A 72,089-nucleotide genomic window follows, 5' to 3' on the forward strand; every position below is an offset into this window, starting at 1 on the left:
AAAATTCTAATAAAATTGGAATGTTGCTTGATCTTTATATGTGCTAAATCTCACCAAGAAGAAGCAGGTTTTTAATTGCAAGAACCAAGCCCTTATCCAAGTTTGGGACCGCTGACAGGAATTTTTTGCAAGTAACACTCAATCCTTGCTGCATTTACTTTTGGTTTAGTACTATTCAGGAAGATTTTTGAGATGAAATTCTTCCCTTCTTCTATTTCCTTTTCGTAAATTCCCTTCTATTTTTTCTTCTTTGTCCTATGGAAATGAACCTTCCCTTTCTTCTAAAGAAATTGCACCTATCCAATTTCATTTTTCCCTCTTTTCCCCTAAATTTATTTTCCCTTTCCCTTTTCCATACGCCCTCTTGGTGGTTTCACACTTGAATTCCCTGTTGAACTTTCTTCCCATTCTAAAATTCACTACTTTCCCGCTTCTTTTTTTCCCTCATGGACTGTATTGCAAAATCTAATCAAAATTCATGGATTAGATCGGAAGGCATGTATCATTACCAAGAAACTTGTGAATAAAACATCCTTTGGAAATTTTGCAAATATTTCAAGATTCAATGTGCAAATTGTATTTTTTTAGATACCTTTTTTAGATATTCTGCAACATCAATTATTGCAAGAAAATTGACGTCCCTTGGTACAAGAATGTATGTTCCAGTGCAATAACATTACATCTCACGTACAGGAACACGCATTGTTGCATGCCCCGAGCACAAGAACATGTGCCTAGTGCAGGAATAGTAGTAGCCTTCAGTGCAATAATGTATGTTTGAGTGCAGGAACCAACAATTCCTTAGTGCAAGAATGTATGTTATGATACCGTAATGTTCTATGTAAGAATGCATGCTCGAGGCCAAAGTTCAGTACAAGGATAAAAGGGGGTTTATTTTTATGTTTGGTACAAAAGTCATGCTCAAGCACAATTGATTGCACTACTTTAAAATGATGTCATGCAATGATTTTCTTTCATAGATGATTAGACTTTATTCATCATTACTAATTATGAAAGATTTTTTAAGTCCATGGACATTTAATTATGAAAAACTATCTTTATGTAAGTTAACATCTATGCCTTTTATGAAATCATGAGTTGATCAAAGGATGCGTGTAAAAATCTCCCAGAATCCAACATTCATTTTTGAAAAGCTTGTTGATAATTAAATGATGACCCACTCATATATAACACCTCACATTCTCTCATGTAGCTTACTCCATTACCACCACCCACCACCAATCATTATTACTGCATGCATGATTAGATCAGGCCATATCACATCCTTGCCCAAGAACTGAGATTTTCATGAGTGCGATTGTTAAGGAAAAAATCAATATAGAAATTTCCATCTCATTTGACAATTTCGAATTTCTCAGTCCTGAATCCCCTGCTAATTAACTCTCTTAAATTATGAGTAGTTGATCGAATTCGAATAAGCAATGACACATGTTTGAATTGAAGCATGGTCTTTGAAGGAAGTAGAACAAGCAACGAAGTATAAGAACAGTCTGTCCATAATGCAGGAAGCAGGATTCCTTCTATTCTTGCTTAATTTTGATGATTTTGATTCGTGCGTGGCATTAGAATTTTCCCGAACCTTTGGCAGATGCAGAGCCAAGGTGGGGTCTCTAGAATTTGAAGCAACAGAGCAGGCTATTTCACAGGCTACAAGGCTGACGGCCATAGGAAAATAGTGGTTCAAGAAAGGAGAGCTCGAAAAAGGGGCTTGGCGTAGATTTGTAGTCAATAAAAAGCAGAAAGTGGACTCGAAAATCGAGTTGCAACAAAGTGCTATGATCGAGAAATGGAAACACCTGTTGTACATTCTGTAGAAGTTCCTCACCTGTGAGGGACAATATTCCCTAACCTTCCTATATCACATCTGCTTGCTGTTACACTTTGAGTCAAGTAAGTTGATTAATTTTCCTTACTTCTTGCTTAAAAGTTTGGAAAAAATATCGAAGGGTGTTCAAAAAAGTCAAGAGAGTCAAGTTGGGTTCAATCTATATCATTATGGGTTGATATCAATTCTGGTTAGGAAGGAATTAGAGAATAAAAATGTGACCTAGGAAGGGTTCTTGAATGAATTACAAGGAGGAAACATAGTGGAGTCACCCGGGAAGAAGGGTAAGAGTAGGAAGGAAGAATCTGAATAGACAGATAAAACCCTCACCTCGCAAACTAGTAAGAAGAAAAAGACCTTGCCTAAGGAACTAGTGCAGGAAGAGAAACAAGCACCTGTAACCGAAACCCCTCGACCTTTGAAGAGAATAACTAGAAGTTCTGTTAAGAAGATGTTTTCCTCCTTGAGAGAATACCATACTCAAATAACCTCTCCGATAAATATAGATGATTCCTAGCCTAGTTCACCAAATGAGAACAATCTCTCGCTCCTTGTAGATGTTGCGGTTCACACAATGTTTAGTGTAGGATACCTCAAAGAGGAAGATGTTACTCCTCTATTAATGTTAGTTGGAAGAATGAAGAAGAGGAAGACCTCTAAGACACTAGATGTCAGTGCAAAGAAGGGTCTAGCAGAGGGTCAGGGTGATAAAGCACAATGTAATGTTGAAGAACAAGGAGATGAAATACAATGTGATGACAAAGTGCAAGATGATGAGACACATTGTGATGTCGAAATGTCGGATATTAATATACAGGATGACATTGGTCTTGACAACACTAACACTTGCTTCAAGTAAACTGCTAAGAAGATTCTAGCGCAGGAGGAATTCGTTAAGGAGGATTCCAATCTCAATTTAAATAGTTAAGGCGAGGATCTGAGGCAATGCATTTATGGGCTCGATCTTTTAAATCAGGCCATGAATGAATAGGGTGTACTGCTGCAGAATAAGAATGTTGAATTAGTAGGGGAAGTGCAAGAATGAAAGCAACAAGAAAGAGTGTGGAAGTTCTGAGCTTTCAAATTTTATGGTCAACTTAGGAAATCGGTCAAATGGGTCAAGAAGGATCGAACTAAGAAGCAAAGGACAAGGAAGATAGGAATTAGCATACAGATACAGGACTAGAGGAAGGTCTCTATGTGTTTTTTTGCAGAGGCAAGGGTAAGGTTTTTTGAGGACACACAACAGGATAGGGTTGAGAGGATGTTGGTGGCTAGAATTGTCCTACTTTTTAGTCTATATCATATCCCAAACACACCACCTTAACCCATGCTTTAACCCTAAAGTCCTATCTATTCCTGTACTGTTTCCAAATTGCACACATTCTTGCACTCCTCTTATGTTTTTCATATTCAAAGGTTATATATGTACTTAATCATTAAATTTACAGGATTTATATTTTAAAATGTCTTTGCAACTAATATATTCCTTTTCTAAGTAATTATGAAACAAAAGTGTTAATCTATGTGAGAGATTGGGTTGGTGCTGTAATCATGCTTGTGCCAGTCAACGTTCCTGCACTTTCGAGGCAGCTCTCAATTTTTGTTTGACTCACCACTTATGGATGGGACAACTATGCAGACTGCGTGTATTTCTTGTCTAAGAGATCAGTTTCCTTGCTAGGCTCGGTGCTTAGACAACAAGATGGGATATGAAGGTTGGACTTCGGCTGCAAAAACCTTGTTTAGATCTTTCGTGAATAGACGAAAGGCTTAATATATCATGTTGTTATATTTTTGTTTCAGCCAAGAGCCGAAGCATGTATTTAATAAGGTCTCTTCATAGATGTGAGGGAGTGATGTTGTGTTAAACTTTTGCTACCAACTGTAATTTATGAGTATCACCATTTTTGGGCTGGATCGGGAATCCACGATGTGTATTTTCTCTTTTTGAGACTTAATATAAAGGAACATACCAATTGTGAAGTTCTTTGTCTTGATATCGGTGTGATGCTCCATTTCAGCGCTTGAAGTTTCCTATTTCATTATAGGGAAATGAGTTGGTTGGCTAGGTCCCAACCAACCCAACTTGTTCTCATTTCGTTAAAGGTGTGTTAGATTTATTATCATGCAAGTTTAAGTGAAGCAAATCATGTTTGGATTCTTTCATAGCTGATGGACTTTAATTTCTTGCAAGTTGTGTGATCTGGATCTAGGTGTGTGTGTGGTATATTTGCATTTACTTTTATTCCCTTCCATTCTTTCCTGCAAATGCATGCTTCCCTTTTCTTTACAAAGTAAATGTACATATAACTTCCTTCACGTTGTGTTTTCGTTTCAGTAAGTTGAAAGTTTATTTTACTTATTCCATCCAGTCATTATTATTTATGTAGGTCTATTATTCTTCTGCAAATAATGTTTGGCTTTTTAATGAAGCATATTCAATTATTCAAGTTCAAATTTATATTTGATTAATGTCAATAAGCTTTCACTAAAACACTATTGCATTACTTGGATTTGTACCTGCACTCGTTTTTGGACTTAATACTGAATTTATCAGAAGGATTCCCTTACTTAAAACAATTATTTTCATAAGGATGCATATCTAATTTACTCAACAAATAGTCATCTCAGGAAAGATCTTGATGATGTTTGGGTCAAAGTAGTTTCCAAGTAAAATAATTTATTGTTTCAATAGAAATTCACTTTGGCTATGAAATCACCTTTCATTTCCAAGCATGTGATTAGTTAACGATTAATTTTTCTTATAGAGGTTCACTTTACAGTTTTTTTTCACCTTGAATTTATTTTCTTAGTTAACACACTTTTATTTCTTGCAATTGATTTGGAAACCAAGTACAGGAACTCTGGTTTCCTAGTATAGGAACCTATGTTCTAGTACAGGAATTGGCATTCCGAGTACAGGAACAAAGTGCTCTAGTACAAAGGCTCAAAGCTCCTTTTAATAAGGGCCCAATATATACTTCCAATATAGAAGCTTTGCTCTAGTACATGAACCTTGTTGTGGTATAGGAATAGCAGCTTGGTACAGGAAGGAAAATCTTGAGGAAGACAGGCATCCTGATTAATTGGATCATTCTTCTGTCTTACAACTATACTGAAGAGAATATCAAATAGTTATTTATCAATTCAGATTTTTCATGATGAATTGAGAGTTTCCTTTATTTGAGTTTCTACAAAGTACATTCTTTTCATTCAGCACTAGAGTTTTCTTGGTATTCATTGTCGTGTGATCTTTCCTTTCGAGTCTGCAATTTGTAATCAAATAAGTAGGAATACAATTAGAGAAGGTTACTATTTTGGCATTTCCTATGCTATGCCTTGAAGTGTACGAAAGCCCAGGTTGACAAATTAAGTGTTGAAAGGAGTTTGTTGAACTGCAATTCCTACACCCAACAATATTGGAATATCCAACTCTAAAGTATCTCTTAACCAAAAGAAGTTTGAACACTTTATTTTTTGAATCCCCACTTGAATTCATGTGTTATACATATCTTTTATCCTTTCTAATATGATAATTAGAAATACATTTAATTTTCATGTTTAGTGTGTTTAAATATGGTACTTACTATGATATATCTAGTAAATGTTGATTAGCTTAAATATAGAAAATTTGAAGTTAAAAACAGTAAAGATATAAAATAACATTATCTGATTTAATGTTCCAAAATTTTGATTTACAAGACGTTAGCATTTCTCATACTTGAGGGCATAGGTAATGTTGAGCATCAAATCAAAGTTAAATTTTACCAATTTCCCAACCCTTAGTTATTTTAAATATTTCATTTAAAAAAAAAAATATAAATCCTCACAAGATTACAATTATTAATACAAATTAATAATAATTATTTTTATTAATTTTTTAGTTCAGAAGTTTTAGGCATGGCGGTCATATCCATGGAGGCTTCTAGCATTGATGAGATTACACTCATGGAGGGCCCGTTGGTTTTTGTGTCTTGAGAGCTTGATTCGCCATGTTAGAGTCCTCGAAAAAAGTATATTTTTATATTACCTGTAGAAATCAATTCTACACATTCATGTTATTGTGTTTCTCCTCCACTTGCATGCACCGTCTTCTTAGCTTAAATATAGCTAAATTGAAGTAAAAAAATAAAGAACTAAAATTTCATATGTCCCATCTTCCAACAACAAGACAATTGCATTTAGGCAAAAATATAATAGACTTTGATGCATTTATTATTTATTATATTTTCTCTTTTATGCGTACTTGATGTTAGTAAATGGAATATTTTAATAAATATTTTCCCAAGCATCCTACCATTGAATGTAGTATTAATAAAATTATGGAAGATGACACTTCGTATTAATCAAATAATGTTACATATAAATACATGTAGTGTTTCCTCAAGGTAGGTAGACAATCCTAGACATAATCACTTTGTTGAGAGAATATCTCAACCACACACCAATCTAGGAAACATCTAGATCTCAACAACTCCTAAACATTAGGAACAAATTCCTTCACATAGAATGGATAATAACTAAGGCAAGTAGGAATTATATTTTTCAAAGTCACCCCTTTAGAGACCACTTGTCTCAATCTTAATCAAAAAAGTCTAGCTATGGTCCTGGTGTTTACAAACATTATTAAAAAAGAATATGCCGACATCCATATAAAGGAACAACCATCTATGAGAATGCATGAGTACCATTCATTGCGACCTCCAGTCTACTAGGATTTGCTTCATGTACATGGTTCAATCAATAATTATCTACATACCTGTAAATCCCCCTCCATCGTTTTCATCATGGGTTTTCTCTCATTACCCGTAACCATGTTCTGGGTTTTATCATGGGTTTTCTCGGATTACCTATAACCATGCTCTGGGTTTTATCAGCTTACCCGAAACCTTTCCTACAAGAATCCATGTCAACTTCACTCTCACATGTGGTTTTTGGCTTACCACAAACCAACACTGCAAAGTAGTTTTTGTCTTACCATAAACCTACACTTCCAAAGTGGTTTTATGATTAACACAAACTTTATTGGGGGTACACATGCCTTATATGGCTAAAAACATAACTTCAGGTACATAATATTACAAACCTTTCAAGGACCACTAGAAAACAACATAGACTTTCTTACAATTAAGATGTGTGACTCATAATACGACATGCTCGTGAGTATATCCCACAAACTCACACTAACACAAACTTTCACCTTTTTTTCCACCATCCTTTAATCGTTGTTGTTGCTCCTTTACTTCATCTATTGAAATTGTTCACATCTCGGGCATCTTTTTCTGTCATTAAGTCTTAGAACTCCATGTTTAACTTGTCATTTGTTAGAGACGTGAATTCTAACAAATTAACTTTACCTACATTGAGTTATCTAGGATCAATAAGACTCAATGCTTTAAATCAGGATTCCAAGACATAAAAATACACTTTAAAAACTTGAACAACAAACACGTTTTCATCTACCATCTCTTCTTACTCTTATCAACAACAAAAACCTTCTAATTATTTGTGTTCGTATTTTTCGATTCCCTGGTTGCCAATTCATAGCCCGAGCAAACATCCTCATGAGTAGATTACTTCTATAGAAATAAAAGACTCCACTACAGAAATTGCAACACAAATTTGTGCTTTGTGTAGTTCCAACTTATATATTAATTAATGAATAAAGACCCTACTACAAATGCAACAACAATTCATCTGAAATACATATATTATCTATCTTTTCCCATAGATGATTTTAGAGAACAATTTGAAAAACAACCACACCACAGGGTCTACACTTCTTAAAGGTCACATGTTTAACTACATGCTTGACATATCTCAGTAGTTTTAAAAAATCCACAGCCTCTCCCAACAACAAGAAACTTCATGTTGCACCAGCCAACAAAAATCACAACATGGTCTCCTCCAAATGCTAATATGCACTCCTTTTCACTCAGAATCGGTCGTCTTCAGCTGCAATTATTACAGGGATGGTTGGTGGGTCTCCACAGTCATAGCTTACCACACATCTATGTCAATGTCTCCATGTCAATCGATCTCACAAGAAGAATCTATTCCCAACTCGCAGGTCAATCTCCCACTGTTGCAATATTGATTTTATTGTAGCCTCCAACTCCAAACTCCACTAGTCACCAAACCCTCGACATCCTTGGCCAATTTGTAAAATGGAAATTCTTTGAGGCATTGATTAATGGTTGATAAATGATTTTCTACTTTGGAAAAATAAATACAGTACTCTCCAATGATCCAAAGTGCACATGAATAAACACAAGAAGATCATATCTGATAAAAGGTATCCACAAGCCATGAAATTTCTGTGCAATTCTTGGTAGATTCTTCCACAATATTGAATTTTCTCGATTCCATGTAGCTACACCAAGGAAAACCCTCATACAAAAATACAACAATAGTGATTTCTCTTTGATACCTCACACAACAACAAAAATACCACCACATACTGCGCCAAACACAAACTTGGGCTTATCTTGAACCTTGAACCCAAAATACTTCCCTCAACTACAATTTGGGTGAACTATTACTGCAGCGGCAACATAATGCTTCAATCTTCGGACATCCTTTCAAATGTATCCATATACTATGGTTTAATTTTTTACTTGACCCTCCATGACCTCTTTAGTCAGAGAAAACCATTGACAACTCAACAAATGGTGTACAAATCTGGAAGCCAATGTGACGCAACTCCAACATGAAGATACACTTACTGTGCAAGGTTTTAAGTCATGGTTGCTTAATCTTTGTTAAATTCAACATGCATGGGAAAATCCCTTCACACATACAACTATATTAAACGATGGACAAGCTAGAAATACATGTTGTAAACATAAACAAAATACTCTCAAAACAAATACATATACTCTCTTATCTCCCTCAACACTCCCTTGAGGGAGGCGAGGCCCAAGCCCTTACGGGATCTAATTCCATGATCCGGATTTAAACAGGAACGCAACAAATTACAGAGATAACCATATACACAAAGATGCAGCGGAAATAATACTTCATTTCATTAATGGAAAATACTGAAATATGCTTACAACCAGAAATGGAAATAAACCAGCTAAGGTGATGGTAGCTTATCTCTGAGAAGAGATGTGATGGCTACATGCCTCTGAACTGTGTTACAATGAGGCTCGAAGGCCTATTTATTGTTGAGAAACAATGGAAAACCCTTAACATTCCAAAACCTAACCCTAGGAGATGAAACGCCAAACTGTGGGCCCCGTTTGGGGGTAAATTGGTACATCAACTTCCCAGGGTCGTAACTTTGGCATATGATCTTCGTTTGACGCGTACAATAGCTCATTAGAAAGATCTATTCGAGCACTATCATTGTTGGAATGGACCGATGTTGCCCCCAGATTCCCCAAAAAATGTCGTTTAGGGCCTCAAAACGGCTCCGGAAGTTCAGGACCCGAAAAACTGCTAAAAATAGTAAGTTGTGCTACAATTAAGGAAACTGAAAATGCTGAGAAAGAAAATGGTGGGGGTCCAAGTGGACTTGGCAGGTGGCCACCAATATCCACCTGGATCATTCCTCCTCCCTTAGGAAGCAATGGTCCCCATTGCGTTGAGCTCCTCCATGAGATGAGGAAACTTCTGTTGAACTTGTTCCCTGGTGAGCCACTTGCCCTGCTGAAGGAGTTGGCCTGCTTTGACAACTCGATACAGTTGGATATTCTGTTGGCGAGTGTTCTTGATCTGTGTGTCCATGATCTGATCAGTTGCAGCTTGTTCCATGCAATCTGGATTTAATTCTGTGGGTTTGAGCTGTTCTGCAATGTCGGATGTGTCTAGCAATGGTGGAAAGTATGGCCGAAGGTGGTCCACATTGAACACTGGGTGCAGGCCAAGGAATGGGGGAATGCTAAGCTCAAATGCATTGTCTCCCATAGCCTTAGTAATGGTGTAAGGACCATATCGAAGTAGTCTCAATTTCCGATAGGCTCGAGTAAGGCGTTCCTTTTGCAAATGCAACCAAACTTTGTCGCCCACCTGAAACTTGTGTGGCACCCGGTGTTGATCATGTCGCTGCTTGTACTTGGCATTTGATTTCTCAAGAATGTCATGGACCTGCTGGCGAATATGTTGGATGCGCTCAATGAAGCTGGTGGCCTTATCTATTTCGGACTGGACATGAGCTGAATTCATGTGAGTAGCTGCAAGGGGCATGGCCACATCAATGGGGCATAGTGGCTGGAATCCCAAACCCACCAGAAAAGGGCTATGGCCAGTGGAGCTGTGAAGAGCTCGGTTGTAGCTGTGCTGAACATAGGGGAGGCTCTCGTCCCATGTGCGTGGATGCTTTGAGTTATACATGCGCAGAATGTGCACAATCATCTTGTTGACAACCTCTGTCTGGCCATCAGTTTGAGGATGGAAGGATGTGGACTTCGTGAGTTTGGTGTCCAACATTGACCAGAGACTGGACCAAAATGTGCTGGGAGACCAACTGTCCCGATCTGAGATGATAGACTGTGGGATCCCAAAGTGCACCCACACTCGTTCAAAGAAGAGTTTAGCAGTGGCTTCTGCTGTGATATTCTTCTTGCAGGCCATCATAATGGCCATCTTCGAGAACCTGTCGACGACCACAAAAACACAGTGATTTCCATGCTTAGTGGAAGGAAGGCCTGACATGTAATCCATGGAGATGGATTCCCAAGGTCGACTAGGGGTAGGCAACGGGGTATAGAGGCCGTGCTTCTTAATGGCCGGTTTGGAAATGGCACAGGAAGTACATGATCGGATGTACTTCCCAACTACCTGTCGAAGATTCGGCCAATAGAAATAATTTTGCAGTACTGCCATTGTTTTCTCGACCCCAAAATGCCCAGCAGCCCGACTGTAGTGTGCTTCCCAAATCATCTTGGCACGCTCGCTTGAAGGAACAAAAAGGTGACTGAGGTGGCATAATAGGGCGTCCTGGAGGTGAAAATCTGCAACATGCCGACCCTCCAAGAGTGTCTGGTATGTGTGGCCAAATTCTGGGTCGCTTTTGTAGAGAAGTGGCCAATCAGAAGTCTCGTGCCCACAAGAGTTGAGCACGGTGGTTAGCGCCATGATCGGTGGCCGACTGAGGCAATCTGCAACATTATTGGTGCTGCCCTTTTTATACTTGATATTCAAGTGAAACTGTTGCAGGTATGTAGACCACTTCTGATGGCGATCATTCTGCAATTTCCCTTGGGTCTGTATGAACTGCAGAGGTCGGTGGTCTGTGTGGATGACCATTTCCTTCCCCAAAATGTAATGCTTCCATTGTCGGCAGGCCTGTACAATGGAATACATCTCTTTATCATAAGTGGGGTACTTCCGGACTGTGTCTGAAAGTGTTTCACTGTGATATGCCACTGGATGTCCATGTTGAGTAAGGACTGCCCCAATAGCATAGTCAGAGGCATCTGTCTCGACCTCAAATGGTTGTTGTAAATCTGGTAATGCGAGCACTGGTGCCGTGCAGAGGCGATCCTTTAACTCCCTGAATGCCTTCTATTGAGATTCAGACCAAAAGAATTTGGCTTTCGCCCCACCCTTGGTGACTTGAATCAAGGGCCAAGAAATATGAGAAAACCCCAACACAAACCTGCGGTAGAAGTTGGCAAGACCTAGAAAGTTGCGGAGCTCTGTTACAGTGGTTGGAGAGGGACAATCCCGAATGACTTGGATCTTGGCTGGATCGACATGCACCCCCTGTTCATCAATGATGTATCCCAGATACTGAACCTGGGTCATGCCAAAAGTGCATTTCTCCAAATTGGCACATAGCTTGTGTTGCCGCAGTGTTTGGAGAACCTGTCGGATGTGGTGGAGGTGCTCTTCCCAACTCTGGCTGAAGATCAGAATGTCATCCAAGTATACTACTACAAAGGAGTTGGTGAATGGCTGCAAGATGTCATCCATTATCCTCATAAAGGTTGCAGGAGCATTTGTCAATCCGAAAGGCATGACCAACCATTCGAAGAGGCCCTCCTTGGATTTGAAGGCAGTCTTCCACACATCGGAGGGTTCGATTGGTACCTGGTGATATCCTGACTTCAGATCGATCTTGCTGAAATATTTCGCCCCCTTTAGTTGGTCTAGGAGGTCATCAATCCACGGGATCGGGTACCTATTACAGACAGTGATCTTGTTCAGCGCCCAATAGTCAATAAAGAGTCTCCACGTCCCATCCTTCTTCTGTACCAACACGATCGGGCTCCCACAGGGCGATGAACTCGGACGGATGTGACCTTTCTGTAGGAGCTCCTGAATCTGCCTCTTGATTTCATTGTTCTCCAGAACGGAGTGCCGATAAATTGGTCCATTGGGTAGCGGCGCACCTGGGGTCAGATCGATGGAGTGCTTGACTTGACAGTGCAGAGGAACCCCTGCCGGGGAGGTGAAGATGTCCTCGTACTCCTCCACAACCTTGTCCATCTGTAGTTGTCGTGCAGAGGGACCCCGTTTGGAGGCCGCGACCACTGTCTTCTTCTTTCCTTGAGGGCGTATCATCAGGAAAACAAATTTCCTGGTTTTGGAAATGATCTTACTGCATTGTTTTGCAGTAATCAAAGAGATGGCGACAGGTGGTGCTACCTCTGGTATCCTGAACAACTTATTTCCCAATGTAATAATAACAGCACGGGGCCTTGATTCATACACAGCATGTCTCTTCCACAAGTATGGTTGTCCTAGTAATACATCACAAACTTCAAGGGGAGAAATGTCACACAATACCTCATCCGTGAAGGGCTTGATGTTGTATGGAAGGCGACACTGCTGGCTCACGCGAAGATCTCCTCCTTGGTGAAGCCACCCAATGGTGTATGGTTGTGGATGTGATGTGGTCGATAAGCCCAACCGCTTCACGACCTCTGCCGAAATGAGGTTCTTTTGACTCCCGCTATCAACAATGAACTGTATCGAGGAGCCCTTTACCCACATCTGGGAGTGGAAGAGACGCTCCTCCTCCTCTGGATCTTCGGGTTCATTTTTCTGGATCTTTGCGGTAGCAACAGTGGCGCTGGGATCCGCATCAATGATCTGCTTCCCTTTTTCATACCCCTTATCGGAATCTGACTCAGAGTCAAAACATGCATCTGATTTTGAAACCTTTAGCTCAACCACCAGTGACTGCTTGGCCTGACACTCACTTGTGTTGTGAGTGGAGCTCTTATGGAACTCGCACCATTTTCCAGTGTCCTTTCTCGGCTTCGCGGCGCTGTCCTTTGCTTGCAGCTTTGGCTGGTTGTCTTGGGTTGTCCCGCCTTGGCTTTGTCCTTTGTTCTGTGGTTTAGGGGCACCTTTCCCCTACTTTGGATTCGCAGATCCAAAGTCTCGCTTCTTTTGTTTAAACTTCTACTCGACCTTGACGGCATATCGGCATGCTACGCCGAGCGAGGGGATGTTTAGGAATTGTATTTCTTCCTGGATGTACTTGTGCAGGCAGCCACGGTATTTGAGTATCAAATTTTGCTCCGAATCCTTGATACCAAACTTTGTGCGAAGGGTATGGAAAAGATTGGTGAACTCCGGCACGTCTTGGTCCCTTCCCTGCCGCAGCGTGGTCCACTTTATGTATTCATCCTCATAGCTTCCGACAGGGTAGTACTGCTCCTTGATGGCATCCCGGAACGAATCCCAGGTGGGTGCGGCTGAAAATAGTGAGCCAGTACTTTCATCCTTTTGCTCGCAGTAGGTTTCCCACCAGTCCTTGATGTGGGGGGCTGCTTTGAGAAGAGCAAAAACAATGTTTTCCCGACTCGAAAATTCATGAACAGAAAAATAACCCTCTAGCAGATTTAACCATTTATCTACGGCATCTGCGTCTATCTGACCCTCGAATATGGGGATTTAAAAATTAACTTGTACCTTAAAGGGTGTGGCATTTCCAGAGTAGCTGTTGGAAGCCGATGCTTTGCTTCTGGGTAGCCGCTGAAGGATCTGGGCAAAGCTGTCCATCATCGCATTCCGTTGTCGCTCGAGGGCTTCTTCGAGCAAGATTTTGATGGGATCTCCTGCCCCCTCATCTCTCTTCTCGTCCGCCATGGGATGCCGTCGGGATTTGTGAGGCTGGTCTTGCAAAGGTTCAACCAGTTCAAGCCCTAACTCCTTATATCCCGACCTTGTTGGGGACATGCAAAGAAAAACAGAGAAAAAGCAAACCGCTCTGATACCACTGATCCGGATTTAAACAGGAACGCAACAAATTACAGAGATAACCATATACACAAAGATGCAGCGGAAATAATACTTCATTTCATTAATGGAAAATACTGAAATATGCTTACAACCAGAAATGGAAATAAACCAGCTAGGGCGATGGTAGCTTATCTCTGAGAAGAGATGTGATGGCTACATGCCTCTGAACTGTGTTACAATGAGGCTCGAAGGCCTATTTATTCTTGAGAAACAATGGAAAACCCTTATAATTCCAAAACCTAACCCTAGGAGATGAAACGCCAAACTATGGGCCCCGTTTGGGGGTAAATTGGTACATCAACTTCCCAGGGTCGTAACTTTGGCATATGATCTCCGTTTGACGCGTACAATAGCTCATTAGAAAGATCTATCCGAGCACTATCATTGTTGGAACGCGCAATATTGGTCCATTCCATGAACCCATGTTGCCCCTGGATTCCGCAAAAAACGTCGTTTAGGGCCTCAAAACGGCTCCGGAAGTTCAGGACCCGAAAAACTGCTAAAAATAGTAAGTTGTGCTACAATTAAGGAAACTGAAAATGCTGAGAAAGACAATGGTGGGGGTCCAGGTGGACTTGGCAGGTGGCCACCAATATCCACCTGGATCATTCCAAATTAAATTACAAAAGATCAAACTTGGTATTAATCAAATAATGTTACATATAAATACATGTTACTTTTCCTCAAGGTAGGTAGACAATATTGGACACATAATCACTTTGTTGAGAAAATATCTCACCTACACACTAATCCAGGAAACATCTAGATCTCAACAACTCCTAAACATTAAGAATAGACTCATGCCCATACAATGGATCACAACAAAGACAAGTAGGAATTATATTTTTCCAAGTGTATTCAACTCTCCCTACCAATCATGTCTTAAAATCACAAGAAGAAAATACTACTCATACAAAAAATATGTTTCAATTTCTAACAAAAGCCCAAGCCCAGCCATCTACAACTTAGCTCACTATATTATACACCAAAGCTATGAATGTTTAGGATATGCCTACTAAGGAGATCTTTTTTTTAATCCGAAAAACAACTTTGATGCATGCTTCAATAATTGGCTCCTTCCACCATGATTAAAATGGTGAAAGCACGGAGGATGCACACTATGAGACCATGCTTTTGTGAGGTTTTCCATTGTAATAATTTTAAGATGTATTCGTCTATATTAAGAAGTTTTTGTATAGTTTAAGTAGGTGAAATGTTTCACTATAATAGTTTATTAAAAAAATTATATATATATATATATATATATATATATATATATATATATATATATATATATATATATATATATCTTATTAAGTAAATTCAAAGAGGCTCAATAGCAACTTACCTCAATCAATTTCTCACTAATATCTTTTTGAAAGAGCTCGAACCCATCAACCAATCACAAAGCACACACGTATTTTCATTTTGGCGACAGGGGGAAGTTTCCCTGGAAAATCTCTAGAATATAGGAAGCTATAGTGTAAAAAACATTTCACATGGAAACCACAAGTCAAATATCCTTCAACTTTTGAAATATCTCGAACCCATCAAACCAATCACTTTGTTGAAAATAACAATAATAAATGTTGCAAATAGCATCAAAAAACAATTCCTAATTTAATTTGTACTTGAATTAAATTAGGAATTAAATTGTAATTATAATTTTTATAGTGACTTGTAATAGTTAACTAAGTTAATTTGACTTAGCTATCTCAGTTAATTCGAGTTGGGAGTCTATCTAGAGTCATCTAGAATGGTTCCTAAATTTTAGGGGCCCACGTTGAATTTATTTTGAGTTGTAATTACTTATTTCAGTCTAACTAAGTTAAATTTAGTTAAACTAGTTCCAACTAATGGAGGAATTATTGGGAGATCCAATAGTGGTGTGTTACCTATAGTAGTTGGGTGTAACCAGCACTGCTCAACTAGTAAACTAAAGATTCACTCGTAATTAACTCATGCGTGTTAAATCAGAGAAAGAGCTAGTTGATATTGGAATTCATGGACAGTATACTATCCGTTGTATAATCATTTGAATTATATAGGTGTTGCATGAAATCAAAGGAAGACCTATAAGGATTGTACAATTCATTATTGAAGAATTTCCCAGTTAAATATTGGCTAATTACGTAGGAAACTACACAAGGAAATAGGAACTTGGCAAGCATAAATTTTGGCTAAGTATTGGCTAGAGCTTGTTTGTGAAGTAGTGAGATAGATTGAGATAGTGTAGAGGTTTCTCGGGCTTAAGAAAAGCATTGTAATATCATCATATTTTCTTATTAATGCAATACACAGATAGAGGGGGTTTTTAGCTGTGGCTTTCCCCATAAAATTATTGTGTTATGTGTGATTGAATTCATTCTCTTTTACGCTTTGATATTTCATTAATTGTTTGTTGTTTCTGCTGATGAGTAGAATAGATTGAAGTCAATTGTTTTAGCATATTAAAATCTGTAGTTTGAATCTACAATGAATTTCTACATGGTATCATAGTTGAAATCACTATAGAAGAGGAGACGAGAATATGGGTTTTTCTTTTGTAGGAGAAATAAAATTTACAATATCATACTTCAGAGCTAGCAGGATGTCTTTCTATGAATTGAAACTAAAATATGCCCTTGAGGGTAGTTTGAACTATATTGCTTGGAAGGATAGGATGGAGGCAGATTTGGAAGACAACAAGCTTAACAAATTCATTGACAATGATATTCCTAAGCCAGTTCATGCTCAAGATCTGGCAGAGTGGAGAAAGTGTGTGGCAAAGCCGAGAAGGATTATCCTAGAATCAATTTGAGATCATATTGTCTCGAACCTCCACAGTAAGGAAACTCCATTTACAAGTTGGAAGGCCTTAATAGACCTGTTTCAAAACACTAGTGACCACAAGAAGTTGGCACTGAAGGACAAGCTCAGAAAGATCAAGATGGAGAATGGTGACACAATACTAAAGTACTAGACCAAGTTCACCCAACGTCAATATGACCTTGGAAGTGTCATTATTATAGGTGTTGAAGATGATATGGTGAGCCTAGCACTTCTAGGCCTTCCCAAGAGCTAGCATAGCTACCAAGACTTAGTTAATGGGAGGGAGAAGCTACCAGAGTGGGAGAATTTTTGGTCTAACTTGGTACAAGAAGAGATTCAATGAAATACCAGAGATGGAACATCATCCAAAGAAGTGGAAGAGGACTTTTCCATTAGTCAGAAGAGAAAAGAAAGCCAAGGGAAATAAATCCCAAGGCAAGGAGGGTGGAAAGAAGAAGGACTTGTCGAACGTCAAGTTTTTTCATTGTCACGAGTTTGGGCACTACGCCATTATTGGCTTGAGGGGGCCTGACCCAGGTTCAATGTTATTTAGCTAAACAAATCCCTACACTACTGACCCTTTCGGCATCAGCCTGCGGAGTGCGGACTGAAGTCTCACCTGAAGCAGTATAGGGGGATGCTGGAACCAAGTTTCTGCATCCTGAGATGGTTATGATGTCGTTTGATCTCTTCTATCCCTGCCTTCGCACAGGTGATCTTGCTCTAGGTCTTGTAAGACAAACCCTTTATTCCGGCTTTCAATACCTTCACGAAAGTTCACGATCGACCTTTGCGTAGCTCTAACCTATAGCTCATGTACTTTCGCGCTGCTATAGCTGTGTGTCGTATAGATTCCTCAATTATCCTAAGTGATTTGCTTATCTTGTCAAATACTTAAAGTTATCACTGTGTAAGCTGATATTCAATATTGTGTTCACTTATTCAATCTAATTGTGTTCATTCGCGCATCATATAAGCATAATAAAGGAAATTCATACACAACATATCCAAACCCCTTAACAAAAAAAATACACAGAAATTGTAGAATAACTCCTTTTATTAATATCTTCTGATTATTATAGACTCTGTTAACCCTGTGCACATAGTTGCGGGGGTCCGCGCACTCAGCTGCAGACTTCTACCCTAGGCCTCTGTTCACTCAGCTGTAGAGCCTCTACCTACGGTACAACCCAAGACTTAGACTTCTTTCTCTAAAGCTATGACTCTCTTCCTTGTCTTATGCTCCTAACTACTTAGAGCTTAGCTCTTTTTATACAATCACATGGTCCGTGGACCATGGGTAGATCTCTTACAGCCGAATTTACTATAGAAAACTAAGGGCGGACTACCCTTTGTGAGATATAATATCTTTGTGCTCCACGACCACAAAATGCAGAGTTTTTACAATAATATTACAAAAACTTGACTAAAACATGGGCTTTTAACCCCAAAACTTCCCTTGGGGGGTCCTAATACCAACAGGCCCCCAACACAAACATCGTGACTCACCCTCGAGTCACTCAGTAGATGTGGATATCTTTGCACGAAGATCATCTAGCTCGACCATGATGATCGCAACTTCGTCTTTGCACTAAGCTACTACCTGCTTCGCATCTTTGACTGTCTTCTCAGTTACTGCCCCTGCACTATCACCATGAAGTTGTTGTTGCGTCGCTTGCAGATTCGCAAGCTTTCCTTCAATATTTCTTGTCACTGCATAAGCTTCCTCCAGCTAGGGCTTTAGTCACACCTTCAACATTGCTTCCTTATGCAGCACTGCATCCACTTGTTCCTTAAGCTGCTTGGCTTCCTGCAGCTTGGCTAGCCTCTGTGCCAGTGCGACGGTTTGCGTTGTGCCCTTAACTTCGTCATAGCACTGTTGGAGTTCCCGCGCTTCCATCTCAAGCTTCTGGATGTTTAGGTCCTTCTACAAGCTAGTCAGGACCTCAAACAACTGTTCAAACAACTGTGTGCAATCTGCTACTGCACTCTCCACTACCATGACTACTTCTGTTATAGCGGCCACCCGCTGTTCCTTGACCTCTAGTGGTGTTGAAGGCTGAGCCCTCAACTAGAGCCCTATAATCTGCAAGTTCAGCTCCAACTATACGCACGCCATCTCCGTCTAAGTGTCGTGCACCCTTGTGGCCAATTTACAGATGTGGACCTCAACTAGATCCTCCTCTGGAATGGCCAATTTCATGACCATTCTGTAGACCTCCTCTACGACCTGTATGATCTTCTTACTCTGTCTGGTCACCTCAGCTGACAACGATGGCAGTATCCCTCTGTAAGAACATCTGCTCATTGTTTATTCTCTATTTGTTGATCACTTAGAGGGCACGATGTTAGCAACCCCTCAGCTCTGCACTTATTCCATCCCACAAGGAGTGGAGTGCTTCGTGCGGGAGTGCTGCCAGGTTCAATCCTACTCCCTTCAAGGCACTGACAGTGGGCCTGTCAGCCTCATTTTATGTTGTCAGTGCTCCATCTAGCAGAAGTAGCACACTGGAAGCCTTCGTGCACAACATATCGGCAACCTTTGATGTGCCAATAACCAAGCTGATAGAAATTGTACCAACTTGCGACGCGCGGGCCTGCAACTCCTGCAATCCAGTCTGGATGGCCCCTAGGACAATCTACTGCTACTTTTCAAATTGTTTCAGAGCCTCCACTGTGACATCTCTGACTGTGTCACCGATGTCATATAAATCTTCCTTTGTTAGTGTGATGGTGTCCAGCGAGGTCTTGGTCACCTTGGACTTCTTTCTGGACCCTCCCTTTTCTGGCTCTTTTGGGTGCTTAATACGGTCGGACGTCTCCTAAGGGTTTGGGTCATGCTGCTTTGTGTCCTCTTCTCTAGTTGCAGGTGAAGGCGACCATATGCCCTTGTTAGATCCCTGCTCTGTGCCTTTCATTTGTTTTCTTGCCTCCTTTCTTGTCTGCTCTGCCCTGGCCTTCTCAGCGGCCTCCTTATTTCTCTTCTCGACCAGCTGCACCATCTTCAGCTTGGCCTCGTCCTTCTTCTTTTGTGTGGTGGACATGCTTCCACCCACTGCCAAGTTCGTGGAGGTGTTCCACTCCACCAACCATTTATCCAACACTACATCAATGGCATCATCTGTGGCTAGGTACAGCAAGTTGTACCACTTCTATGCAAGTTCCTTCCCCGCCTTGATTGATATCCGATGGAAATCCACTTTGAATTCGGCATAGCTTTGTAGGTTAGCATATACTGTGGGCGACAATCGCAACTTTCGATTGATAGCCATCCTGTTATTCATTTCCATCAGGATCTAGAATATTTTGTTGTCTAGAACGAGCTCCGCATCCTTGGTTTCCCATAGCGAAGCATACTTCACTGCTTCAGGGAGGTTCAGTGTGGCTGAGGGGAGTTGGATTTCTTCTGGTAGCTCTTGCACTACAAGCACAATCGATAGCAAGGGCCACAAATAGTGGAACTTCTTGCTTTTCTCCTACGCTTCGCGGCAGTTGGCCAACAACTCACCGTGAAGGTAGTCCGACCAGTGAAACTAGACTCCTTCTGCACACTGTTGTGTGAGCACGATGACAGGTGTCGTCACCTTGTCGGCGTAGCACTTCTGCATGACCTTCCCTGCAAGGACCTACATTTCCACCTTCACAACAGGGTCATAAATGCTGGAGATTGTGTACCCACACGACTTCTTTACCAATTTGAACTTCTCTATCATTGACTCTACAAGCGCCAGCGCACCACGCTTGCCACAAAAAATTATCATTGGATTTTCCCCTGTATATGGTAGGTGTCTGATGTGGTGAATCAACATATTGGTGATGGGTATCAGCTCCTCCAGCCACAAACATCCATCATGCACCAGGCACAACAACTGCTTGATGACTAAAACTGTCATAGGGGTGCGGTTATAGTGCGACAGCCAGAGTAGGTTGTGTAATCCTGCCTTCTCTACTCCTCTAAGCCAATTTCTCACCTCCAGAGTAGTCATCCACATTTTTTTGTCTATGATGTGGTGCATCAACTACTCGGTCGCCAAGTGCGGGAACTTCTCATGGTCCACCAAGTCCCATTCTTTGAGCTTCAAAATCGACACCCATGCCAAACACGGACCGTCAAAAGTGATCTTCATCTGGTAGCAATGGGGTTTGCAGGGGAGTCTTACTTTCATCAATGTCCTTAGGGACCTTGGACTTAGTCTTGCGTGGAGGGACATACTCCGACAACCATGTAATAAGGTCCACACCCTAGGCTTCAACCTCCTCTATTTCCACTCCCACATCCTCATCGTCTATGGGGATGTCTTCGATGTCCTCCTCTTCTGCCTCTAGGTTTATATCCTTGCCTTTCTCCTGGGCAGTGGACTTTGTTGGGTTTCATCTCAGTGATGTGTGCACCGAGATGGCAGGATGATTTCCCTTCTTATCTTTCATGGTCTCCTTGGTTGAGGTTGGCTTCGATCTTGGCATTCTCGGGGATTTAGGGACCTCCTCCAGTACTTCGACTACTTTTGGGGTAGCTTCTTCAGCCTATTTCTCCATCTCTTGTGTCAGATATTCTGTCACTTGTTGTGTATTAATAACTTCTGGGGGTGATGACATAACACTCTCTATCAGTACTCACAACGTCTTAGGAAAGTTTGCAAATGCAGGGGTCTGTTTGAGAGCTGCGAAAAACTATGCGTCCATAGGCATCTAAAAGCTCAACAGCCGAATACTAAAAATGTGAAGTATTTCTTGCTAGACAGCCACTTGTAATTTATTGGTCAATTTGAACTCAAATCTGACTATTCCCCCTAAAAACAATTCATTAATGCTGGTTTGGTGGCAGATTTTCAAGGATCTAAGCCATAAATTTTGTCTTAAATGTCAGCCGCCCGCTCCATTTCGCCTCACTTCTACTGTTGTTTCATGAATAGTGACCTTAATGGTCACTTTCCAGCCGACTTGTGTGATTTGTCCCTGGGTAGTATAGTTCCCTCCACGCTGTCGCAGACCTAGTGACACGTCTTTGCTTTGCACCATCTTCCAATTGCGCGGATCACCAACTTGGGTAGTGTAGTTTATATTCTTGCACCTCCTTTCAGCTAGTACCTGGAGTGTTAAGACTGTATTACTTTCATTTAGTCATATGGCTGAAACACCAGTGTATGGCTTCAAGTGACTGCCATTCACCTTTCTTGGGAATGATTCTCCATTTAACTTGACCAGCTCTACCGCTCCTCTATCGGTAATCTCCTTAATAACATAAGGCCCTAACCAGTGCATCCTGAATTTTCTGGGGAATTTATCAAACTTACTATCATACAACAAAACTAGATCATTTACCTTAAATGTGTGTAGCTTGATGTGTCGATCATGCCATGCCTTTTCACGCTGCTTTTGGACTTGCTGGTGAAATCTAGCCAAAAATATTTCTTCTTCGAGCTCATCCAGATGCGTGAACCTCTCTTCTTAGTCCCTGCGATCCATCATACCTGTATGCACTATTGTGCGCAGACTAGGCACAATGTATTCCATAGACATTACGACTTCCACACCATAGACAAGCCTAAAAGGGGTTTGTCCTGTCAGCTTCTTGCATGTTGTTCAATAAGCCCACAATATTGTAGGTATGCGTAGGTCCCAATCACTTCACTAAGCATTGCAAACCTTGGTCAGTGCATTTTCAAGCACTTTGTTGAATGCCTCCACTATCCCATTAGACTATGGGTGATAAAGTGTTCTCTTTTGGTGATATACTTGAAATTCCTCGTTAGTGCGTTGATCGGCTCATTCAGGAAGTGCGTACCATGATCACTCATCAAGATCCTTGGACATCCAAATCACGCCAATACATGCTCAAATAGGAACTTCACGGTCATTGTGCCCGTGCAATCCTTCACTGGCTATGCTTCTGCCCAATGAGTCAAATACTCTATCGCAGTGATAATGTACCTTGCTCCTGTCTTCCCCTGTGGCTGAATGGGTCCTACAAAATGTATTGCCTGCTTCTCTAAGGGTTACAACTTCATTTGTGGATTCAAAGGCATTTCATCCCTCTGTGATGGCTTGCCTGTTCTTTGACATACATCACACACCTTGAAATATGTTTTTGAATCTTGATGAAGGGTTGGCCACCACAACCTGGCGCGTATAATCTTCTGCGCGTTTTCTCTCCCTGCATAATTTCCTCCCGTGATGCCCCCATGAGCATCCATGGGGATGGTGCTTCATTCAAAATCAGGTACATATCATCGCAATATCTCATCAGTCCCCATCTTGTATAGATGCCTAGCAATGACAGAGAAATCTATTGCGCGCACCACTAATTCCTTCTTTTGCTGTAAAAGGTATCCTTCTGGTGCAGTTCTTGTTGTTAGGAAGTGTATTATATCCTCAAAATTACCATCCGCGACATGCACTACAAATAGTTGCACGTTAGGCAATCCTTCTTCCAAGTTAGTAGGTTCCTCCCCTGTTTCGATGTGTGACAGATGGTCTGGTCCCACGTTTAATCATCAAGGCTTCACAACAACTTAAAAATAGTACTCCTAGAACAATAAGAGCCATCTACATATTCCCCCCCCAACATAGGCTTATTGACCAGGTACTTCAGCGTAGAGTGTTCCGTATACATCTTAAAATGGCCTCCCAGCAAGTAGTGCCATCACTTCTAAAGCGTGTACACCATAGCTAGCCCCTCACGTTTAGTGGTAGAATAGTTCTTCTTTGCTTTGGATAGTCTATGGCTTGTGAACGTGATAGGATGGTCCAAGCCTTCTCCGCCATCCTATGTTAGTACTGCCCCCAGCACTATACAAGACCCGTTGAGATGTACATGAAACTCATTCTTCTAGTCTGGGAGGACTAAAATCAGCATGGTAACCATCTTTTCTTTCAATATATCTAAGCTTTTCTTACAGTAATCGTTCTAGAAGAACATGACATCCTTCTTCAACAATTTTTCCATCGACACGGTGATCTGGGCATAACTTTTGATAAACTTTCTGTAATATCCCGTATGTCCCATAGTTTCACGCAACTGTTTCACACTCCTCGGCGCTTCCAAGTTCATTATCACCATGATCTTCGTGGGGTATACCATCAATCCTTGTCTACAAACCACATGCCCCAATAAGTTCCCAAAAGGAACACAAAATAGACACTTCTTGAGGTTGAGCGCAATCTGGTATCTTCGACAGGTATCCAACATCAAGCGCAAGCTTGCTACGTGGTGCTTAACTAGCTGAAATACAGTCCAGTCATCAAAATATACCTCTAGGAATTTACGAATAAATTCATTGAATGCCACAACAACCACGTGCGAAAATATTGTAGGCACATTCTTCAATCCAAACGGCATCACAGTGTATTGAAAACAACCCCACCCAGTCACAAAGGTTGCCTTGCTCATATCCTCTGGCGCAATTTTGATTTCATGGTACCCAAATAACCCATCAGTGAAGGAATATGGTTCCTAGCCACCTACATTGTCCAACACTTCATTAGTGAATGGAGTCAGGAAAGGATCATGCACACAAGTGTCATTCAACTTTCTGAGATCCACGCATATCCTTATCTCATCCTTCTACTTCTTCTCCTGCACCACCATTGGGCTTACCCAATCGGATTCTTCCACAAGCTCAATGATGCCTGCCGCTAGCATTTTGTCTAGCTGTAAGCAGACCTTCTCCTTGTATTTTAGATTGAGGAGGTAAGGCCTTTGCTTGACTGGCTTCACGTTGGGCTTTAACGTGATCTTCATCACTCCTAGGTCTCTGATTATTCCTTTCAGATCCGTAAACTTGGTATGGAATAAGTCCTAGTATTTGTGGAGCAATTCAGCGGCCTTATTCACCATCATGTTGTCCCAGTAGTCTCCAATCTTCACGAATTTGGGCTCTGCCTTCGTACCAATGTTCACTTGTTTTGTTTTCACCGACACGATTATATCAGGGTTCTCAATCTGAGGTCCTTAAACCTTGTGGTGTCCTTTAGTTTCTGGAATGTAAATATTTCGTGGATCCTTGTCCTCTGCTTCAGCAGTTATATTATAACATTCAAGCATGTGACTCAGCTGAGTAGCCCATTTAGGCTGAATCAGGTCTAAGGGATCCTGCAATATCCTCAATATGGTTTCTTTCACCTCTTGTAGCGCTTCATCGATACTATCAAATCTGTCCTCAAAATTGAATTTCACCATGAATCCTTCGCATAGGATATCCCATTTTCCTGTCCCATTGCAGAGCTTTGTTTCTATATACCAATTCATTGGGATAACATCTAGGGTATGAAAAAACAGGTGCACCCACTTAGGTTGGGGATTTTCTCCGTAAGCCTGCATCCATTCCGCCAAATGCGTGCGTGGATCATTTTGTCCATTGTACTTGTCTATTAATCGCATCTTAGGCTTCCCAAATCGTATTCTCATCATTAATCCAAATTGATCCAAGAATGCCCTCTAAGTTTTCATGAATCTTTTAAAGATCATGCCCAAGGTTAAAAATCCCTTAAAAGACCAAAATTATCATAAGAGGGACACCCTTAGCAGGGCAGAGAAACACTATTAGGAGGCCCAAAACCCATGAAATCGTGAAAAAAACAAAGTAATTGCAAGCAGAACAAGTGATGCATAGTAGCCTTCCAATTTGGCTGATCAACAATCTAGATCAGATTGGTAATCGCAATCGACGGTGACCTTCAGCAGATATTGGCAGATCACTATCGGCGGAGACCATAGGCGAAATATCGGCGCTTTGTATACACATATTGCAACATTGATTGGCAGAGTGAATTGGGACCATCAATGAAGCATGCATATCGCTATCGGAGGATTACTGAAGCGCTTTATAATGGCCTAAGGGTTAATGTGATGAGCGATTGTGATATATCGCATCGCCGCATTGCATCGAAACTATGCAGTGGGGCGGGGTCGATACTCATCAGGGCAGCAATCTATGAATAGAGCCAATAGAGAAATGAAACATATTCAAGGACTTTTAAAGTCTGATATATGAGTTTTTGGTAGATTTCTCCTTTTCAAATACATTTTCCTGTGTTTTAACAGAGTGCGACTATCTTAAAAATTTCAGAGACCTGGGAACTCTGGCGTTATGGATAGGTGGCCACCTCCCCTCCATACGTTAAACAAAGATTGAGAAACACTGGCAGGGGGATTCTAAGTGTTCAGAGACCGAGGAGACTGAGAGCCAAGGATGTGAAACGAACAAGCAGTGCAGTTGGCTTTAAAAGCCACAAACAGAGAGAAAACAGGCAGGCAGTACTCAAAAGCAAATGCGAGACAGAGTTTAGAGGAGATTGAGAGTTGTGTGGGAGTCTGTGTACTTAGAGGAAGCTTGATGGATTCAAGTGAAGCTCTTGTGATTGTAATCTGTTTGTGTGTGAGGCTCAAATTGAGCTCACTGTTGTAAAAAAAAATCTGCTTGAATACATAATAGAGAGGCCACCATTGAAAGTTGGATTAGGAGATGTAACCCAGGAGAATTGGGTGAAATCCTTATTAAATTTGTTGTGTATGTGTTGCCTATTATGTTTTGTTTTACTGCTTCATTATCTGTGCATTTCGCAATCTTATCGATCCATTGCATAAAACGACATAGACAAATCCATGCACATAAGTCTATAATACCTTATTAATTGTCTTAGATCTCATTTCCAGATCAAGTGGTATTAGAGCTTAGGGTTGCTAAGGTTAGACAAGCTTGTGCTGGACTGATTAGTGAATGCTAACTAGATCAAAGCTTAAATTAGGAGAAGGAGGATTGGTTGAAACTAACCCAAAAATTGGTAGAGTCTATCCTAAGAGGAAAATGATAGAAGAAAATCCTTTGGAATCAGACTCTCAGTTCATGGACAATTTCATGACCATGAGAGCCATGGTATAGGAAATGTACCGAGAATTTAAGAAAGGTCGAAGTGAAGATTCTTCTACTTCCAAACAAGACAAAGGAATAGAAGAATCTCTCCTAAACGACCATTCTAAAGGCAAAGGGAAAGAAGAAAAGCTTCCCACACCTCTTGATATCCCTGAAAATAAAAAGAAGAAAGAATCTTTGATTAAATTGGATGTTAAATTTGTTTTGCCAATATATGATGTAGAGTTAAATGCAGATAAGTTGGATAACTAGATTAGGCAGATTGATGTGTATTGCAGGGTGTAAAGCATTGACTCAGACAGAAGTAAGATTTGGCTACCCAGCCTATGCCTTGGAGGAACTACCTTGGTATGGTGGGAAGGCAGAACACAAGATAACTTGATGAAGCATGGTAAAATTCTTTCTGTCTGGAGTGAATTTGTTTCTGCAATTAAAAAACAATTCTATCCACTAGCTTATATGCAGCAAGCTATGATGAGTTGCAAAACTCTTTGCCAATTAAAAGGGACAAAGTTACACCCAAGAGTTTAGAAAGAGAGCTTTGATTCTAGGCATTTCCTTAGACTCACCTGAAACTTTGTTGAAGTATATGGGTGGTCTACATAGTTATTTGACACATACCATTCTCATGTTTAACCCTACTAGCATCGACGAGGTATCTGTCCAGGCTACCCATCTAGATGCTAGGGGCAAGAATGTGAACCCAGAGATTTGGGGACCATCCAAACCCACTACAAGCAAGAACAAGGAAAAGAGGAAGTAGAAATGGAAAGAGAGGAAGGCAAATACTGTACAAAAGGCCAAACCTTCATGCACTCACTGCAAGAAGGATGGACATGATGATGAACATTGTTGGTCTTTGCATCCGGAGCTGAAACCCAAGAAGTTCGATGGCAAGAAGAAGAAGACTGTTGCTGCCATACAAAAAGATTTGGGGTCAGACTCAGGTGATGAAACAACAATCGCAGCCACAAGTATAAAAGGTAAAAATTCTGAAGCATCTACTAGTAATTATGCCCAAACTATTGATAGTGAAGAAAATGAGAGAAGAAGACATGAGATTTTTCATATTAGAGTTATTTCCAAGCATCAAAAGATTGATACTTTGTTTGATAGTGGCTCACAAGTAAGTTTAATTTCTGAAGCAATTGTAAAGAAATTGGAATTGCTAACCACACCTCACAAGAAGCCATATCCATTAGGTTGAGTATGTGACAAAGTAAAACTACAAGTGACTAGACAATGTAAACTTAGGGTTTTTTTTGGGTCAACAATTGTGGATGAGGTTGAGTTAGATATTGTTCCCTTGGATATATGTGGGATTGTTTTAGGAAGTCCTTACTTGTATGATAGAAAATCCATATTCGATAGAGCTGAAAATAAGTATCAACTCGTTAAAGATGGAATCAAATATATTGTAAGAGCTCATAAACTCAAGAATAATTATACTCTCATAAACTCAGGGTAGATGAAAAGAATTGTAAATTCATGCAAGCAATTTTTACTGATGGTTGTAAAGGAAAAGAAACCTGAAAAAACCAATATATTTGAGGGTTGTGATGCTAAACAACAAGCTGATTTAGAAAAGGTTGTTTCCGAATATGATATATTATTTCAAGAACCTAAAGGTTTGCCACCAAAAAGGGAAATTGTACATGATATTAATTTGCAGCAAGATGCTCCATTGCCTAACATCAGAATGTACAGGTTATCCACTTTAGAGAATGTAGAAATCAAGAAGCAGGTACAGGAGCTGCTTGAGAAAGGGTTCATAAGACCAAGCACATCACCATGCGGATCTCCAATCGTGTTGGTGAGAAATAAGGATGGTTCATGGAGGATGTGCATTGATTACCGAGCACTGAATAAAATAACGATCAAGAATCGTTATCCCCTTCCTCACATAGATGATCTATTGGATCAACTGAAAGAGGTTGTTTACTTTTCCAAGTTGGACCTACATAGTGGTTACCATTAGGGCAGAGTAGTAGAGTAAGATTCATGGAAGACTGCTTTCAAAACAAAGCAAGGGTTATATGAATGGCTAGTTATGCCTTTTGGCTTAACTAATGCTCCTCCCACTTTCATGAGAGTAATGAATGATGTACTCAGGCCTTTTATTGATGATTTTGTGATTGTATATTTAGATAACATTCTTGTATTTAGTAAAACATGGGAAGAACATTTAAAGCATGTGAAGCAGACTCTAGATGTTTTGAAAAAGGAAAATCTCTATGTTAAATTATCAAAATGTGAATTTGATAAAACATCTTTGAATTATTTGGGTCATATTGTAGGGGGTGGTGAACTGAAGATAGATCTCTTTAAGGTTGCAGTCATTGTAAACTGGCATAAACCCAAGTCTACTATAGAAGTTAGAAGCTTCCTATGGGCAGCACAATATTGGAGAAAGTTTATTGCTAACTTTTCCTTAATTGCAGCTCCCTTACATGCTTTGACAGGATTGAACAAGGTGTTTCAGTGGGGAGGCAAACAACAAAAAGCCTTCGACACCTTGAAAGAAAAAATTAGTACAACACCAGTACTAACATTTCCAAATCTTCAAAAACCATTTGAGATCGAAATAGATGCCAGTGATTATGCCATGGGAGCAGTGTTGATGCAACATGGTAAACCCATATGCTACCATTCTGAGACTTTTAATTCTGCAGTAGTTAATTATCCTACATATGATAAAGAATTGTATGCATTAGTCCAGAGTGTGAAAAAGTGGAAACATTACTTAATGGGCAAAGAAACAGTTATACATACTGATCATCAACCACTTCAATATTTACACTCATAAACTAAGTTGCAACAATCAAGACACTATAGATGGATGGGTTTCCTACAGAATTTTCATTTAGTCATTAGATATAAAAAGGGAATACACAATAAAGTTGCAGATATGTTATCCAAACCAATCATAAATGCATCTACTATACTTAAGCATAGTTTAGTAATGCACGAAAGCTACATTGAACAATATGCTCAAGATATAACCTTAAAGATGTAAATGTAGCTTTAAGTAATGGCAAAAAGGTAGAAGAATTGGATTACTATGTCAAAGACCGACTCTTGTATCACGTGGGAAAGCTATGCATTCCACAAATAGAGAGAATTAATATAATTAGGGAAGCACATACTTCTCTGATATCAGGTCATTTTGGTGTAAGAAAGATAATTGCACAACTACAAAGATACTGCTATTGGCCAAAAATGCATGAAACAATTTCTAGATATGTAAGAGGGTGTACCATGTGTGCTAAAAGCAAGCCCAGCAATAGAAAACTAGGCTTGTACACTCCACTGCCAGTCCCTTCCCATCCTTGGGAAAGTGTTTCCATGGACTTTGTTGGAGGACTGCCAAAATCTAGAAATGGTCATGACTATTTATATGTTATTGTGGACAGGTTCAGCAAAATGTGTATTTTAATACCTTGTAATAAGCAGATTACAACTGAAAAAACAGCGAAATTGTTCTCTCAACATGTCTGGGTGAATTTTGGGTTACTCACTTATATAATATCTAATCGAGACTCCCAATTTGTTGGGATGTTTTGGTCAAGTCTGTGGGAATTAATGGACACCAGACTAAAGAAAAGCACAACTTTTCATCCACAAACAGATGGAAAAACAGAGGTAGTCAACAGAACAGTGATCCAGTTTCTCAGGGGTTATTGCAGCAAGCATCCCAAGCTTTGGGATGAACATTTATGTTATGTGCAACATGCTTACAACCATGCTAAACATTCTTCTACATAGAGATCTCCTTTTGGGACCTGTTTTGGTTTTATGCCAAGTTCTCCTTTGGATTTTGTATTTGAAAAAGAGATAGCAGTTGTTGGACACGGTGATGTGGACAAAGCAACTAGATTCATTGAACAGATCAAAGAGATTCACCAAGCAGTGTAAGAACAACTGGAAAAGAGCCAAGCCAAATACAAGGCAAGGCATGATAAACACAGGATGGAGCACAACTTCCAAGTTGGCGATCAAGTATGGCTATATATCAACAAGGACAGAATGCAATGTGAAGGAAAGAAGCTGAAACCAATAAGGTATGGGCCTTTTAAGGTACTTGAGAAAATTTGTGAGAATGTTTTCCACCTTGATCTGCCAGCATACATGCACATCTATTCATTAGTAAATGCAGAAAATTTAAGGTTGTTTGAACCTTCTTTAATTGAAGATCCTGAAGAGCAAAGTCAATTGCCTTCCATTGATGATTTGTTATCTGAATACCTCAATAAGCTACAGGAAGATACAGTTCTAGAGAGGAAGGTGAGGACAATTCGCAGAGGAGATGTTAGTACCTAAGGATTGGACTCAAAGGTTCAAAACCCAGCAGTGCAAAATGGATAGAGATTGGACAAGTGAGGCAACTGTATCATTTAAGCGATGCTTGAAAACCAACTTTTGGTGGTCCAAAAGCATTTTTCAGTGGGAAGGTGTGATCCAAATGGATCCAAGAATGCCCTCTAAGTCTTCATGAATCTTTTAAAGATCATGCCCAAGATTAAAAATCCCTTAAAAGACCAAAATTATCATAAGAGGGACACCCTTAGTAGGGTGGAGAAACATTGTCGGGAGGCCCAAAACCTGTGAAATCATGAAAAAACAGAGTAATTGCAAGCGAACAAGTGATGCACAATAGCCATCTAATCTGGCTGATCAACGGTCCAGATTAGATTGGCAAACGCAATTGGTGGTGACCTTCGGCAGAGATCGGTGGATCGCTATTGGCGGAGACCATAGCCGGGATATCGATGCTTTGTATACACATATTGTGGTAGCTGAATCGAGACCATCGATCAAGCACACAAATCGACGACCTGTATTAGATCGGCGGATCGCTATCGAGGGATTATAGGAGCGCTTTATAATGGCCCGAGGGTTATTTCGATGAGCGTTTGCGATATATCGCATCGCCTTATCGCATCGAAACTATGCAGTGGGGTGGGGCCGATACCCATCAGGGCAGTGATATATGAATGGACCCGATAGAGAAATGAAACATATTTAAGGACTTTTAAAGTCTGATATATGAGCTTTTGGCAGATTTCTCCTTTTCAAATACATTTTCTTGTTTTTTAACAAAGCACGGCTATCTTAAGAATTTCAGAGACTCGGGCACTCTTGCGTTATGGATAGGTGGCCACCTCCCCTCCATACATTAAACAAATATTGGGAAATGCTGGCAGGGTGATTCTAAGTGTTCACAGGGTGAGGGGACTGAGAGCCGAGGATGTGAAACAAACAGGCAGCACAGTTGGCTTTAAAAGCCATAGACAGAAAGAAAACAGACAGACAGTATTCAAAAGCAAATGCGAGACAAAGTTTAGAGTAGATTGAGAACTGTGTGGGAGTCTGTGTACTTAGAGGAAGCTTGAGGAATTCAAGTGAAGCTCTTGTGATTGTAATCTTTTTGTGTGTGAGGCTCAAATTGAGATCACTTTTGTAAACAAAACTCTACTTGAAGACATAATAGAGAGGCCACCAGTGAAGGCTGGACCAGGAGATGTAGCCCAGGAGAATTGGGTGAACTCCTTATTAAATTTGTTGTGTATGTGTTGCCTATTATGTTTTGTTTTACTGCTTCATTGTTTGTGCATTTCGCAATCTTATCGATCCATTGCATAAAATGACATAGACAAATCCATGCACATAAGTCTATAATACCTTATTAATTGTCTTAGATCTCATTTCCAAATCAATCATCCTCCTACATTCACGTCAATCATCAAAGCTTCCCTTATGCGTACCCCACCATCTTGCGGGCATAGAGTGCAATGCCCAGTCTAAAGCTTGAAAGCATTGCTTTTCTGGTACCTCCCTTTCAAATGCATCCAAAAAGATATCTACCTCATTTAGACCATCGTAAGTAGGAAGATTTCTTACCTCTGACGACACACAGCACAACGACCAGGTCATCATGTTGCAATTCATCATAGTTACTTCATGTAACTGATTCTGCGAGTGTTCTATTTCTTCGTCGGAGTCTAAAGTGCAAGAAGTCTCGTGATCCCACGTAATCCTTCCATCCATGGTGGGATTCGCCCAATCTTGGTCTCATATTGTTATCTTATAGATACAATTTGTGTCGTCATCACTCTCATAATCACAGACAGGTTTAGTATAGCGTGATCCTTCTGCAGGATCGAGGGGTATCATTACGTGCAGATATTTCTTCTCAAATATCATCATTCGCTTCTTTGGATTGATTACCCCATTCATATTAGTAGCCCAGTCAATTCCCAGGAACACAGGGTAAGGATTGTTGTCATCCACTATCTTTATTACTTCAAAATTAGCTAGTGCGCTCACTCCCTCAATATCCACGGCCACACCCTGCAGCCACCCCATCGGGATGATTTTTTGTTGATTCGCCATTCTTAGCTGAATCGGAGACCATTGTAGCATAGGTATCCCCATTCGCTCCCAAGTCTACTTTGGTACGACATTCGCATCTGACCCCAGGTCCAAAATGACCTGATCCATTTCATACTCTCTTATTTGTGCGGTCAGTCGCATCTCCCATCCTATCCTTGTTTTATGCTTGCCAATATTTCGTACTACGCATGACTTACGTGGTATAGTTCCATCGCGTCTATTGATTATTTATTGTAGCCATTTCACAGCCTTACTATCGCGCAATAACTTCATACAGGTTTCCAGGAAAGGTTTAAGCATAGAGGGGTCCATCTTGGGCTCAGGCTTATCCTTGCTTCTTGAGGTGGAGGCCTCAGCGAAGTTCTTCTTATATTCCATGAAGGTTTCACGAGCATGTTCTAAATCAAACTCTGCCTCTTTCACCGGGGCTTTGTAAACCCATGTACTTTCCTTTGGTTGTTTCCCTTTGTCATCTCCCATCATGATTCCACTTTTGAGTACTATATTTACATTTGGATCTTCCTCACGTGGCTCAGATCTCATCATCTAGAGGTTCTGAGTTGACGAAGGTGGTAGTGCCCCTTTGTCACGTATCCTAGCCATCATCGTAGGGAAATCTTCCATTTCATGATCAAAAAATGTGCAATACTTGCATGACGAATGCATTGGACTGGTGAAATTGCGGGCATAGTGTCATGTTCCTCTCCAATTGTAGCAAATCAACTTTCCTTGACCTCTACCAGGTCCTCCTTCGCCTCGACCTCATCCGTGCCCCTGAAATCCTATCTGTGCCATCCCTGCATTTCGGTCAATGAGTCATGTTTCCGCCTGAACCCTGTAGGCAAGAGTTCTATCCATCATCAATTCATAGCTCCTACAAGTGCGTTCATCATGTCCTACCGACCTACAAAAGTTGCAGAATAGATGTTGCAGTGCTTGCACATCATTCTATAGCAAGTGACAGTTATCTGTGGCATGTTTTCTAGCTACGTGACAGATAGCGCACCATAAGGCAGGCCCTGCGCTAGGTCATGATTGAGCTTTTGGCCTTAAAGGAATTGGTCCTCCTCCTGCAAGGTAATTTGCAAAGACTGGGCAATGGTCTTTGTCATGACCCTGACTCTTGCATTTCAAGCACCATACCTCCTTTGCATCTCAAGGCACAGGTTCCTCAGCTGTGCATGGATATGCTGAACTCCTAGATTAGGATCTTGCATCAGAGTCTCATGGCAATCTCTAAGGCGTCTACCTGAGTTGTTATATTCTGTTGCGACATCGCACTCCTTAAGCATGGTAGCAGTGAAGCCACAAACCACTCACGATGTTGTCCATCTGTCAAATTCATGTTGGCTTCACAGATCGTACATTTCAGTCTCTGATCTAGTTCCCAAGGTGTCTCGCCAAGTTGCATCGCGATCTCTTTGAATCCCACAATCAACTGTGCCTCAGATTTAGGCCTACTAAATTCCCTATTTAGTGATGTCATGATGTACGCTACTCCAACATTCGGGTTATTGTTAGAGTACGTAATATACCAGGTTAGCACGCGATCTTGCAGAGCACTAACCTGTGCCGCCTTCTTTATATGATCATTTGTAACACCTTGAGCTTTCCATACAGCCCTCACAATGAACCAGAATTGGTCTGGGTCCTCATTTCCCAAGCCTTTGAACAAAGGAAACTTCACTATGTTTGCCATACTAAACTGCAGTGGAGGTGGAGGTGTCGACCGTGAATTCAGTCACAAATCCTCTTATGACACAATCGAGCCAATGTTCGACAACACAGGCGATCTTATCCTCTGATGCTTCCAACCTTCGCACTAGCTCTGGGGTCCACACAATAGGACCGTCAAGTTTCCACCTTCCTTGGCTATCTACTAGCTTGGCGATCCACTCGTATATCTTAATAGGAAAAGAGCATAAAAAGATTTTGTGGATCTCTGTATACAAGTATCGGTCCAACCACTATTCTTTTGACAGTCGCAGGTTTTTGTTCTCCTGTGCCTTGAATTCGTGGATCTTTCTATCCAACCAGTCTCCAATATCCTTCTTAGTTGGATTCCAGTGATGCAACATCACACATCCGTTATGCAGATCCCAGTTACGGCAAGGGAACCATTTGTTGGCTTGAGGAGGCCTGACCCAGGTTCAGTGTTATTTAGCCAAACAAATCCCTACACTACTAGCCCTTTCGACATCAGCCTGCGGAGCACGAATTGAAGTCTCGCTCGAAGCAGTATGGGGGGATGCTAGAACCAAGTTTCTGCACCTTGAGATGGTTGTGATGTTGTTTGATCTCTTCTATCCCTGCCTTCGCGTAGGTGATCTCACTCTAGGTCTTATAAGACAAACCCTTTGTTTCGACTTTCAGTACCTTCGCGAAAGCACACGATTGACCTTCGTGTAGCTCTAACCTGTAACTCAGATACTTTTTCACTGCTATAGCAGTGTGCCATGGAGATTCCTCAATTATCCTAAGTGATTTACTTATCTTGTCAAATACTTAAAGTTATCACCGCATAAGCCGATATTCGTGATTGCATTCACTTATTCAATGTAATTGTATTAATTTGTGCATCATATAAGCATAATAAAGGAAATTCATACACAACATATCCAAACCCATTAACATAAAAAATACACAGAAATTGCAGAATAACTCCTTTTATTAATATCTTTTGAGTATTACAGACTCTCTTCACCCTGTGCACACGACTACAGGGGTCCGTGCACTTATCTGCAGAATTCTACCCTAGGCCTCTGCGCACTCAGCTACAGAGCCTGTACCTATGCTACAACCCAAGAATTAGACTTCTTGTTCTAAAGCTATGTCTCTCTTCCTTGTCTTATGCTCCTAACTACTTAGAGCTTAGCTCTTTTTATACAATCCCATGGTCCACGGACCATAGGTAGATCTCTTACAGCCGACTTTACTTCAAAAAACTAAGCGCAAGTGACATATCATACCTTCATGCTCCTCGACCACAAAATGCAAAGTCTTTACAATAATATTACAAAAACTTGACTAAAACATGGGCTTTTAGCCCCAAAACTGCCCTTGGGGGATCCTACTCCCAACACCATGAAATTTCCACAGAAGAAAGAAAGAAAGAAGGAACATGCAATAGTAGTTGTAGGTGAAGCTCTAGCTTCATAATTCGAACTTGATTTCACTCTCATTGCATGCATGGAAAGCACTGTAATGGCAAGCATGTGTTATCACTACAAAGGTGCCTTGTTCCATATGATGGGGAATAGAGATCTCTTCAGTGAATTGGAGGGGAAAGACCTCAAGCATAACATAGAGTTTGGAGATTATGGGAGGCATAGCACAACCGGTATCGATACTGTTACTTTTCAGAGGGAGTCTGGCTCCCCTCTTAGACTCACAGATGTCATGTATGTTCTAGGACTAAAGAAGAATCTTGTTTCCATCAGAGTATTGGAAGATCATGGTTATGATGTGATATTTATCAAAGGGAATGTTATCCTTAGAAACATCGTCACAGGATGGGTGAAATAGATCGGTGTGCGTGCTAAGAACCTGTATGCACTTGAGGTACGAGATGCATGCAAAGCCTTAAGGAGCAAGGAAAAGGTTAGATACCCGGTGGTTAAGAGGGAGCATGAATTACCTCTCAACATGCAGCCTCAGATGCAGCCTCGTCCAATTGTGGAGCAACCATAATTGGAGAAGTATAGAGGAGACCGAGTGGAGACATCAACTCAAGTAGAGACATCTAGTGGGGGGTATTTCGAGCCAAGTGGGCAAAAGGAACACATGCAGCCATACCTCTAGGTGTGAAGTGGCATGATATGAAACCTTAGTACAAGAGGTTCAAAAATTGGGAAAGATCCATTGAGGTGTTTTTTGTCTCATGGATCATTACCTTGCTACAGGGGCCCACAGTGTTTAGTAGCAAGAGGATTAGTGTCAATCAGATACTGAAGAGTGTAGGGTAGTATTGACAATAGAGCAGGAGGTTCAATAACAGAGTCAATAGCAGCATAGTTTTCTCAGTAGACAATTGCAAGAACAATTGATTTAGTTTATTTTGTTTGGATTCTTTTTAGGTTGCAGATGTTGTAGTAGAAACAACAATAGTGACAAGTGTTGCATGCAAAACATTCCAAAGGTACCAGGTTGGGATACATTTGAATTCCTTTCTTGTTGAGAGGGACTGTTGAAAATAGCAATAAGAAATGTTAAAAATAGCATCAAAAGACAATCATAAATTAACTTGTTCTTGAATTAAATTAGGAAGTAAATTCTAGTTCTAATTATCATAGAAACTTGTAATAGTTAACTAAGTTAATTTGGCTTAATTGGCTTAATTAATTCAAGTTGGGAGTCTATCTAGAGTCATGTAGAGTGGTTCCTAAATTTTAGGGGTCTGGGTTAGTTTATTTTGAGTTGTAATTATTTAATTCATTCTAACTGAGTTAAATTCACTTAAACTAGTTCCAACTGATGGAGGAATTAGTGGGAGATCCAATAGTAGGGTGTAACCAACACTACTCAATAGGTAAATTGAAAATTCACTCATAATTAACTCATGCATGTCAGATCGGAGAAAGACCCAATTAAGATTGGGGTTTAGGGACAATGTACTATCAATTGTATAATCATTTGAATTGTACAGGTGGTGCATGCAATCATAGGAAGGCCTATGAGGATTATGCAATTCATTATTGAGAATTTTCCCAATTAAATATGAGCTAATTCCCTAGGAAACTACGCAAGGAAATAGGATCTTGGCAAGAAGAAAAATTGGCTAAGTATTGGTTGGAGCTTGTTTGTAAAGCAGTGAGATAGATTGAGATAGTGCAGAGGTTGCTCGGTCTTGATAAAAGCGTTGTAATCTTCTCATATTTTTTGATTAATGCAATATACAGATAGCAGGGGTTTTTAGTTGTGGCTTTCCCAGAAAATTATTTTGTTATGTGTGATAGAATTATTTCTCTTTTATGCTTCATGATTTCATCGATCGTTTATTTTTCCATTGATGAGTAGAGTATATTCAATCCAATTGTTTTAGCATATTACAATTTGCAGTTTGAATCTACAAGGAATTTATACACACTTAACACCCACGTTTTTGCATCTGGCAAAGGGGGAGGTTTTCATGGAAAATCTAGACTCCATAATGTAAAGAACATTTCACATGGAAACTGTAAGCCAAATAGAATATTAGGAGTGAAACATAGAGGCTAACAATGTAACATCATGGTTGTATATTCCGAACATCATGGCTGTGTATTCCGAATCGGCAGGTAGTAGTCCACCATGTGCATAGTTAGGAAGGAAAACTTTCTCCTCTGCCATAAAGTTTAAAAATTTGGTTGAATATTTGGTTATCAAGTAGTTTGCATGAATATTAAGTTATTGAAAGGTTAAAGGGAGTCAAACATATTTTTTTTGTATACATCTATTTTATGTAAATCATTAGTAGAATATTAAAGTTCACAATCAAAATTTTATATACACAATTTTTAATAAATCTTCCAAATGACATTGAAAATTTTATATAGTTAATTTATTTTTTTATAGAAAATTAATTTTATATAAATTATTATTGAGATAATAAAGTAAATGGAATGAAACTGAAATTTATATAAACTCAATTTTAGATATAAATTATACTAATCAGGTTAGAGAAAACTTCAACATAAAAGATAAAAATATTTAAATTCTGAAATTACCTTTTAGAAATAGTTAAACTAATAAATTAATTCTATGTAAAACTATTTATATATTGGAAAATAAATCGATGGAGTAACTCTCACTATAAACTGCTCACACGTTGTTGGTGAGGTGCGACTGTTTCTTTTGATGCAATTGATTCTTCCATTGATGTACTAAAAGTCAGGACAAGGTAGGATTCAATAGCATAAATAGATGCACCAGAAGCTACCATCTACTACTCGCCAATATAGGCAAAGCTTTTTCCATCCACCTCATATACTATGAAATCTGAACTAAACTGCCTTGAGCTAATGTAGTTTTTGCAACAAAAAAACTGAAAGCTTCGAACCCATAACTTTATTTATGAATATCTATTTATTTCTGCCTAGGTGCCTCTATGCATCGGTCGATTCTGAGTACCAGAGTTTCCTATCTGTTGTGTCACCCGAAAGGTTTTCCATACCAAGGAATTCGTTTATATTGTTTCCAAATGGCATGAACCTGAGGCAAGCCAACACAGTTCTTTTTGTGTATCAATGATAAAAAGTGGTAAGGGAATTGTAAATTTATGAATGAAATAACGAAAATTCAGTTATAAAATTATGAATGGAATAACAAAACTTGGTGTATACTTTGTAGGATCTTTATCTCGACTAAGGATCGAAACTACAATAAGGATTTTCCATGGACGGTGGTGGAGAAAGAGGTGTGGATGGCAATAAATGTTGCTACATCGGGTGCTTAAGTAGATGAAGCAACCCATGCTAGATAAGATGCTTAGCCACTGCAACACAGCAAGGAAGGATTGAAGACATACCCTGGGAAAGTAAGAATTTATCCATTCACCTCCAACTATTCAATTCATTAAGTCAAGTGAATCATCAGAAACTACAGTGCATGATAACCAACTAAACAAGCCAACACAGTTTAGAGAGTTGTATCCCAACTCCACTTCTTGTATGGTCCTTCCTTAAAAAATTTCTAATTATCCCTTAAATATCAACCTAGCTTCTATTGCTTTCTCTATTTCATCTGCAGAAGTTGGCAATAAAAAAATTCAATTTAGTCATTAACGTTTTATTATGAAAATAAGATATGACAATGACAATGAACATTTTAATCCCGAAAATAAGATGCGAGAAACGGCCATTTTATTCTTGAAAATAAGATATGACAATTAACTTTGGTCCTGCAATCAATCCCTTTGCTTGCTTTGATTATGAGTTACAGGAAACTTATGCTCGCTTTTATGACGGGTTACTGAGTCATGAAGTCAATCCTCGAGACATCTCTTCACATATTCTAGACTTCAAAGAATCTTGTAATTTGCAAGATACCAAGTTGATCATGCAAGAAGCTGTGCATTTGATCACTGACATAGCATGAGAACTATTGATTTCACGTGATCATACTTGAATTTTCATATTCTTAGGAAAAACAAAAATTTGAAGCAATTTTTGTCAAATATTTCACATGATACCAGACTGATCATATATGAAGCTATGCATTTGATCACTAACACAACATGCGAAATATTAATTTGACGTTATATTTCTCGAATTTTCTTATTTTTCGAGGAAAAACACAAATTTCGGGTAATATTTGTCAAAATTTTCACATGGACACCACTGTGCATTGCTTTCTGTGCCACGAACTTTTAAACAGGGTACCTGCTACAAAATTTTCACGTGGAAAACTCTTTGTGCCACAGAGTTTTAAATAGGTTACTGCTACAAAAATTTTCACGTGGACACCACCCTGCATGCTCTCAATGCCACAAAGTTTTAAACAGGTTACTTTCATCGTTAATCCCTGGTAGGATTCCTCAAATAAGAGCTTGTTGCAATGCATTCCACACAAGGAAATTATGAAGGCCTAGCCTCATGGCCATGGTTAATAGACCTTTTAAATCATATGATTGAATGGATGAATGGTTTGAGAATCATTCTAAAATATAAAAAAGCATGGAGTATAATTGTAGTGGTGTCATAAATTACTTAAAAAATGGTTTCCAAATGAAGACTTTCTATATCTCTATATTCAAATGATCATTGGAAAGCAATAGTTGTGTCTTAATCCATAGGGAGAAGTCCACCATGTGCATAATGTGGAAAGAGAAATTTCTCATCTATAGAGGATTATATTGGAAGTAATGTTTCCATGACTTCCAAGTTGTCATGAGTTGTCATTATAAGTCTCTAGGTGTGATTCTAGAAATAGTTATTTCCCTATTTGTGTGAGTTTTCTATGAGTCATAGATCCACCTTCTTGGGATCTTATCATCTAAAGGTCAGTGATCTAATTCTTATATATGTAACTCCTGTATGTGATCAATGAATACAGTGTGTGTTTGGTGTTGTGTGTTTAATTGCTCTCTGTTTTCTCTCTCTTTTCTAATATGATATCAGACCCTGTTCTAGCTTGGTTCCCTTATGGGACGTCCATAAAGATGTGAGAATTGTGAGAGATAATTGTTTGTATATATATTAGTTAATGCTCGATTTCCATGTGTGTGTGGATAAATTTTATTCTTGTGTGTCTTTGCTGTATGTGTTGGAGATAATAGCCATCGCTCAAAGAAGTTTGCAGTTGGTGCTTGAAACAGGTCAACGGTCTGGGACTAGATGGAACGTTATTCAATTTTTTTGATGAGGCATCAATGATTCGGTTTTAGAGGTGTCAAATTGGATGTGTTTTTGCATTGTCTAATTGAAAATTTTTAATTGTTTGGTGGAGTGGATGTTGGCATATAATAACTTGTCTAAATATTGAGGATAAGTAGGTCACTGGCTAGATCCGGACAAATAACTTCAATTTATTTCTGCATCATCAAGCCCGAGTTCCACATCGTCAATGCTCGAAAATGGTTGAACCGCTTGCTTCTGCTCGATGCTCATTGGGACAGGAAGTTAAGCAATCCACAAAACGGCCGATAGGACAGGGTAACATTCCTGATCTATACAATGATAGGCTTGGAGAAATCTGGGTTAAAGCTCCAAACAATAATGCTTGCTACTCTTCAACAATGGTTCCTATCAAAGATCGCCAAGCGGCTGCAATAGATCGCGGTGATAGTGCCTTACTACATCATGCCTTGTCGCCTCATTGGCGACCCTTGGCTCTTGGGGCGTGGAACATTTCATTTGTTACTATCAACAACCACGTGGTTTTATCTTTTCATGTCACCATTATAGCCACTGAGTGGAAATATTTTGCATAGCGGTCGTTCCAACATGATTTTCCCTCCAGCAAAGTTGGCCCCTTTCCTAACAGGAGATAGCAGACCATCACTAACATCTTTGATTCATATGTGTGGCGAGATTTCTCAAGGGAAAACACTTTTTCGTGCTAATGCATTTGCTAAGAATGACCGTCTTTGTGGAGTCTTTCTGGATCACCTCTTCCTGTGTGAAATAAAGGGTGAGTTTGTTTCATGACCATGTTGCTTGTTAGTAGTAGAATTATTTATTTATTAAGACTTTGTTTCATGACCATGTTGCTTGTTAGTAGTATAATTATTTATTTATTAAGACTGTAATAATAATTAATGGTGAAAAGAGTTGTTGGTAAAAACAATCAACGGAACCACAAAGAACAAACCAAATATTCAACAAATTAATGAGACTCGTCGTGCTCAAGGAGCATTTGTCACAAGTATTTCTTAATAAAGTCAAGTGGGTGTGACCCTTTGTGCTCCGGAAGCGCCAGTATAGGTTATTTTATATAAGGTCAAGTTGTAGATTATCTGTTAAAGACTATTTGTACCCATAATGCTATCCTAGATAACCGGTGAATATAGTGGAAGGAAATAAATACAATAGATGGTGGTAGTTCCACAGGATAGTTCAGTGTGGTAGTTCCATAGGATGGTTCAGTATCGCGACTCACACATTGCGCTCTGGGAGGTTGATAAGCGTCACTTCTGCAAAGCACGTCAACGATGGTATGAAGTGGTTATGTTTTAAATGGATCAAGTGAGAAGCTCGAAAGTGTGGTGAATAAAAGAATGAAAACCATGATATTTCGAAGTGGATATGAGTGCTAGTGATGACCATACCAAACAAATTTGACAGAGATTCATTCATTGTTGTAATTTCTACTTTCTAGTTTTTTCATGTAAGCATTAAGGGAGGGTATTGGAAGTAATGCTTCCATGACTTCCAAGTTGTTGTGAGTTGTCATTGTGAGTCTCTAGGTGTGATTCTAGAAATAGTTATTTCCCTATGTGTGTGAGTTGTCTATGAGTCATAGATCCACCTTCTTCGAATCTTATCATCTAGAAGTCGGTGATCTAATTCTTATATATGTAAATGCTTTATGTGATCAATGAATACAGTGTGTGTTTGGTTTTGTGTTTAATCTCTCTCTCTTCTCTCTCTCTCTCTTTTCTAATAGATTATCCAGCACAAAATAAGGAAGGGAAACTTTCCCTTCTACAAAGGATTAGCCAGCCCAAAATCCAACTCTAACTGTAGATATGGAACAAACTCCTTTAATTTATTTTAGCTTAGTTTAAATATAGATAAATTGGAGTTTGCACTACTAAGAAGTTGTGAGCTGATCAATTAAAGATTTCATAAAAAAAATAGATATGAAAGTGAAAATGTTGTGCTAAAATGGTGCATTCTGGTGAGCACCCTACCCCATCGGTTATAAAATGAAGCTTTATAACTTTATTTAGTCATACCTTTCAGTTCAAAAGACAATCTTGGTTCAAAATTTAATATCATTTTTTTAATGGCTATTATTTATGTGGTCACCATTTTGAAAACTAAGGGAACCTAAATAAGGAATAGTTTGATACTCATTTCCTTTGCTAGTAAGAATTTCAGTTTTTACCAGTAAAAAAATGTGCAACTCTTTCCTTTGTAGTATGAATTTCACTTTTTACCAGTTAAAAAATGTGAAACTCTTTAAAAGATCAATATAATTATATGAGTATTTCAAGAGTAATAAACCCACAGGCACTAACAACAATATTTTGGAAGAAATAACAAATTGATTTTTTATAGACAACATATTTACAACTAGCTACACTCCATGTTAATTCCTAGTTATTTGAAACTGAAAATTCCAATACAACATAAACAATTGGTTTGCAAGAATACCAACCAAAATCTTAATCGTGAACCCCATTATTCAACAAAATCTACAATATAGAATAGAAGACCTTTAATGCAATTACAACCTATTAGAGGACAACATGCTAGAAGGCAAAAATATAGTCTTCATCACCAACTCCTCTGCACTTCCACGGAATGTTAACTGAGAACCCCTCTCCATCCAAGCTACCAACCTGAAGAACCACTTGAATATGTCAAGTAGTTATTCCTCACCATAACAATTGTGAAAGTAAAAATCATCGTACCAGAGATTGCAATAGACTAACTACAAAAAATATTTAGTAGACTAGTTATCATGCATTAATTACATATTTTTAGATTTAAAAAATAGCACCACCTGACATGACATGTAGACAAACCCCAATCATGTTGTCACTGAAAAGGTACTTCTTAGAAAATTTAGTAGATTGACCAATTATGATATCAAACCAAGATAGTTGGAATCTTGGAATCACTAACAGCCCCTCTAATATTATTGTAGGGATGCTTCAAAAAGAATACAATATAGAATGCACAACCATGAAGATTTTGTTTGAAATAAAAACATAGAAAGAGATAACATTAAATCAATCCATAATTATTTGACCCCAAGCAATAACCCTTAAAAAATCATTGTCCCCATCAAATGCATTTTTCTCTATGACTAAGTAACATAATAGAAAGTACATAACCACCTTAGTAATGTGTTCTCCAATTTCACCATTCATGATGTATTTTAATATATAGAAGTTTAGAAGTCATGAAACATGTATAGTGTTTTCCAACTTAAATATATTTCCAAGCCAACTCGTAAAAATTGGTCAAACATCCAGAAGATACATCTATCCCCAATACCCACATATGCTTCAAGTACAAGGTAACTTATCAGTACCTTCAACAAATAATAATATTTGGAATATTATGCATTGACAATTTTTTTGGCCCAATTTATAAAGACAAATTTAAGCAAATGTACCACCCTTCATATTGCTTCAAAAGTTACAAGTGACTTTCCCTAAATTTGAAAGGACACTATGTTCAGAGGTAGCAAGAGAGAGTGCACACTTATATACATCTTCAACCAAAGACATATCTTTGGATGGTTGCAGTGATACCTGCAACAAATAACCAATTATCATTGATATAACTATCGAAGAATATCAATCAATTCTATATATGTTCAATAAATTTATGACCATTATCTTGTTACATAGTATACCATTTCCATAAAAAGCTAGAATTCAACGTCCATGGGAAGGAAACAACATTATATTCTTGTGCTCTTTCCAAGTCCACTTCCAATTACAATTTATCCTATCATAATCCATGCCACTAGAGACTATCAAAAGAGGAAAATATTTTATGCCATGAATGGATAAACTTGGATGACCATATATGAATTTTACTATTACCTTTCTAGATGCAATTTTATTAAAAAAAAATTGAACATCCCAATTTGCAAACATAGTTATGGGGTTTTAATCAAAAGAAACCTCACAAATAAGTTTATGTTGTAAAAGAAATTGCAATAGAAGCACTAGAAATTGTAGGCTTTCCCAATGCTACATGAATATAATATATATCACCTGCAGGCAATATTCCAACAGGTTCACTCTAATCATAGGCCCTAATATCCAACAAAGTTTCTTGACTTCCTCCCATACAAGATTTAGAGAGCACTTGATATCATTAGAAGGCTCTAATTCATAAATTTTAGGCTTGTGTTTGTGTGCGAATGTGAAAAGTAGTTGAGTTTCCTGAACATTTTTTCTTATAAATGTGTCCTTAAACAAATATCTTTGTTTGTTCATAACCAAATTTGAGTTAGGTCTCTTCATTCCTCTTTCAATGGAATATGTTCTATCAACTTAGGAATCTAAACTTGCAATATAAGAAGCTAGATGCAATGTTGTCATGACCAAAATTTCCTGTATGTGCCTAAAGGTAACAATGGAAAATTTCTTCCTTCATACTTATCTCATAGAAATAGTTGTGTATTTGATCGAGTGATCCTCCTAATATATCACAAAGAAAGACAGTTTTGTAGATGAATTTCAGCACCATCAACACAAGGTGAGACAAGTACTTCAAAGAAAAAATTGTCCACATGTACAAAAGTTTGGTCATTTTAAAGCAGTGATGCCCAATGAAACCAACATGTGATGAGAGATTAGTGGTCCAAATAATACAAAAAATTGAAAATAACAACAAATCATGATCCACAAGAAGAATAGAAAAAAACTTTTGAATTCACATATGGGCATTGAGGACCAAACATATATTTCATTTATTGCACACTATGTACATCATACAACTACACATAATTTAAGCTAAGTTAATATACTAACTATTTGGGGTATTATGATATGATACTAACAAATATTGTGATTAAAGAAAATGTATACTCAAATTCCACATATCCAATGAAATATAGAATTGCATTAACGAATTTCTCAAACTCTGGTGTATGAAAATCCTTCGCTGAATGGAATTCAACCGTGAAATTTTTAGCTCCATGTCTTGAATAATAGTGGAAATATGACTAGTTATTTGCAATAATGGAAAATAACAATATTCTTTGTACACATAATCATAATATTATTTTTCAAGTTTCATGTAGAAAATTTAGGGCTGTTCACTTTTAGATTAAAGCTCCTTTCAACAAGAACGATCCAATTTTTTTTTATAGTTTGGCAGTATACACATAATAACAATACTCTTTATCATGTTTGAACAGCTTTGTAAAATAAAAATCATACAAAATGCTTTGACATAATATACAATGACTAAAAAAAAAAATCAACATATAAACATTGAAAAATTAAGGTTAAAGCATGAGGATGACACCTAAGAAGAGAAGACAAAGTTTTGGTTGGGTTTGTTTTTTTTTTGCATATTGTTCTCAACATCCAGTATCTCAATGTTGGCATTCAAAGTGAAGATACCATGGATTTCAAGAGTCTATAACATATAAATTATAGCTGGTTTTTTCTATAAATATTCTTGGTAGGACATTTGAGATAGTGTTGGTAGTAGTTTCTTTAGAACTAGTCAGTTTCTAAGGAAAATTTGCATAGTGTTGTTGTAAAGATTTATTATAACACAATTGACACAACGTAGATAGAGGAAGGGAGATTTTTGTTTGCATTTGATACAAAATATTGACATATCTTCTATCATTGCAGATGATGATATTGGAGAGTTGCAGAGTGCGTAAACAGTCTCGAATGGTGTAGAGTATGCATTTGCAACTAGGAATGTTCCTTCTACCTGTTAGAAAATAGTACTAGTTAGTAGATGTATAATGAAAGATAGGTGATTATAGAGATAATTGAACATGCAAGGATGAATGGATTATTATATGTGTACTTATCTGGATTTTTTTGTCAATTGTTTTCTTGAGATCTTGTTCTATCTTAGCATTGAACTGTGTGATGAATGTTGATTGGGTTGTACAGAATGATTTTCCTTTCATTTCCCTTTTTCTTGTAATTTTTTTGAAGAGCATAGTTGGAATATCACCATTTTTCAATCTTTGTTTGAATTCATTGTAAATAGGTGCAAATTTTTCAAATAGTTGAAGTTGTGACATAAAAGAGCCAAAATTTTATTGTTGTCATTGCATAGACGAAAAAAATTGCAAATGATAAGTTGAATGAGTAAATGAGGAAAGGATGACCATTTTACCATGGCCTTGTCATCTTTAGAACTTCCATCTCTAATGTGTAATGTACATTGTAGACCAACTTTTTGAGTTGTTGTGACAATTGCTCCAATTGTTCCTGTTGGGAATGTTTCTATGCTTTCTCCCAATTGCTTTATTGTTGTGTTGGGAAAAAAAATTGTATGTGTACATATTGGAGGGATGTTTTCTACAGTATTTGTACCATCTAACACCAAAATGCAGTCAAGGGTGCCACATTCATAGATACTTTTTTGGTAGAATCTCAAAATTTGTCACTGCAATGCCTTTTCCTAGCAATATATTTTGGTTGTGTTATTCAATTAGCTTAGTTGGAAGAACCAATGTAAATTTCATCAACCCTTACTGATCATTCAGATATGAACATAGTATTTGGTGAGCTTTGTGTGCTTTGTCAAGGAATGTGCCATATAGAACTATGACATCACCATGAAACATTTTCTCGATTTTGCGAATATTCAATTCTTCAATTGATATTGGAATTGTTGATGCTTCCTTTTCCCTTTCTACAAATAGCAGGTATGCCAATAAATGTAAAGTCAATTACAGGGAAATATTATCGATGTGTATATTGTACATATGAAAAATGTAAATAAGTTACGGTTGTATATTGACTTGCCTTTTTGCTTCTTTTTGAAATAAAGTTTCTGGGTTTGATGTTGTATTGCTTTGTTGCTCAGGACTGCATGAAATTTATTGCATTGGAAGTGATGATTATAGTGAAAACATGGAAACCAATTTTGCATCTGATTGGTGAATAGATATGTTCAATTAAGAATAGATTAATTGTTGTTTATTATTTTACCAACGATATATGTATATATATGGAAAAAAAAACAATAAAAGAGAGACACAAACAATATTTATAGATACTTTCCTTTTGTGTTTTCGTTGGTTGCAACATTTATCCATTTTGTTTCTAAATACAAAATAAAATACATTAGAAGCTTGTTTGGATATGAATGAAAATAATGCTTGGAAAAGAGATTAATAAATACTTACTATTGATCTAGGTGGCTCTTGAGAGGCTCAAAAATCGAAGTCTTTGGATTTTTCCGAAAGCCATCTCAAATGGAATAGCTCTTGGTTCTGAATCTAATAACGCAAATGCCACCTCAATCTGACATCATATGTGAAAGTTCTAGCCTACTTAATCTTTTGACAAATAACTAAAAGAATTGTAATCATGGCAATCCCATAAGCTTCCACGTGGTAGTTGACATCAACAGTATGGACGGTGACATGGAAATATGGTAAATAGAATGTGGATAATATTCTGGTAAAATCCGTAGTCGAAACGTGGCATGCCTGGATAGGTTGGATGAAGCCCTATCTAGGGTCACCATGTGGCCTAATCACGGGGCACCATGTTGCACCCCACAATTGACCAGTGAGCCCTGGACTATGCCAACTGTAGCGGATGATTTGGTGGGAAACTAGTTATGGTTAGTTTGGCAGTCCTACTATATTTGGAGTCAATTTTGGCAGGTGAATTGGAGGAATCTAGATAAGTTCTACGACCAAGTTTAGCATTCAAATATGTTGGACAGATAGACAATTTTTTGAGAAATTAACCAATACAACCATTGTATTTTGTCTTACAATAAAAATATATGTGGAGGGCAGTCGTGGAGGTCGAAATTATGACCGACGGATGGTTCAACAACCCCACTTGCAAGTTGCTACCAAGGCACCCGCTAACATGGTTGAAAACTATGCCCTGACATTTTTATTTAAACCTATTTCAAATGTCAATCAAGGGGGATTGGATAGATAGACAGTGACATAAATCAGACCACTTGGAACCCTGTGCACGTGGGAACCATGTCAACGGAACCCTATGGTGTGCCAATCGAGATGAGGAATATACCTGAGCATATTCACTGGAAAAATTTGGGAATATTCTTGTGAGGGAATCTATTGGGCATATTTTAGATTCCCTAGAGGCTCAGGGGTCATAGTGATAGAAATCAGTAACTTTATACTCCAAATTCATGATTTTTCATAAGGATCATGATGGTGCAACCCATTTTGACATTTTAGTAGTCAATTTTCAGGTCATCGCCGGATTTGGAGGTATATCGATCCATTTTATGCCACTTATGTGTGATATCATTCCTTTTTTATGCTAAAGGAGAATGTCTTGAGAGTGAGAATTCTTGTAGGAGAACGTATATCTAAAGGTAAATGACACTCCAGATAAGAGTTTCATCCTTGTCTTGACAGATATTTTTCCATGTATTCATCATCTTTTGTAGAGATTAATGAAGCAGCCTCCCCACTCTTGACCCAAGTCCCAGAGACGTAGTCCACACTAGACGAACTCTCTTATCATATATTGTGTTATGACTTCCTCTTATTTTCTCCTTGATTATAGTTGATGGATTGATGAAGTATTCTTTAGAGAATGACTCATGTCTTCACATGCAAATTTAAGTGTCAGTAAATGGTCCTGTTTAATGAAGATTTTTGTATAAACTATTCACAAAAAATTTCAAAACAACCATTCAATGGAAACAAAATGAAAAATGATGTTAATTACAAATATGGGAATAGTTTAATGTATTTTATGATTGATTTGAATTTATATGGTTCATTATGAGACAAATTGTTTCATGGTCTGACCAGTATGTTTCCAGTTTTAAAATGTTGTAGCTATGTTATGTTAGACCATACAGGATCTATGAGTGATGTGGATGCATAGGTATTTGTATCAAGAAGGAAATAAAGGTTGTGAATTTGCATATAGTATTTTAGTATAGTTGTTATATTATTACTTTGACACATGTTGACATTTAAATCTCCTGTGATAAGTGTTGATTTAGTAAAAGATATATTGGAAGATGTCCTTTCAAGAACATCTAGTATATTGGACAATTTTGCATAAGGTGTTGCAGAAATATTAACAATTGAAATTGTCATGCAATACAATGTTTTCCATTATGGATTCTACATTGTGTTCTTCAAATTCTGTATGTTGAAGAATTCTTAAATTCTTTTTGAAACATAGAAGTAGTCCATAATTGTTGTAGCTTGATATGAAATTAAAGCTTTCAAACTTTTGTAACAACATGTGTTGTTTCAAATGTGTTTCATGTAAACACACAATGTCGGCCTCCATCAGATCATAGTCACTAAGTACATCATCCATATAGGTTTGTAGGTTGTGAGTGTTTAGAGAAAGAATTGATGTGCATGAGTGTCTATGCACCGATTCATAATTGTAATCTAATTCCCATTTTACATTTTGTTGTAGATGATCCATTTCAATTGCTATTTTTTGCTTAACATTGAAATTTTATTTCTTCAAAGTGTTTAATAGGTACAAGGATTATATGTTCCTTATATGAGACAAAGTTGCGTATACTAATCCATGAGTTCTTATTCCAGTAGGATCATATGCAAGGTGTTCTAGTGTAAGGCCTTATGACCTATGGATTGTGCATGCACATGCCAAATGAATAGGAAATTATTTTCGAATTTTGATATGGCTTGTTTTTGCTTTTAGTGTTATTGGTTTTTCTATCCACAATATGGGGATACAATTTTCACAAATTTCATCAATATATAAGTAATCCAACTTTCTAGCTTGGTGATGTCTTACGCTTTTGTTGAAGAACTTGATCCATATGACATCAATTTTGTTTAATTTTGTGTATGCCTTAATGATTCCATATGCTCCATTAACAAGACCATATTGTGAATCGTAATTGCTAGCATATATATCAACTAATATATCTAATTTTATGATCATATGTGAAGGAAATGTTGCGGTAAGTGAATGACAAGGGAAATTTCCATGGTTTTCTTCTTCTTGATCAATTGCATTAATGACAATTTCATCACTGGGGTCAATGGACAACAAGTTTTTTATTGTGCAAAGTGACATATTTATTTTTGTAAAAAAGAGAAGGGAAAGTGGGTTTGATAGGTGTAGATATAACACAATTTGTATTCAGATATTCCAAATCATCTTTAGTTTAATTTTTTCTTCACAATTCAATTCTGAGATCAATTTTTCATATATTTGATGCACTATATTATGCAATTCACAACACTTTACATTTTCTTGCCATAATATGTAAATGCTTGTTTGTTGACAATAGGTTGCTCAAATATCAAGAATTATTATATAGGTTGTGCTTGATAGAGATCACCACAAAATAACATATGAACATTTCAAAGAAAAAATGTTTGGACATGTTTTATGTTCCTTAATCGATCATTAGTGTAATATAAGAAACGAATTCCAAGCAAAGAAGCCTCATCAATGAAAATTATTCTCAATCCTTGATAAAGTTTTCTGAGTCCATCTAATATTTCATTATTAAGTGGTGTAAGGGTAGACTTGTTAAAAGGAATTAACAATGCAAAATGGACCGTTGTACCTCCTTCATTATATGCACCTTTGCTTATGTATGCTAGTATCAATTCCTTTGGCTTCAAAGGATCACATGAATGGTGTGCTTCATAGAGGTAGATGAACATTTGGAATATTACTTTTGTTGTAAATGTTTTTCTGGTGTCGGCACCTCCACTTAAGAATAAATACAATGGTTTCTCTATCTTCATATGTCTTTTTATTGCAATTTCTTTGATGATTATTTGTTGTTCTACATTTAAAGCATTATTCTAATTCTATGATATTGTGCATTTCAAGCACAAATGGGTGTTCTAAGAATTGAAACCCCATATTCAATTGTTATTTTTCATGGTGATGGAAATTGTAATTCCATTTGAAAATCATATTTTTTGCTAAGATGTTTAGGGATTTTGTGTGTTTGAATTTTATATTAACAATGGTTAGAAACTCCATTTCAATATGGAATGTGATCATGATACAAAACCCATGAGTCATCACTCTTCCTCTTTCACATGACTTCATCAATACAGATCTATTGTAAGATAAGGATAACTAGAAGGTCATGGATTTAATTGAAAATATAAGGGAGGATATGCCTCATGATGAAACTTCTCTCTGTATTTGAAAATGGTGGATTGTATAAAAAATCTCGATTTAGGCCAGGGGAATTTTTTTGGGTCATCTAATGAAATGCTACCCCAAGACCAAATATAGTATTTGATTTCTTGTATAGAAATTGCCACTAAATTTTCACTCTAAATCATCCTACATTGAATTCCTCATACCTCATTTACATCCTAATGTTGGATCCTTAGTCTTGGAATATAATCCTAACAACTACATTTATTTTTAACCTAAGTATTGTTGACTTAGCTACATGCACTAAAAATCATGTTCACACTTGGTTTTTGGTAAACTAGCTCGGTGGACCAACTTTCCCTTGTTTTTTGCCTTTAAAGGCTTAATATTATGGAAATATTGGTCCAACCACTTTCCTAAACCATTTAGACATCTAAGTTCATGTTCACACCTAACCACACCTCATCCACTTGAGTTATTTGAGGATTGGTGCCCCACATGAAAATTCCCCCTTAAATCAAGGGATTTGGTCCCCGGACCATTTTAGCATGTTTAAAGTTTCCTTCCTTGGGAAATGCGCCCCTCCTCATGATTTCATCATGGCTGATAATTGGCATAGGTTGTCTTGAGTCATTGTTGCTATTTTAGGCCTCCCTTTAGCTTTTCTTAGCCTTTTCTAGTTTTTTACTAGTTTTTTCCTAGTTTTCTAGATTTGGGGTTAGAGGTTTTGGTTGCTCATGTATTAATATTGTTCATTAATTTAATACATTGATTTTATGGAGAAAATTCTTTCTCTCCTCTCTTGTATATCAGAAAATTACTTGTGTTTAATTTAACTAGAATTCTAGATCTATCAGAGTTTCTGCAGGAATTCTACATGGTATCGGAGCTAGTTCGAATCTAGTGGATTGTACATGGTTTTATTTGTAGGTATAGATCATAAGGAGGTGCAAAAAGTAGCAATGGATCATCTCCCTCAGCCCACAAAACTCGTTCTAAATCCTTTCAATTACTTTGAATGGAAGACAGAGATTACTCTGCTCCTCCGAAACAAAAGGCTTTACAGGGTGACAATGGGAATAGAAACTGAACTGACTTCTGCAATAGAGAAGATCAAGTATTTAAATAAATTAGATGAATCAATTGGGCTGATATGCCTATCAATTTCCAGATAACACCTCTTTCATGTCAATGGAGCCACTACTCCTGATGCAGTCTAGACCACATTAGAGGACTATTCGGCAAGCAAGATGAAATGAGAGTGCATCAACTGGAGAATGAAATCATATCCCTCAGTCCAACTCATTTCAGCAACCTGCAAGAATACTTCACCAAGTTTAAATCCCTCCTCGTTGAACTTGATGCAAGTGGAGTCAAGAAAGAGGAAGATCAGCTCATCCTTTCGATTCTCTCAAAATTAGGCCCTAAATATTCCGTATTTGCATCATCTTTTCAAGCATCTAAATTGACTCAGGAAAAATGGAAAGTGCCTCCATTGAATGACTTCATTGCAGCATTGACTCAAGAGCAAGCTAAGCTAGTCCAAATGGGTGCCATCAAGTGTTCAAAGAACCAATCACTTGCGGCTATTGATGCTCCAAAGAGTAGTGGAAGAGACAAGCAAAAAGGGAAGGGTAAATTTAATGAATCGAAGAAGGAGGGACCCGTACAATATTCATAGAGCTCTTATTTGTCTAAGGGTAAGAAGAAGAAGAAGGAAATAACACTTTGCATCTATTGTTCCAAAGATTTTCATCCCGAAGAAAATTGCATGAGGAAAACAATCGATGAGATGGCTAAGCAATTGCAGCAACACAATCTCACCATGCTCGAGAATGGAAAGAAGAAGGATGATAATAGAACGGAAGATGGGAGAGGGAGAGCATGAGATGGTCATGCTTTAATGGCTGTCACATCCAGTCCATCAACTTGAATCCTTGATTCAGGTGCATCGAACCATATGGCTGCAATTAAAAGATGAATTTTCCTCCATCGAAGAAAGCACCAGATCCCCAATTTACTTGGGAGATGCCACACCCGCAAAGGTGTGTGGAGAAGGAATTGTAGACCTTGAACGAGGTTGCTTCACAAATGTGCTTCATTTTCCCTCACTATCCATAAGTCTTCTCTCAATATATCATATCACTCATTCCAGCTCTATAAGGAAGGTGGAGTTCACTCCGAACTCCGCATTGATTACTGACATTTCCACGGGCTCACAGCTTGCACATGGAATTGCAGATCACGGTTCTCATTTGTATTTCTTCTCCCACTTTGTTCCTAAATCTATTAGCACTATATTTCTATCACAATCTAATGATATCAGCAGGTTATGGCATGAAATATTTGGCCATCTAAACTATAAGTACTTGCATCAAGTCAGCAAGGAAAACATGGTAGAAGGATTGCCCGCTATTAAATTCACAAGTGGTGTATGTCAAGGATGCATTCTTGGCAAGCATCTGGAGCAAAAGTTTGACAAAGGGAAGGCACAGAGAGCTTCTTCACCTCTTGGGTTGATTCATAGTGACATCACGGGCCCATTCCCACAGCCTTCAATCAGTAAGGCTCGATATGTACTCACCTTCATAGATGATTTCTCTCGCTTTACTTGGGTATTTTTTCTGAAATTAAAATCGGAAGTATTTGAATGCCTTATAGAATTTAAAGCACTTGTAGAGAATGAGTTTGGGTGTAAGATTAAAATACTCTGTACTAATAATGGGGGGCAGTATTTCAACAAATATGTGCAGCAACTTTGTATTGATGCAGGTATACAGCTGCAACACACAGTGCCATATACAGCACAACAGAATGGTGTTGCGGAGAGGAAAAACCGGTCATTAAAAGAGATGGAAAATTGTATGCTACAGTCCAAATCATTAGCTCCTAATATATGGGCTGAAGCTATTAATTGTGCAGCATACATTCAGAACTACATTCCTCACAAAGCTCTCGAAGGCACCACTCCATTTGAATGTTGGACCGGTAAGAAACCAAAAGTTCACACTTTTGCATTTTTGGTTCATGAGCATGGGCTCACATTCCGACAGATAAGAGGAAGGATTTGGAGCCTCAAAGTGTTGAATGCATATTTGTTGGATATCTTGATAGTGTCAAAGGATATAGATTTCTTGACTCTCACACTAAACATTTCCTTGTAGCTCAAAGTGTGAAGTTTGAATAAGAATCATTGCATGATTTTTCAGTAGATCCTATCGAGGAACCGCTTGTTGCCACTGATGAGGATGAGTCTGAAACTTCTTCGATCACTTTAGAGAAGCCATCAGAGAAGCCACTTGGGTCTGATTTTGAGGATGAGGAATAGGTCATGGCTGCTCCAACTCAACCACCAACTTGGGCAGAGAAAACCCTGTAAGATGTGGGTGAACTAGTCGGTGATCCTGCGGATGTGAGATGAACTAGATCACAATTTTTTGGGGCTCCTCAAGCCCTTCCTGCCACTGAACCATTTCTTCCCATACATTTCTATGTGACACTTGGTTCAGATCCATAGTCGCACTCTGAGGCTACTGGAAACCTACTTTGCGAGGCTGCCATGAATGAAGAGTACTCTGCTCTCATGGAAAACAACACATGGGACTTAGTTCCACTTCCGAAAGGAAGAAGGCTTGTTCGATGCCGATGGATATTGTTATCACTGAGAACTGCAGTTGCATGTATATAAGTTAAGTCCAAAATTTCATGGGTAAAAATGAATGTTATATGGTTGTTCTCCTATGTTTACCACTTAGGAGTCATGTTTTTCAATGATATTGTTGAGAATCATTTTCAAAACCGCGAGTCATCCTCCATCATGATTGATTAAGATATGTCTTGTCTCGTATGTGTCATTTGTCCTTTTCGCAGTTTCGCAGCACCTTTTCGCAGTTTCGCAGCACCGTTTGATTGGCTGATTCTACAGCATAGTAATGTTTTAGCCTTTTCGTAGCGCCAACCATTTCGCAGCACATGTCACTAAATTATAACTGTCTGCGCTACGAAATCGCAGATTCGGGATTTTGCAACGCACATTCTTGAAATGTCATGTCCAGGGATGAGTCATTGTGTCCGGTCGGATTGTTGTCAGTTTATGTACCTTCCAAGCAATTACGAGGCATCATTCCACCAATAGGTTCAGACTCATGCACATTAAGTTCATTTAAATGTTCTTGGCATGCATGGTTGTGTCATGATGTTCTATTATTATTACTTGAAGCGGCTAGCTTATATGTTAAGTTATTTGAATTGTAATGAGCCCGAGTTTCTTCTTCAAGAGAGCTGCATTGCAAGCGAGCCTGTGTTCTAAAGTTTGAAGTTGCTTGTTGAGTTGAAGCTGCCGATGTTACTGTGTGCAAAAGTTTTCAAGGCGTAATGGAGAAGAAAGAGCATCGGTCAGGAAGGTGTCAAAGGGCAGAACCCGAAGGATTAGACTTGACATTGAGGGAGGAAGGTGTTAAAAAGGCCTTCAAAGACGCTGGTTGTTGGAGTTTTTGTGAAAAGCTGAAGGGAGGACACACTCAGGTAACAAAAGAATTTGCATTGAATTTTACAGGCTTGAGTTCCAAGGTATCTATGTTAGAATTCCCAGTATCTCCAGAGGCTATTGCTAGGGTAACTGAGATTCCTAGAGGAGGGCAGGAGTGGTTCAAAAATTTCAAATTTGATATGAGCCCCTGTAAAATATTCTTGAAGGAAGCCTATGTGAATGAAGATTTGACCAAGGTTGTACCTAGAAGTTATGTTAAGGAGAGTTATGCTATGCTTCTTACTTGTATTCAAAAATATTTAACTTGTGAGGGCAGATATAACAAAGTTTATTCATATCATTTCAAGTTGTTGCTGCATTTCACGGGTAAAGCACCTATAGATCTCCCATTCTACTTGTTTCGAAGCCTCAGTAAGATGTGTGATAAAATTAAATTGAGGAAGGATGATTGTGAGTCATCATTGTTTCATCATGGCCTAGTTAAACTGTTAGTGATGGATGGCTTGTAGAAGATTGGTAGGGATTGGGATTCTTTCATTTATATGGCCGGTTTCCAGAGTAAGACAGGCCTCACCCCACAGCCACTTAGAGAAAGAGAAGAATTAATGGAGGAACCCACTATTGCTGAGATTAGGAAGGAGGCTAGGGAGAAAAAGAAAGTTAAATCTTAGTTGAACAAACCAGTCAAACCCTTGGTTATTAAAGAGCCACCTCAGCCACCTCAGTCATCATCAAAGGAAAAGGTCAAGCAAAAGAAGGATGTCCATGGATCAGCTGAATCTGAAAAAGAATCAAGAGTTAAAACTAGGGGTCAACTAAGCAAGGAGAAAGGTAAATCAGTAGCTGTGGAAGAAAGTCCAATTTCAAAGGCCAGTCTAAGTGACCTACTTGAGGCTATTGAATTTGAGCAGGGAGAACCAGTGCATCTTGAACCCATGCATATTGATTTGACCCAATCTTCTCCAGAGAGTACTAAGAAGTCAAAAGCTTCGAAAAGATTAAGGTTTGATGAGCCTAGTGAGGTCTTTATGTTCAAGCCAAGAAGGCCAGTTACAAGGAAGCAAATTAAAGAAGCTGAGAAAGTGAATAAAGAAGAAGAAGTTGTAAAGTCACCCAGAACAGAGGTAATTGAAGTGTTGACAAAAACAGTGGAGGCAGTCAAGCATAAAGATAAGAATAAGAAGGTCATCATCACCCAAGGAGGAAATGTGATTGCCATAAAGAGTCAAGTGAAAACAGCCATAAAGGATCAGGTGGGAGCACCCAAAGAAGAAATTGTCAAAGCTAAAAATGTGTTTAAGGAACGTGCAGTTAGGTATGCCAATTATAAAAGAGCTGTGTTAAAGGGCAGTAAAAACCTAATGGGTCAGACAGATTCCGTAGCTGATGTATATACCTGGACGGTCCCAGCCCTCAAGTAAGCTAAACTCCTCAAACAAATGAACCTGACCCTGAGAGCTAAGAACAAAGCTTTAAAGAAGGAGGTTTCAAATTTGAAGATGCGGCTAGGTCAGCTAGCTCATTAATTTGAGGAAAAGGTGATATTTTCAGTTTTGGTCAATTTTGTTTGGGTTCCACTATTTTGAAATCATCTAAGTCTTTGGCACGTGTAGAGGAAGTTTGAAAAGTCAAAAGTTCAAGCAAAGGAAGCTTTAGTGCAAATGCATTCTGTTTTAGTAAAAACAGCAGTTTCGTAGCGCGCTACGAAACTGCTGTAGGTGCTGTTTTATAAGAAAAACAAGGAGTTTAATGATGAGGTCGGAAAATTTTTGAAGGAAAAGCCTCAAGGACATAATGGAAACCATAAAAGACTCCCCTAGCTATTCAGAGAATGACAGATGTGCATTTTGAAAAGGTGAAATATTTTGTTTCTAGCTCAAGTCTTGTTAAAGGCACTTTATGACCGAATTGTTAGGGTTTCTGTTAAAGTTTTCGGAGATTTTTGTTTGTACACTTGTTCAGCTCACAAAGCTTCCAGCTCATTGGAAAGTATGGTGATATGCGTTGTTTATGAAGAATTAGAGAGCAGGGGACATGTTCTTTAAGAAATGAAGAATGTTGGGAGACAGGGACCGTGAAAACAAAGCACATCTTTTGGTTAATTAATGAGCCATCTGCGCAACAAGAATCCAAAGCCAGATCGTTCAGTGTATTCTCCTCCAAGATACTTCAACCAAAGAAGATAGAGGAAATGTGTCAAGACTCAGAAAAGCATCATGCTACGAGGAGGACAGATTTTGGGTTTTGAGTAAATTAAGATCATTTGTAATTACAGTTCAGCAATCATGTAATTAATGAATTAGTTATACAGTAGATAAGGATAGTTAATAGCAACCTTCGATGCTCCCCTCATGCTGGAGGAAGAAGCTCAAGGTGGTTAAGCATGTAGTCCTATATATGAATCAAACTGGGATGTAATAAGGGTTGGATGTTTTTTGGAAAAAACAGAGTTTATATTGGCTTATATAAAGACTTGTTACAGTAATATAAAAGACTACTTTCTTCTTCTCAGGATTCATATCTTGTTCAGATGCTCAAGATGTTTGTGGCTTTGTCTTATCCTTTATGTTTTACAGCTCTATAGATATACAATCACTCTGAATTCACCTAGTTGCTCAGATTTTCTGAGTATATTTATGTGTTGAGTTTCATTTGAGAAATGTTTTGAGTGTTCGAACTTTACATGCCCTGACTTCCATGAATGAGTAGTTTATAGTTTACTGAAATGGTGTTTGACTCCATGAGCCCAATGGAAGAAATCTTATGTTGCCTATCCAACCAGCATGTTTATTAAGTTTTCATTTCAAGAAGTTAGCCCTCTTAGTGTTAATCATGATCAATAGTTTGTTTTGAGAGAGCCCTCTCAGGTTAGGGAGGCTAATCCTTAGCCAAGAGTCTGGTCTGAAATAGTTACATAGAGTCTAACTGATTAGCAGCCATCAGTACATGATTTTGTGATAACATTTTGGTGCGTCTGCCGGGAGTCTGAAGATTACTCATTCCCGTAGTGATAAGATTGAATTTTTGAAGGTAGCAGGTGTTCAAAAAAGGTTTTCGAGGCTGCATTCTACCTTGGTGACTCCATGAATTTTAAAGTTTGAAAGGTGGCTTCGAAGGGAAGATATACAAGGAGTAATCCTGATCCAAACCCACCTAGTCCTGTGGAGAATCCTAATATCATTTCAAGGAGTAAACAAAGATTCTTTGATATACCAGGTACCTCAAATACTTCAAGATCTTTGTTTCCTGAGTTTGCTAGAAGTCCAGAGAATAAAATTGTTGATGATAAAATCCAAGAAGTGTTGTTGAGGTCTGAAAATGAAGAAGAACTTATTGGTATCATATTAGATTTACAAAAGAAAGGTATTGATACTTCATCTCTAGTGTCACAAAGAGATAAAGAAGAGTTTTGGAAAATTGTCACCTCTGAATTGTTATTAGAGGAAGAAGATTTGGAACAGCTTAAAGAGCTTGACCCTTTTGAAGTTTTACTTAAATCCAAAACTGGTTTACCTCTTCCAAATTGGAGTTCTTTTGTCAGTGGCTTACAAAGTCCCAATAGCCCTTTCCGTACTCAGACTTTATCTTCTGCCTCTGCTAGTCCAAATACTCCTCAGTCAACATCTCATATTAGTTCTGGTCCTCCTAGTCACACAGTATCTGTTATCCCTGCTCCTCTTCTCATTATGGCGGTGCCTGCTAGGTATGCTCCTCTAGCCCTCCCTGCTGTTTTGCATGATCTTCCTAGTAAGTATGCTGCTAGGATTCCAACATGGGGAGGAGATGATGAAATTTCAGCTGAGGAACATGTGGATAGATTCAATGACTTTGTTGATAGGGAAGAAGTAGATGATGAAGATGTAAAGTTAAGACTGTTTGCTCAAACCTTTATTGGGGAAGTCCGAAAATGGTTTAAAGCCCTTGGAGTTGGTAGCATTCATAGTTGGCTTGAATTTGAAGATAGTTTTCTGAGAAAGTGGGTAAATAGGACCAATCATGTTCAAGCTCTCAATGAATATAATAGTTTAAGAAGAGCTCCAAATGAGACTGTCCAAAATTTTTCCAAGAGGTTTAATAAAGTATATAATTCCATTCCAGCACATTTGAAGCCTCCTGGAGCCTTGGCACAGTTAAGATATGCTGAGTCTTTTGATTCAGATTTCTCTCTTTTACTCAGAGAAAGAGAGTCTGCTACTCTTGCTGACATGCAGAATGATGCAGTTAAAGTAGAAGGGAATATACTAGCTGCTAAGAAGTCAAAGATGGCAAAGGCTAAGATAAAAGAAGAAGACAAGCCTTCTACCTCTTCTCAAGAAGACAAGTTTGAAGTCATGATGAAAACCATGGAGAAACTAATGGATCAATTAGCACTTGGGAACGCTGCTGCTCCTCAAGCTCAGCAAGAGCCTCGGTTTAGGAATCCTCAATTTAGAAGGCCTCAAAATCAGCAAAGGCCAAGGGAAAATAGAAATCAGCCAGCAGATGCTCCAGTGAGACCTCCTTTCCAACAAAATATGGTAGATGAAGAGGAAGAGCCTGAGGTTCCTGAGGAGTCTATTCATTGCTTTGGTGAAGAAGACTCAGAAATTTTCCTAACAAAAGAGGAACATGATGAGTCTAGTTTGGTAAAGGCAGATGAGGAACCTTCTGATTTCTTGAAGGGTTATCAGCATGCTATATTTGAAATTCAGAAGCAGTACAATCTCATAAACCGAGATGTCCCTATTACAGCAAATAAAGTACAGCCCAAGAAAAATGTTTCAAAATTAGTTGAAGACAAAAAGGAAAAGTCAAAGCAGACTGATGGTAAAGGTGATACTTCTATTGATAAAAAAGATGTTCAGAACCCTGCAGTTCTTAAGGAGATTGAAAGGTCTACTTCTGTTTTTAATATAGAAAATGAGATTGCTAAGATTAAAATATCAGTCCCATTTAATGAAATCCTCAAAGTAGACAAATATAGAAGTAGGATTGTGGAAATTCTCAATTCTCCACCAGGAGGGGCTGACATTTTAAGTGTGCAAGAGGATAATCCTATTATCTGTTTAGGACCAAGACTTGAAGATGAGCAAAGTGATGAGTTTCCTCCTTTTTATATCAGCATCAATATCCATGATATGACTCTACATAATGCCATGCTGGATTCAGGGGCATCACATAACCTCATGCCCAAGGTAATCATGGAGAGGATGGGATTAGAAGTAACTAGACCATACAAAGATTTATTTTCTTTTGATTCAAAAAGAGTCCATTGCATTGGGTTGATAAAAGATGTTGTTGTGGCTTTAACACAAATCCTAGCAAAAACAACTGTCATGGACATTGTTGTTGCAGACATTCCACCTAAGTTTGGGATGCTCCTTTCAAGATCATGGGCTGCAAAAATCAAGGGTACTATGCAAATGGATCTGACATATGCTACTATTCCAGTGTTTGGCGAACAAAGGAGGTTGTATCGTGAAACAAGGATGGCATACATGGTAAGCAGCAAGGACAAGCCTCAAAATTTTCCTATTTACTCATGTGATACAGGCCTGGGGTCAGCCATCTTGTTTCATGAGTCAGTTGATAGAGAATCACAAGATGAGCATGCAGAAAAACAGTGTCAGGAGGAACAGCAAGGTAATGCAAGTGATATCAATGGTTGTTGGTCCTTATACTTTGATGGAGCAGCAGGAAAAGATGGCGCTGGGGCTGGAATTTGGATTATCAGTCCAACAGAAGAAAGTAAGTTTCTATCATATAAACTTAACTTTGATTGTACCAATAACATGGCTGAGTATGAGTCTCTGGTGTTAGGCTTGGAAACCTTGATAGATTTGAAGGCAAAGAACATTGTCGTTTGTGGAGATTCTGAATTAATTATTAAGCAAGTACAGGGTACATATCAAACAAAGGATGTCAAGATGAGAGCCTACAGAAACTTAGTATTGGAGCTGTTGGAAAAGTTTCAATCCTGCTCCTTCAGCATTAAGAATAGAAATCAAAATTCTATTGCAGATTCTCTTGCTGTAGCAGCTAGTCTTTTTGTTATTCCCAAACATTCTTCTAACAGTTATGATGTGAAAGTTCGCCATAGACCAGTCATCCCAGATAATATTATAAATTGGCAAGTGTTTGAAGATGATCAGAAGGTAAGAAATTTTCTTGAGTTGAAAGAGGAGTTTGAAAATAATCAAATAGATCAGCAGAATATGTTGGCTGAGACAAAGGGAAAGTCTGAAGTGTTGCAGCTGCAAAATAACTCAATCCCCGAAGGCCTCATTCCTCTTGAAAAGCTATTTGATCAGAATGATGTGTTTAAAGCGCCAAGGTTGCAAGCTAATGAAGAGGAAATAGAGAGCTGTAATTTAGGTGACTCACTTGTGCCTAAATTAGTCAAGATTTCAAAGTTTTTATCAGCTGATCTGAAGGCCAAGTATGTTGAAATGATGAAGAAGTTTATTGATGTTTTTGCATGGAGCTATGCTGATCTGAAGCAGTATGATTCTTCAATCATACAACACACTATTCCAATTAAGCCAAATGAGAAGCCTTTTAAGCAGAAATTAAGGAGAATTAATCCCCTTTTGATGCCACTAATTGAAAAGGAGGTGAAGAAGCTTTTTGATGCAAAGATCATTGTTCCAATCAGGTTCTCAAATTGGCTTGCTAACTTGGTTCCTGTCAGGAAAAAGAATGGGGAGATTAGAATTTGCATAGATTTCAGGAACTTGAACAAGGCTTCACTGAAAGATAATTACCCTCTTCCTAAAATGGATCTTATTTTGCAAAATATTGTTGGCTCCCAAAGAATGTCTATGCTGGATGGTTTCTCAGGGTATAATCAGATCCTTGTTCATCCAGAGGATCAGGAGAAGACAACTTTCACCACACCTTGGGGCACATTGATGTATGCAAAGATGCCCTTTGGTCTCATGAATGCAGGAGCGACTTTCCAGAGGGCTATGGACATTGCTTTTGCTGAAGAGAAAGATAAATCAGTGGTGGTATACCTTGATGATATCACAATATTTTCTAAGAGGGAAGAAGACCACTTAAAGCACCTAGAAAGGATCTTGTTGAAGTGTAGGAGGTTTGGTATTTCCTTAAATCCAACCAAAAGCATCTTTGCTTTAACCTCTGGTAAGTTACTTGGGCATATTATTTCTGAGGGAGGTATTCAAATTGATCCTAATAGAGTCAGTGCTATTCAAAGACTGGATTTGCCAAGAAGCAAGAAAGAAGTTCAATCTTTTCTTGGAAAGGTTAATTTTGTTAGAAGATTTATTCCTAACTTTGCTGAAGTAGTCAAACATATAACCAAGATGTTAAAGAAAGGATCAGATTTCAAGTGGACAGTTGAAGCAAGGAAGTCATTTGAAGAAATTAAAAAGGCCCTCACTCAAGCACCAGTCCTCATCAGCCCGAATTTTACCAAGGAATTCATAATTTTCACATTCGCCTCTGAAGATACAATTGCTGGAGTTTTACTGCAGAAAGGAAGTCAAGGTACTGAACAGCCCATCTCTTTCTTTAGTAAGACATTGGCTAATGCTGAGTTAAAATACAACATTTTAGAGAAGCAAGCATATGCATTAGTAAAGGCAATTAAGGATTTTAGAATTTATGTGTTGCATTCTCATATTGTTGCATACGTGCCAAGTGCTGTGATAAAAGACATCCTTACACAAGCAGACCCGGATGGAAAAAGAGGAAAGTGGATAGCTAAGTTGTTAGAATATGATATTGAGATTAGGCCCACCAAGTTGGTGAAGGGTCAAGGCTTGGCAAAGTTGCTAACTCAGTCAAATCTGGACTGTATTAGTATCAATTTTAGCACAGAAATATCAGAAATTTCCGAGAATGAAGAAGAGTTGGTCCAATTCAGTGGAAAATTTTTAACATTAGAATGGTATAGGGATGTAGCATTTGTGTTGCAGCACAATAGAGCCCCTGATAACCTCTCCAAATCTAAAGCTCGGTTCACCAAGCTAAAATCCCTTAGATACTTTGTGTATGAGCAGAATTTATTTTGGAAGGATGCTGGAGGGATTCTATTAAATTGTCTCATTGAAGAAGAGGCTGATAAGGTGATTGATGAATTTCATAAGGGAGATTGTGGAGGCCATCATTATTGGAAGGCCACTGCAAATAAACTTTTGAGAGCTGGATATTTTTGGCCAACTATGTTCAGAGACATTTACAAGAAAATAGCAGCCTGCCATGAATGTCAAATATTTGAAGGAAGAAGAAAGCTCATGCCATTACCATTGGTTCCTATCTATGTAGAAGCACCCTTCCAACAGTGGGGATTAGATTTTATAGGTGAGATACATCCTCCTTCATCAGGACAGCATCGCTGGATACTCACAACCACTGATTATTTTACAAAGTGGATAGAGGCGATACCTACCAGGCAAGCTAATGACTCAGTGATAATATCTTTTCTAGAAAATAATATTTTATCAAGGTTTGGTTGTCCAATCAAGATTATCACAGACAATGCCCAGGATTTCAAGTCTAAAAGGCTGATAAATTTTTGTTATCAATATCATATTTCCCTTGGTCATTCTACTGCCTATTACCCCCAGGGAAATGGCTTAGGGAAGGGCAAGTGCGCCGGGGGGGCTTGCGGACGAACGAACGATAATTGATCGAACGTCACTATTCTTCCGTCGTGTGGAAAGCAGACCACACGGAAAAGTGAAGAAACAAGGGCTCCCATGGCATACACATAATCACAACCAAGGAGAAGACTGAAGTCTAAAGAACCTTGGGTAACTGAGACTTCTATATAGACAGTTTTACCCCCCAAAGTAATAGGAAACTTCGGGAGGATCTCTAATGGCTGACTCCTTCCTCCATCAAATGCGGTGAGATGCGGTGCGACAGGTACAAGCGGTGGGGAACCCAAAGCTTGCCAAGTAGTGACAGGCATGAGACTAACCGATGCTCCTTCGTCCAACACAGTGCCGGGCAGCGCCTTATTGCAAGCATAGGCGGTGACCCAGAAAGGCACATGGGATGGAAGGGGAGGGGCAATCAAACGACTCCAATCAAAGGAGATGACCGAACTACTTGGTGGGGGAACCATATGGTTGCCCCCCTACTCGGGAAGAACCGAATCTGAATTCTCTGGAGAGGTTGCAATAGGAGAACCTTTATCAAGCTCAGGAGAATCTGAGGAGACGAGAAGAACATGAGAATTTTGCTCTTCCAGAACAGAGTGAGCGAGTGGCGAACTCGAATCAACACCCTTTCCGACCAACGGCGGGTCTGGAACAGGCTGGGAACAGCCAGGTTCGGGAAGAGGGACCTGGACAAAAGGGGAATTTGAAGCGATCTCTTTGTCAACAGGGGCGCGATCTACAGCTGCAGAAAGATGTTGATAACCAGCGGGAAATGGATTCGGAGGAGCAGCAAGACTTTCCAACACAGCAGAGGCTTTATCCATGAGTGGACAAAGGTGAAGGGGATGTTTGCCTTCACAAAGTCGACAGAGGATTCGAAGCTTCCCCTTCTCCTTACCATTCCCAACTGATGAGGTAGCATCGCCATGATCATCAGTGGACGACGAAGGGCGGGCCGGATCGTGAGACCAAACTTCTAATACCCTGGGAATGCCAGGACAATCACGAAGCAGATGGTAGTCCTTGCATAATCAACAAGGAAACTTAACCTTCCGCGGAGGAGCAGAAGGTGACCCGATGTTAGGTATACTGGAGTGGATAGCTGGACTTGAGGGGGGGACTGTGTGTGTAAGCTCTCCCTTAGGAGACTTCTTCTTCTTGGTCTTCTTCTTCTTCTTCTTAGCCACCTGGTTATGCGAATCAAGACTTTCACCAGGCGAAGTATAAGAGGACGACGTAGAAGTAGGCGTCGAAGGGGAGAGATCCACCTTAGGATCAACATGATGTTGTTCAGGTGGGGGGACTGATGGACTAACAGCCGATACGGTAGGGACCAAAGAGGTTGAAAACAACCACACAGGCAACCCGACAGTTAACCCTGGTAGGGACAACGTCGCCATATACGGAGCACCAACATTCCCAAGAGGAGGGAATTGACCTAGATTCCCATCAGAGGGGGAACCTGGGTTAGTGAACCCCGGAAAAGTTTCCATGGCAAACGAAAACAAAACCTACTCAAGCTAACACACACGAGATCTAACCAGGTAATATTATCGTGGCCGAATAAATTTTTAAGACACAGGAACCAAACTTGACCTTTTCATGTTTCAAGAGTCGAGAAAAGGACGAAAAGATAACTCCAGTCTCCTTCAAATGTTTAATGAGCACGAAGTGACAAGACGCTCACAGGCACCTTTTCTTTTATGGAGTCTGAAAAGGATCAAAAGTGACTGCTCTGGAGACTCTAGGTAAAGGGTTTACCAAGCGATCCATAAAACTGCTTATACACCTTAGCAATCGTATGAGGGCCAAGGACTTTCCGTACTGCAGTCAATCTTCCCGAATGCTATGTTCGGTGCGTTACGGTTCACAAGGCGGCAGACTCGACTTCCTATGGATCAAGGATAAAAGCCTAGTGGGGTCTCCCTATATACGCGACGGTACGTGGGAGCACAGTTCGTGTTAGACCACTATCGAGTCACAGAAGGAGGAATCACCCAACCGTAATGTGGAACAATAGTGACTATGTTTAAAGATGCCGGAACACATCTCTAACCTAGACCTATAGATGTTTGCGTTTAGTTCCAATGCGTTTTTAGGTTGATTCAGTTCATTTTATGGTTGATCTTGAAATTAAGTTTCGATTTCAGGCCCTATTGTGTGATCTCTCACAATTTCCTAGATGCAAGCTATATGCCAAAGAATACCATTTTGTTCGATGAATTCTAACTATGAGAAGGTTAAGAGCTTTCAATCAAACAAAACGAAAACAAGCAATCAAACAATATAATGCAGCTAATGACAAAGAAATGAGACTTTTCTTTTGATAATGCAAATCAACAAAAATGCTCCTTCTTTCGATTAACTATTGAACGCAAAAGATGCTAGTTTTATTTCTCTTTCAATGGCACTAATGCACTTCAAAATGAATTTTGAGAGACAAGAACACTGAGCAAAAGAATTAAAATCACTCAATGAAACACACAACAAGCGTGAAAAGAGCTGGTTGAACCCAAGCAATTGTAATCTATGTCTGGGTGGCGAAGAGTAGTCGAAACAACCGAAGGGCTGGTTCGAGGACAGTCACCTAAACAACCAAGCAAAGAAAGCAAAAAAGAAGGTTTACGCAGTAGCAAAGGCAAGCATCAACGAACTTTTTCGAACAAGTGAACAAGCGAACAAAACAAGGTTGGTCCAGTGAAAACTGGATGATGGCACTAGGTCACGGGGCGCAAAAATGAGATTCGTTCAACAAGGCTTTGCAAGCAAGTGTGCAATAGTTCAAACAGTGAATATCAAGTCACAAACCAAGTGGAAAGAACTGGAGATGGCCAAACCAACAGGTTCAGGAGGTAAAACTGAGACAATTTCAATTTTACGGGATTAGCGCGGGTAGCCTTCAGCAACTGTGCGCTAAAACTAGGTCACGCGTAGCAACTTGGCGCTGTCAGCGCGGAAGGACATGGATTAAGCGCGCTGGTTCGATTTTCAGAACCGTCGCGACTATTTTACGTACAAGCGCGATGACAACAGGTTTAAAGAAACAGCTAAGCGCTGTCAGCACAACTGTTTTGATATAAACCGTGCTGAGTTTAAAAAAGAGGCAAAAACAAGCCAGGAACCCCCAAACCAAGGCCAGAACTCTTTAAACAATTCATACACCTCCCAGATTGACCCAGGAAGTCTAAAAACAGAGAACTAATCCCCAAACTCGAAAAGAGAGAACAATCAAATTCAAACACAAGAATGGACACAAGAGGCCAAAGGCTAAACTCCCCAGCGGAGTCGCCAAATTGTTGGAGAGGCAAATCCCCTCTACGGATAGAGGCGATCCCTACTAGCCCAGAATGGGTCTAGCAACAATCAGTCAATGCTACTATGAAAGTTCCTAATTGCAATTAAAAGGTAGGCAAAGAACCCCTACTTGGATTCCAGCGCTGTTGTTTGATGAAGAGATGCCACCTTCGCTCCTCCGCTCTGGCTGGTCACAATCCTCCGCGATCTCCGCGAATAGATACCTGCACACACGAAGAGGAAACAAACACAAGCGTGAAATCTAATAAAAGAAACTATACATCAGTCAGAAAGGATGTAATTCACATTAACCATTTCATAGACAAATGAGAATGGAACAATAATAGTAGTCATCTATTATTAATCAAGCAGAGAAGAGTACAACCAAATGTTCTGACGTCGGTATCCTTCTCAGGAGGGGCTAGTCAGGAAGTCTCTTAAGCATTCACCTTTGGAAATGATTCTCCCAAGACAAGAAACTCTCTCTCTCACACAAGCAACACCACACAACCTTCCCTAAGCAATCAAACACTTCCACACTTATCACACCAACTACCTATAGTAGCAGCAATCTGAGCACTATGAGCTCCACACAATCCAAGCTATTCCAAACTAGCTGCTCATGGTAATGGTGGAGGTTTATATAGGAGAAGGAGTCTCCTTGAATGGTGGAAGGATGAGCTTATCTTCAAGGGAAGTAGTTGCAAAGGGTCGAACAGACATGCCATAGAAGGGAGGCGATACTCACAAGGCCAACAACCAGGTCTGGAGTTATCTGGAAGGCTGGCTGTTGGAACAAATTCGCCCAAACTGGATCAGCGCGGGTGCATAACTGGTCTGGCGCGCTGACGTCGCAAAGACATAATGGAAAGGGCCATGTCAGCGCGGGTAAATACAAACAGAGGCTGCGCTGGTCATGAAATTCGATCAGTGCGGGAAAGTCGTGTGCTTCCGCGCTGGCAGCGCACGAGCTCTGTTATGAAGCACCGGTCATCGCGGATATTTTAGAAACAGACGCGCTGATGAGGAAAACTTTGGAAAAGTGGGTTTTTTGGCCAGTTCGGAAGGCATGAACTTGATTATTGTGAATTCCTGACACAGTGGGGTGACTGACAGGGAGACAGTGACAAATTACTATGTAACACTTGGGAAAGTGTTTCCATGGACTTTGTTGGAGGACTGCCAAAATCTAGAAATGGTCATGACTATTTATATGTTATTGTGGACAGGTTTAGCAAAATGTGTATTTAATACCTTGTAATAAGAATATTATAGCTGAACAAAAAGCGAAATTGTTCTTTCAACATGTCTAGGTGCATTTTGGGTTACCCACTTATATAATATCTAATCGAGACTCCCAATTTGTTGGGATGTTTTGGTCAAGTCTATGGGAATTAATGGACACCAAACTAAAGAAAAGCACAACTTTTCATCCACAAACAGATGGGAAAACAGAGGTAGTCAACAGAAAAATGATCCAATTGCTCAGGGGTTATTGCAGCAAGCATCCCAAGCTTTGGGATGAACATTTATGTTATGTGCAACATGCTTACAACCGTGCTAAACATTCTTCTACATAGAGATCTCCTTTTGAGACATGTTTTGGTTTTATACTAAGGTCTCCTTTGGATTTTGTCTTTCAAAAAGACATAACAGTTGTTGGATACAGTGATGTGGAAAAAGCAACTAGATTCATTGAACAAATCGAAGAGATTCACCAAGCAGTGCAGGAACAACTAGAAAAGAGCCAAGCCAAATACAAGGGAAGGCATGATAAACACCGAGTAGAGCACAACTTCCACGTTGGCGATCAAGTATGGCTATATATCAACAAGGACATAATGCAATGTGAAGGAAAGAAGCTGAAACCAATAAGGTATGGGCCTTTTAAGATACTTGAGAAAATTTGTGAGAATGTTTTCCACCTTGATCTGCCAACATACATGCACATCTATTCAGTAGTAAATGCAGAAAATTTAAGGCTGTTTCAACCTTCTTTAATTGAAGATCCTGAAGAGCAAAGTCAATTTCCTTCCATTGATGATTTGTTTTCTGAATACCTCAATAAACTATAGGAAGATACAGTTCTAGAGAGGAAAGCGAGGAAAATGCGCAGAGGAGATGTTGAGTACCTAAGGATTGGACTCAAAGGTTCAAAACCAAGCAGTGCAAAATGGATAGAGATTGGACAAGTGAGGCAACTGTATCATTTAAGCGATGCTTGAAAACTAACTTTTGGTGGTCCAAAAGCATTTTTCAGTGGGAAGGTGTGATCCAAATGGATCCAAGAATGCCCTCTAAGTCTTCATGAATCTTTTAAAGATCATGCCCAAGATTAAAAATCCCTTAAAAGACCAAAATTATCATAAGAGGGACACCCTTAGCAGGGCGGAGAAACACTGTCGAGAGGCCCAAAACTCGTGAAATCATGAAAAAAACAGAGTAATTGCAAGCGGAACAAGTGATGCACAATAGACATCCGATCTGGCTGATCAACGGTCCAGATTAGATTGGCAAACGAAATCTGTGGTGACCTTTGGCAAAGATCGGTGGATCACTATTAGCGGAGACCATAACTGGGATATCGACGCTTTGTATAAACATATTGTGACAGCTGAATCGAGACCATCGATCAAGCGCGCAGATCGACGACCCATATTAGATCAGTAGATCACTATCGAGGGATTATAGGAGCGCTTTATAATGGGCCGAGGGTTATTACGATGAGCGTTTGCGATATATCGCATCGTCATATGGCATCGGAACTATGCAGTGGGGTGGGGCCGATACCCATCAGGGCAGTGATCTATGAATGGACCCGATAGAGAAATGAAACATATTTAACGACTTTTAAATTCCAATATATGCGTTTTTGGCAGATTTCTCCTTTTCAAATACATTTTCTTATGTTTTAACAAAGCGCAACTATCTTAAGAATTTCAGAGATCCGGGAACTCTGGCATTATGGATATGTGGCCACCTCCCCTCCATACGTTAAACAAATATTGAGAAAAGTTGTCAGGGTGATTCTAAGCGTTCAGAGGGTGAGGGGACTGAGAGCTAAGGATGTGAAACAAACAGGCATCACAGTTGGCTTTAAAATCCACAGACATACAATATTCAAAAGCAAATG

This window comes from Pinus tabuliformis, chromosome Q (assembly GCF_031772625.1).
Source record: "Pinus tabuliformis cultivar Carrire ecotype Pingquan chromosome Q, CPIR1, whole genome shotgun sequence".
NCBI classification, from domain to species: Eukaryota; Viridiplantae; Streptophyta; class Pinopsida; order Pinales; family Pinaceae; genus Pinus; species Pinus tabuliformis.